Below are 72,089 nucleotides of genomic sequence, written 5' to 3' on the forward strand. Positions count from 1 at the left end.
GGAAGAAGGCTAAGGGATTGGGGTTTCTGAGCAGGTAACACACAGGTAAAAGGAATGGAGTCTCAATTAGGGGGCCCTCTGGTTTAAAACGGCTTCTCATTTCCCCACAATATGCATGTATGACTCCTCACGGGCCTTTTTTATAAGCTTTATGAACTCCAATGTTCCTTTTACCCCAGGCTCAGGTAGACCTGTCCCATCAGTCATCTAAATTTGATTGATGAAAGAGATCTTAGCAAGAACTTTTCCAATCCCCTCTGCCCTGCCTTTCTCTTTACGACCCTTTATTACTGACTCTACTGCCTCAGTTTCAAGCTCTATTGCAGTAAAAAGTCCCACTTCACTTCAGCCTTCATGCCTTTTCATCTTCACTCAATTCCCGGCTTTGCAGAGCCCACTGGCTTTTTGATTGCCGGTGCTCCTACAACACTTTGGGCAAATCACTCAGCACCTCCCACCCACAGCCAGCTCCTCGCAAACAATAGGAGCGCATGAAATTCAATTCACAGCACTGCCTGCTTACACATTCCAAAGGCACTGAAGAGATAAGCCCTCCAATTAATGATCCCCCTGTGTAATTGCTTTCCCTCGCTCACCCAGTTTGCTTTTGATCATGCTCTGTCACAAATTCCCTCACCTGCTTACAGGTTCAGTTCCTTTCAAAGGAAACCCGTGGGGGCTGAAGGGACTGGGCTGGGTGGTTGGACACACAGTGAGATGGTTTGAAGTGGATTTTAGACCTGTCTTTTTTCCGCTATAGCCCCCTTAAGTGTTGGATCAGGACTACCTGAGGTCTTTTTCCTCCCACTTCTCACTGGGTTATGAATACAAGTTGTTTTCCTCCATTCCTTTTACTCTCCCTTTCAGAAACTGTCTATTTTGAAACGGATTGAATCACTACTCTCAATTTGAATGCCTCCTGCATGTCCAGAGCCAAAGGTAAGACTAATCAGTCTGATGGCTGATTTCCCCAGTGACAACGAAAGCTAGGATGTCAACTATTATAACTCATTCATCTGTCACTGCATCTTGGGGCTCTGCGTGTGGCACATAGTAGGAATTCAGTAAATATTTATAACATAGCTACATGGATGAATATTTAATAATGGCATTAAACTTAGTTTAAGGATTATTTTTTAAGAGAAGGTGAACAAGATGAAGATGTGGATAACAAAGACATATATACAGAAAGCAAATGGGTTAGAGAAAGCATCAGAAGCCAGAGGTTCTGATTTAATAAGGCTGGGTGGGCACCTGATTCTACAGTTTGTAAGTGCCCTGGTGACCTGTATGTGGATAGTAGCAGATGGCTCTTTAAATTCTTTGAAAACAGTTGTATAAATGAAAAAGGCTGGTCCTAAAAAGAAAATTATGGGACTTAAGTTCAGCTTCCCATTTTGTACTTGAGAATGTACTTTCCTGAGGTTCCCACTTCCATAGACCCTGCTTATGCCAAAGGAGAATGAAAGAGTATCTACCTCCAAGGCTAAACAAAGGAGAGACAAATGAGTACAGGCATAAGAAAACAGTTTAAAAACTGCAAAAGTGCTACACTTATCCAGCAAAATACAATGGATTAGAGTTCATTTAAGACGCAATGGATTTAAACGACAGATTCAGATGATAAGGAATGAGAGCAAGAGTTGATGATTGCTTTTCTATTATTTTTATTTTATTTTGGATGTTTAGAGAAAATCACTTTAGATGGTCTTAATGGGCTCTGGAAGATATTAACATTGGAAAATAAATGGCATGTCATAGTATAATTGAGATAATATTTATGAGAGCTCAACCGCTAGCATCTGAGCTGTATTATGCACCTAGTGTGTACAGGTTGATCCATTCTACTAATGATTATATGAGGCCTTTACAGAATGAAGCATGTGGGTAAGAACATGCCTTTGGAGTCCTAGTCGCACTAATTTCAAAGACTTGGGTTTTTCTTTGAATGAGAGTGTGATTATCCCTGAGCAACAACTCTCTCCTAAACAGCGAACTAAGGAAATGGAAGTAGATAAGGAAAAGGTGTCTTTATTTCCTCTTTGTTAAACTGGCTGCTGGACAGTCACAAGGGGGAGCTGATACCTTATATAAATGAACTGAATTCTCTACAAAAATACATTCAACAATGGCTTGAAGTCACATGGCAGCCACACAGGATAATTCAATCCAATCAATTCATTTCTCTTTAGCCAAGGCCTTATTGGATGCTTTCAATTATCCAGGCACTTAGAGGAAGTTGGGGAGGAGTGTGAGAGGAATGCAAAACTGGGTAAATGGGATCTTTGTCCTGCAGGGAAGTGCATCCCCAAATATGACCAACAAACAGAGTGGGAGACTTAAGATACAGCAGCTCCCCCTCCACATAACTGTGGAGCTATGTTCTAAGACCCCCAGTGGATGCCTGAAACCAAACTCTACATATACTATTTTGTCCTATACATACACACCTGTGATAAAGTTCAACTTGTAAATTAAGCACAGAAGGAGATTAACAACAATACCTGATAATAAAAATAGAATAATTATAACAATCTACTGTAACAATCTACTATAATAAAAGTTATATAAATGTGGTCTCTCTCCCCATCTCTCAAAATATCTTATTACTAGAGGCCCAATGCATGAAATTCATGCAAAAGTAGGCCTTCCTTCCCCCAGCTGCCAGCACTAGCTTCCCTTCGGCCTCTGGCAGGCACCTGGGACCAGGGCTTCCCTCTGGCTGCCAGCAGGCACCCGGGACCGGACTTCCCTCACAACCCAGGCTCCATCCGGAAGGGTGTCCAGAAGGATGTCCGAAAGGAGGACTAATTAGCATATTACACTTTTATTATTATAGATAGTGTAGGCACAGCATGCATACCCTGGGCAAAAGGACGAGTCAAGTCCAGGCAGGACAGAACAGATGGTGCATGATTTCATCATGCTACTCAGAACAGCCAACAATTTTTAACTTATAAATTTATTTTTAGAATTTTTCATTTTATATTTTTGGACCACAGTTGATCACATGCAAATAAAGGGGGGAATGCTGTACACTGTTTCCTGACCCAAGACAAATCATTCCTTGGCTTTCTTAACATTAAAGAGACAGGCTGAATTTTAGAAAAGTTCAAAAAAGAGATCACCTCAGAGAGTATCTGAGGCATATAATTTATCTGATGTTCCACGCATTTCTAAACTTCTCACACTGAAGAAATTCTATCACTCTCTATTACATCACCTATATATGGATCAGAGAAATCTACACACAGACCTCAACATTCAAGATCAGTCACCTGGATTTCCTTTTTCAAGTTACTTAGACAACCATGTATATTTTGTTGTTATTTTTGTTAATCCTCACCCAAGGATACTTTTTCCATTGATTTTTAGAGAAAGTGGAAGGGAGGGGAGAGACAGAGAGAGAGAAACATCGATGCCAGAGAGGCACATCGATCCGTTGCCTACCGCATGTGCCCCAACCAGAGCCAGGGATCCAGGCTGCAACCTAGATACAAGCCCTTGACCAGAATCAAACCTGAATCCCTTCAATCCAAGAGCCAATGCTCTAATCACTGAGAAAAAATAGTCAGGGCTAAACAACCATATTTTTGAAGAAGCTAGTTCCTCTATATCTTGATGCCCCCAAACTAACTACCTTTCAGCACCCTATCCCATCCATCTATATTCATCATATTCTCTCCCCCACCCCCACCCCCACATCCAGTGTCACCACCATAGAGTAAGAGAAGACACAGAAGGTGGGGGAGGCTGCAGAAAGAGTAAGGTGTACTTACTAGTAAAAGGAACATTTGTGAATTTCTCTGCTCTTGAGGCTGACCTAGGAAATGCTTTCCTTAGGCCTCTACTGGGAGGAATTTCTCCTGCCCTTCTAGCAATCAAAAGGCACTGTATTTGTTTTTCTCTCTTAAGGCCATTGTGCTCAATTGTACCTTGTATTACAGTGATTTGTCTATCTGTTGTCTTTCCTTGAGAAGATCTTAAACTCACTAAAGCCTGGAACACATTCAGGTTCATCTCAGTCCTCTTCACATCGCCAAGCACTATGTGTTATGCAGGGCAGCAGCTGCATACATATCTGTGCACAAAGTGAGAGAAGCGGGTGGATGATAGTGCAAGAGCCTGAGAAAGCTTCACCCCTGTTCATAGCTAAGAAAGGCCCATGCACCAAAGCATCTCTGAAGACTTCTGTGAGCTTGAGATCCACATAGCAACACTTCTGCCTCCTCGTGTCCACTGTCATAACAGTGCTGCCATCGCCTTTGACAATGAAATGTCTCATCATGTGACCTCTGGAACTAATTTGGCCAAGTTTGCAATTCTACATAACAGTTCACTAAAGCTTCATTACTATGCCGGTAACCTAATAAAGAAAGAAAAAAAATTGAGATTGACTGCAGCAGAACCTGAAGCTGTCTGTCACTTTAGATGAGTGATACCATCATTAACCTTTAAGGTTACATTAGCTATTATTGAAGTGTCACATATCACTGTGTCCAGATTAAATTAGACAAACTATTACTTCATTATTATGCTAACAAATTTCAAGCTTATCTGAATTAATGTAGCACAGACTGGAGACTTCCTTAGCCAGTTTACTAATAGTGCACAGACTGAGACTACTTAGATGTAATGTATGGCATCAATTTCCTAGCTGGGGGAAAAAAAATATCAGCCAAAGCTCCTTTCGGTTATGGTAAAGTTGTGAAGAGTTCTGGGATGAAATGACCAGTTGGCATTTAATTTTAAGCATTGTGTTGAAGGAAAGTTGACATCTATTGATTTTATTCTGAAATCTGTTTACTTTAATGTCAGAATTTTTCAGGTATAATAAAATAAGTTTATACTTTACCTAAAGAGAATATATGACTTTTAAAGCGTCAAAGTAAAAATAACTTGTGGCATAAAAGAAGCAGTTCACTGGATGTCTTAGTTTGAAAAGGCTGTCATCCAATAGATACACTAAAATATGGTATACAGGAGTCACAGAGAGCTGGAGGTGTGGGTTAATTCCAGGCTTACTCAATGGCTGGGGGCAGGCCAGGACTGGATCTTGCCTCAATCCAGGAAATATTAAGTCTTATAACAATGTCTCTGGAAGGGACTTCAGAGATCAGCTAGTCAAACCCTTTACATTTCATGAATGAGGGAACAGGTTCCAAAGGTTTAAGAATTAGCTCAGAGTTACAGAGCTTCAAGCACTATCAGCGAGCAGGACCGGTATTGGGCCCGGAATGCCAGAAACAGAAATTGCACAGGATGCCTTCTCACTCTGCTCTCTCTAAAATGTGTGAAAAAAGTAGAATTTGTTGCCCAGTCGGCATTACTCAGTGGTTGAATATCGAACTCTGAACCAGTAATTCACAGTTCGATTCCCAGTTGGGGCACATGGCCTGGGTTGCAGGTGTGGGGTGTGCAGGAGGCGGCCGATCAATGATTCTCTCTCATCATTGATGCTTCTGTCTCTCTCTTTCTCTCTCCCATCCTCTTTGAAATCAATACAAATATTTTTTTTTTAAATAGAACTTGTTCAATCAAGTAATACATATGCTATGGAGTGAGGGATAAGGAAAAGTTTTGTGTTCCTAATTAAATATCTTTAATAATACAATTTCATTCTACTAGTTCGTTCATTTTCACGAACTTATATGAAAGGCTTATCTTCAATGAACACCCAGCCAATCCAGAACAATGAGAGCTGTGCCTTTGATGTTTCTACAAAATACTTATAACTGCATTTCATTTTAGCACAATTGAAATCCTTTGTTTTTCTCCCAATTATTTTTATAAAATAATAAAGCAAAATATAATAAAATTTAGTATTAAGGCTACATAATTAAATATATCTCTTGTGAAATTGCCAAAGTGGAACTATGAGTGACAGCTAATGCCATCATTAAATATTTTGAAATTTTCACTGGTTATTGGTGTTAGCAAGATGGGAATTCAATATAGAAAGTCCAATTAGAGGTGTCAATCTCTAATGTACAAAAGGAATAATTATTCAAGAGTTGAAGGTATTGAAGTTGAGGAAAACCTATACTATGGTAGAGCAGTAATAAACTAAGCAAAATATTATGGAAATTGAGGACACACTTATCAAAGCGCTCTAAGACCTTTGTCAGAGCCAGAAGGTAAAACGGATAGAAGGGGGAACAGACAGGATTTTTACCTCCCTCCTCCTCTGAACAGTGTCCCAACCTACACTGAAGAGATGCAACTCACAATGCGAGATTGAAAATCTAACATTTTAGATGCATAGACGGATATAAAATACAAGGTGATGATAATGTTTTAAAAGCAGAGTTGAGGCCACACACTGTCAAAAGTACAGATGAAAATGAACAATTCCAGGGGGCAAAATGGATGCTTCCAAATGTCTAGATCAGTGATGGCGAACCTTTTGAGCTCGGCCTGTCAGCATTTTGAAAAACCCTAACTTAACTTTGGTGCCGTGTCACATATAGAAATTTTTTGATATTTGCAACCATAGTAAAACAAAGACTTATAGTTTTGATATTTATTTTATATATTTAAATGCCATTTAACAAAGAAAAATCAACCAAAAAAAAATGAGTTCGCGCGTCACCTCTGACACGCGTGTCATAGGTTCGCCATCACTGGTCTAGATGTTGATGGATGTGGAGCCTTAGGCGGCTGCACAGTAGCCCCCTGGGCCATCAGGATAGACAAGGTGAGATAGCAATAGGCCGAGTTCCTGCTTTCCCATTTGCTCACCAAGCAGAGCAGTTTTGCTTTTAGTTTTACATATTACATTTCCAGGTAAAATTCTAGTTGAAGACAATTATTCGAATAACCTAGACAAAATGAATTTTCCATGTGGATGCTGGTAATCATGGGGACAACCATATTGGCTAATAAGATCAGGTTTATCCTGGGCATCTCAGAGGGTTTTTTAACAGTGTGTTTTGTAGTAAGTTAAGATATACTACAAACTCATAGGATAATAACTCTGAGGATAATAACTTTCTCACGTAAAGTGGGGTGAAGAATAGGAACTGAGAAGTATTTGCTTTCATGCTCCAAAGTTATTCACTTCCTGAATCAAACCACCAGCTGCTTATATAGATAAGTTTATAATTTTATTTCCTCAGGGTAACTATGGAAGAAAAATTGTATTTGCAACATAAAAAATCAGGTGCGAGGTGGAAGGGGTCAACAGGGGGGAAAGGAGACCTCTGTAATACTTCCCACAATAAAGATAATTTTTTAAAAAGTCATTGATGAGCTGAGCCTTATGATGCCATATCCCATCATGCTCTCATGCCCCACATTTAGCTTTTTGACCTACTATGCCCCCCTCCTTCACCCATCATGCCGGTCCATCCACCAATCACCAATTTTTGCTTGATTTATTCTTCTACACTGAGGTTCTTAACATTTTTACATATGTCATAAACTCACTTGGAAGTGTATTGACGCTTATTTACCCCATCTCAGGACAATATTTTCTAAAACCATAATATGTATATATGTGTACTGTATATAAATGAAAACAAAGGAAGCCAGTTTTTAAATTTTACAAAAATAGCAAATTTCATATTTTTTAAAAAATATATGTCCTTATATGAACACATTAAATAGCAAGACCCTGCAGGAAACCTAATTACTACTATAATTTTCAATTAGTGATGAGTTAATGATATTTTGATATATGATAACTAAAATGAGATTTTAAAAAATCATGGCTTTTATTGGTCACAAAGTCACAGGCCTGTCAACACCAGTGAGGTATGATGCTCTCATTCATAGTTGATGGAAATGCTAAATTTCTGTTAGATGCTAGCAAAATCAAGAATGTACATTTTTTCCCAACAGACTCCTGAATTTAATACCCAGGTTAAATTGTTGATTTTATTCACAATTTACCTTCTCAGAAGCTTTTAGGAACCATTATCTACATCAATAACCACCCTTTCTCAGTTCTCTGAAGGCAAAATATATTTGCCTGAGCACTTGGCTCAGCGTGTTGCCATTTTTTCATTAACTTAGTTTCATAAAGTATTCATTTCACATACACAAGCAAAACGCAAATGTATTCTCATTGTCAAAATTCAAACAACATGGATAAAGGCAAAAACCCTGTTGACAAACTGGCCCCCAGCCACTCACTGTAAATTGCCCATCCTAAATCCCATTCTCTTTTCTAAATTAACAACTATTAAACTTTTATTCATTTCCTTTCCAATCTAAGTTTTAGGCACTTACACACACACACACACACACACACACACACACTTACATATACATAAACATACTAGTATATATGTACAAAGTATTGTTTGTGCATTTTAGAAGCTTTTAAAGTGAACAAGAATAAGATAACAAATACCCATATCCCAATCACCCAGAATTAATAGCTATTAATATAATATTTGTTCAAAATTTTTCAGGGAATGATGTATTACAAATAAAGGGAAAGCCTCCTGAGCTCTGAGATGCCTCACATTTCATTACCCTATATAGTAGCTTTACCTTCAAGAAGAAAAAACACATAATGAGTTTAGTGTATTTGCATATAATAAATATATAGATCTATTTATATCTCTACTATATACTTACTATACATCCATTTTATAAATGTAAATACAGATGTACATAAAATATATAGTTATGTACATAAAATATATTTTTGATGTTTGTTTAATTTTCATGAATTACATAATACTCTATCATGTTCCTTTTTTTCACTCAGTTATGATGTACATCAATCCATATTTCTATGTAGGATTTAGTTTATTTGTATAATAGCATTGTATAATGTCCTATATAACTTAACTGTACCACATTTTATTCAATCATCCACACACTGATAAATATTTTCCTAGTTTTATGAATGATGCTGTGTACAACTCATCCTAGATATTTCTGTGCAAAAACAGGAAAGTTTCCTTGTACAGACCTGGAATATATGAGTTTGGAAATGCTTATTTCCAATTTTGTCAGGATATGTCAGGTTAGTTTTAAAGAGTGCCTACTTAAATTCTCAGCAGCTGAGGATGATACCCTATTTCCCCAAATGTTTGTTACTGTCAGATTTTTAAAAACTTGATGACATTATTGAGATATCTTTGAAGTAAATAACTTATATTTGAATAATATCATTTGAATGGTGTTGACACTTGTATATACATGTGAAATCAACCACAGAATCAAAATAACAAACACTTCTATCATAACCAAAAGTTCCCTTATTCCCATATGCAATGCATTCTCCATTCCACCTGTCTCCAGGAAGAAAAAAATTGATCTGCTTTCTGAAAATATAAATTATTATTTTTAATTAAAAATTTTAAAATATTGACATCATTTCAGGTGTCCACCTTTTCCCCAACCTTTGCCCACCTCCACCCACCCCCTCCCTGAGCCTTCACCAAACTATTGTCCATGTCCTTGGAATTTGCATATATGTTCTTTTGCTAATCCCTTCACTTTCTTTTTTTAAATATTTTTTATTGATTTTTTACAGAGAGGAAGGGAGAGGGATAGAGAGTTAGAAACATCGATGAGAGAGAAACATCGATAAGCTGCCTCCTGCACACCTCCTACTGGGGATGTGCTATCAACCAAGGTACATGCCCTTGACCAGAATCGAATCTGGGGCCCTTCAGTCCACAGGCCGATGCTCTATCCACTGAGCCAAACCGGTTAGGGCTCCCTTCACTTTCTTTTTTTTTTTAAATATATATTTTACTGATTTTTTACAGAGAGGAAGGGAGAGAGATAGAGAGTTAGAAACATCGATGAGAGAGAAACATCGATTAGCTGCCTCCTGCACATCTCCTACTGGGGATGTGCCCACAACCCAGGTACATGCCCTTGACCGGAATCGAACCTGGGACCTTTCAGTCCGCAGGCTGACGCTCTATCCACTGAGCCAAACCGGTTTCGGCTCCCTTCACTTTCTTTATCCAGTCATTCCAACCCCTCTCTCTTACAAATAAATCTGCAAGGAACATTCATATACAAGTCATTATTCATATATATGTTTTTGTTTTTCTTTCTAATGATAAAGAATGACAAAGAGAATGGCTGATTCACAACCTAGGTGTACACTTAATATTTTAAGAAACAGTCTAACTATTTGGAAAGTAGTAGTACCATTTTATATTCCCACCAGCAGTATATGAAAGTTCCAGTCATTCCAAATCCTCATCAATACTCAGCATGCTCGTTCTTTTTTATTTTAGTAAAACTAAAATGAAATGAATGTGTAGTGATGTCTAATTATAATTTAATTTGCATTTCCCTGATAATTAATGATATTGAGTATCTTTTTATATGATTATTTGACATTTCAATCCCTTTTTTTTATAAAATGCTCAAATATTTTGCCCAACTGACATTGGATGGTTTATCTTATTGTCAAGTTGTAAGTATCCTATATAATAAAAGCCTAATATGCTAAGTGTCCGGCCATCCAGTTGGCCATTCAACTAGTCAAAGCATAATATACTAATGATATGTTAAGGCCGCTCAACCGCTCGCTATGACATGCACTGACCACCAGGGGGCAGATGCTCTGACAGGTAGGTTAGCTTCCTACTGGGATCTGGCCTATTGGGACTGGGCAAGATGGGCTGGACACACCCTGGAGCCCTCCAGCTGTCGCCCCCATCGGCCCCCATTGGGACTGAGCAAGATGGCCCCAATCAGCCCTGATTGCTGGCCCGGCTGAGGGACCCCACCCGTGCATGGGTTTTGGTGTCACTGTAAAAGTAATTTTTAAAATTTGAATTTCTAATTCTTTGCTTCTAGTATATACAATACAGTTTATATTTTATATTAACCTTATATCTGAAACCTTGCTAAATTTAATTTGTTTGTCTTAGCAGTTATTTGTGAGCTCCCTGGTGTTCTCTGAAAGTCCTTGCAAATAAGGTTTATTGTCTTCCTTTTCAAACTTAGTATTTTCTATTTCTTTTTCTTGCCTTATTGCTATGCTTAGTACCTCCAGTACAATGTTGACTAGTCATGGCAATAGTGGGCATCCTTGTCTTGTTTCTTATCTCAAGGGAAAGAAATTGGGTTTTTCATTAGCAAGTATAATATAGGCTGTGAAATTTCATAGATGATCTTTACCACTGAGAAAGTTTCACAGTATTTTTAATTTGTTGATAATTTTTATTTTGCCAAATGGTTTTTATTCAACAACTAGAGGCCTGATGTACAAAATTAGTGCACGCGGGCAGGGGGTTGCTCAGCCCAGCTTGCACCCTCTCCCAATCCGGGACCCCTTGGGGGATGTCCAGCAGTTGGACATCTCTTTTGCAATCTGGGACTGCTGGCTCCTAACCACTCACATGTCTGCCAGCTTGATTGCCCCTAACCACTCTGCCTGCCTGCCTCAGCACCCCTAACCTCTCGCCTGCCTGCCTCACTGCCCCTAATCACTCGCATGCCTGCCTGATCAACTCAAACCATTCTGACTGCCAGCCTGATCGCCCCTAACCACCTCTGCCTCGGCCCCCGCCACCGCATCCGGAATGACATCTGGGAAGGTCGTTTGGCTGTCTGATCTAAGTAGCATATTACGCTTTTATTATTATAGATTGAAATAATAATATTTTATTTTCAAAATTCAATTATATATTTTTTGTTAATCCTTACTAGAGGACATTTTTCCTTTGATTTTTGTAGAGGGTGGAAGAAGGGGGAGAAACAGAGAGAGAAACATCAATATGAGAGAGACACATCAATTGGTTTCCTTCTGCACACCCCAACCATGCTTGGGGATCAAGCATGCAATCAAGGTACATGATCTTGACTGGAATTGAACCCAGGACCCTTCAGTCCATGGGCCCATGCTCTAACCACTGAGAAAACTGGCTAAGAGCAATTATATATTTTTTTAATGCTCATCCTTCTTTTGCTAATATGGTTAATTAGACTTATTGATTTGCAAAGAATAAATCAATTTCACATATCTTGGATAAATCTTACTTGTCCATGATGTTCTATCTTTCCTATACTCACAATTGATTTTCTAATATGTTTCTAAGAAATTATTGTCTATGTTCATGAGGAATCTTTGTCTTTCTTTGTGTAAATTGTATTTGTTTGTTTGTTTTTAGGTATTGGGCTTACATTGACCACATAAAATGACCTCTGCTTTACAGTCTGAAAATATATGTGTAAAATTTATGTTATTTTTTCATTATATGTTTGATATATTTCAACAGTGAAGTATCTGGGCCTGGAGACTTACTTTTGATAATTTTTTTAAAATTACACAACTGAGTTATTTAATAGTTATAGAGATATGAAATTTTTTAAATCTATTTTGATATGTTAATTATTCAATAGCATTTTATGAATCATCCAAGTTGTCAAATTTGTTCACATAAATTTGTTCATAGTATTCTCTTATTATTTTCTTTATGACTAAGATCTGATATAAAAACTTCTTTTTCATTCCTGATATTTATGATGTGTTTCTCTATCCCATCTCTACACCTACCAACTTTCTCTCTTTTAATCAGTATTATCAAAAGTTAATTAAATTTTTGATATCTATAATAAAAAAAGCATAATATGCAAATTGACCAAATGACTGAACAGTAGAAGGACCATCCGGATGACCTTCCAGACGACCATGCTATGACACGCACTGGCACCAGGCCAGCCAAGGCGGGTGTGATGTGATTGGTCAGGGACCCGGCCATCACCCCATGATTTCTCAGAAGAGGAAGACCCAGGCCACCAGCCAGTGGGGCAATCGATCAATCGCGGGGCTCCATGATCGCCCCAAAGTGTGAGGCCCAGGCCACTGACCTGCGGGCTGCAGCGGGTGGGCAGGGACTCCCTCTGGGGGACGATCCATCATGAAGCCCTGCACTGGTGGGCAGGGCCTACCTCTTTGGGGAGATCAATCACGGGGCTCCTGCAGGGCACAGGCTGGGCTGAGCATACCCCCCAGTACCCAACTTTCATGCACTGGGCCTCTAGTTTTAAAATAATGATGTATTGGCTTTGCAAATTTTCTCCATTGTTTTTCTGTTTTTTGTTCCTTTGATTGCTGCTCTTTATATTTGTTTTTCTTCTACTTTATTTAGATACATTTTTTTCTAAGTTTTTCAGGTAAAATTTATGTCTTTAATTTTATATCTTTCTCTTTTTCTAATATAAGTACTTAAAAATGCAGATTTCCCCCTAAGCACTGCTTTACCTTCAATCTACAAATCTTGTCACATTGTCATTTTATTGCCATTGATTTTAAAGTGTTCAAATGCTATGTTATCTGTTTTCTGCCAATCACTCTGATTTTATCTGTACCTTTCAGTTTCTTTTTCATTCATCTCTGATGATATTGGCCCATTTTCTGTTGTTGGGATGTGTCTTAAGAACACCAATCCCTGCTGAAACCGGTCTGGCTCAGTGGATAGAGTGCTGGCCTGTGGACTGAAAGGTCCCAGGTTAGATTCTGGTCAGGGGCATGTACCTTGGTTGCGGGCACATCCCCAGTAGGGGGCGTGCAAGAGGCAGCTGATTGATGTTTTCTCTCATCGATGTTTCTGACTATCTCTCTCCCTTCCTCTCTGTAAAAAAAATCAATAAAATATATTTTTAAAAAAACAAAACACCAATCCCATTTTAATATTTTTGCAATAATTGCTCCCTTCTCCGAAATCCTCTGTCCCAGATCCCTACATAGCTTGGTTTCTATTTTCACCTTCCTGCAAAGATCTTGCCTCTCCTGACAATCTAATGACAAAATATCATGTCATTCACTTTCATTTTTGTGGCATTTATTACTTAATATACTCTTGCTTATTTAATGACATGTTGATTTTTTAATATCTGTTTTCCCAGCTAGAATGTTTAGTCTGTTAAAGAATTAACCTTACATATTTTGCTCATTTGCATATCTACACAATGCTGGATAATAGGGGATCCGTAAATATTTTTAAAGATGAGCAATATGGTATTTGTAGTTAGAGTAGCCTTAATAAAAAGCACAGTCAAGATTTGAATGCATGTCTGTCTAGCTCCAGAGACTGAATTCTTACCTAGGGGGCCTAAGGCAATTTCTAGATATCTCGCCTAGACTCCTTAATAGTTGCCAAGAATAACTAGACAGGGTGCTGCTTGATGGGAGAGAAATATATAAGATTAAGATTAATATGTTTCACCTCAGATGTTTGTGGAATATGCCATTGCATGGTAGGTGTGGAGTTGGATGTCAACACACATAAAATGCCCTCGTTTGCAACTCTCATGGAATAACATGTGAGCATGAGTGAGAAAGTTCCTACACTGGCATAGTAAACAGATGTCAGCACATTACAAAACAGCTTATTCTTAACATTGGAATAACTGAGCTCCAGTAGTTACAAATCAAAGCAAACTTATTTCTAAGTGGTTTATTATGAGCAAAGTGCAGACGAATGCCTCTCTTTGTGTATTTTTTTCATTAGAAGCTAGAGCGTGTATAAGGAACACATCCGGGATTCGGCAGAGCAAATTCTCCCATCTCAGCCTCCATGGTGAAAAACAGAGCCACCTCTTCCTTTTAAAGTTACATTTCCACTTAGTGTTTTGATAAAAGCTACTTTCTTACTTTTTTATTTCCTTGAGTAAGCCACACTTTAGGGGAAAATAAACGCTGACCCTGAAAATAAGTTATTTAATTACCCTGTATTTGCCTTTGAGGTTTAGTTTCCCAAACTTTCCCAGTTCCCTAATGCAAATTGTGTTGCATAAGGAGAGGCTTTTGCAATTTCATATCCTATTGCTTTGAGGCTGAGGGAAGTTAAAAAAAAAAAAAAGGCCTGTCATTTACTGGAGGTGAGTTTTGGTTACAGTGAAAACGTTTGACCGTTTCACTACTAAGTACAAAAAAAAATTGCAAGGCAGATAACAGTTATTCCAAACCAGAAGTAAAACTGGAATTAAATTATGGCTGGAGGCACAGGCTGAGGCAGCGGCTGCAGCAGGCAGAACCAGGTCCATGTGAAAGGATGCAGGAGGTCTGATTCCAGCTCAGCCACTGTCGGGGTGGGGGGGCGGGGGGTGGCCTTGGGCAAGACAATTCTCCCTGACTTCAACTCCCTCATCATAAGGTATCACTCCCCATAAGGTATCACTAGATGCTCTCTGGGAAGTAAAAATAACAGGAATCAAAGTGAATGTTTCTCTGGTTAGAAACAATGACAGACATAGGTACATTTTAATGCATGTTCACCCATAATGATACAGATGCCACAATGACAGTGATGGAAGGCTTGTATTGGAAGATTTGTACCATGGACCAAGGTCTGATTGGTCCATGCAACAGAGCATTTGCCAACTTACCCTCAAATAAGGCCCAAGATTTTAATGACACTCTTGTATATCCAATGCGCCCCCTCTTTCCCCGTGTTGTTCTTATCTGATAAAACTCCAGCTCTCGAGGTACGTGGCACCTGAACTTATGTAACTAAATTTGATTCAAGAAAGCCATGCCTAGCAGACTCACTTTAAATGCCTGAACTCTAACTTCACGCAGGCCAATTATGGAGGCCCAAGCAACTCTAGTACAAATGTATTATCTTTACTGTTCTCCCAAATAACTATTTTATAATTTCTCTCTCCTCAGACTTCCAACCATCCCCAGTCCCAGCTTATGGCATAGGATTCTTTCCACTGACAAAACAGAAACAATCAGGAGATAAATCATCCGTGTGCTCTGACCAAACTTCCAGCGTTAAAATAAATATGCTGTGGCAATCTATTGCACAGCATAGTAATTAGAGATAATAAAACTGTATTATGTACTTGAAAGTTGCTAAGAGAGTAGACCTTAAATGTTCCTATTACAAAAAAGAAAAAGAAACGGTAATTATGTGAGCAAATTCAGATTAACACTATGGTGGTAATCATTTTGCAGTATATAAGTGAATCAAATCAACACATTATATACCAAAACTCATACTGTTATATGTCAAAGAACATATGGATTGTTTCCAGTATTGGGAGATGAAAAATCAAGCTACTATGAACATGTGTGTATAGGTTGTTGGGTAATCTTGATTCCTTTTGTTTAGGGTAAATAGTGTGTGCTGAGCCATAGGTGTATGTTTGTAAGCAATTTCCAAATCATTTTACAGAGTGCCTAAGAATTTGAGTTGTTCCACAACATAGCTGGCAATTGGTATTGTTCATTCTATTTATTTTCTCTTGTAGCCGTTCTAGTATTTGTGCCAGGATACTTTAATGTTTTAATTTGCATTTTAATTTGATGCTATCTTTCCATATGCTTATTTGCCTTCAATACATCATCTTTTGTGATGACTCAGTTCAAATATTTCCCCTAAATTTATTGGATCATTAGTTGACTTATTGCTGAAATTTGAGAATTCTTTATATATTCTGGTTACAAGTCTTGCTGGATATTTACAAATACCTTCTCCTAGTTTGTAGCTTGTCTTTTCATTTTCTTAATGAAATATGTTATACACCAAAAGTTCTGAATTTTTACCAAGTGCAAATAATCAATATTCTTGATAAATTATACATTGGTGTAATATCTAAGAACTCTACCTATCCCGAGGTCAAAAAGATTTCCTCTTATGTTTTATTTGAAAATTCTAATACTTTTACATTTAGATCCATGATCCATCTTGAGTTTATAGCTATAAAAAGAACTATAGGTTGAGTTTCATTGTTTTTCCTCTTTTTTGCAAATAAATGACCAACTGTTTTTACTCTAATTTTTGAAAAGGTTATTCTTTCTCTTTTCAATAGTTTTTACACACCTATGTAAAAAATCAATTGGCCATTTATGTAGAACTTCTTTGGTATTCCTATTCTGTTCCATTTCCTAATTGTCAGTTCATTCATTTTTATCAATGTTATCTTTAGTACTTAAAGTACAACTAGGAGCGCATTTCATTAGCTAACAGAAATGTTTTTCTTATAATAGCAGACGTCTTTGGCATTTAAATGCCTCCTTAATGTTCTTTTAATTTGGTTACATAGCATAAATCCTCAAAGACGTAAACAGTCTCTTTAATCTCTATAAATGTTGTTGTATACAAATATAGCTTTCATCAAAGATAAATATTAATATTAAAATTGATGAAATAAGTGCCTGATATCTTATTCCAAATACAGTGCTTAAGTATTTGAAGAGTTCTGGATAATGAATCAAGCAGGGTGAAAACAAATGAAGTATTTTGAGCCAACTAGACCATATTTTCTTGAGTCATTAATTAAAACAGAAGATTTTTCTCATTTAATCTTTTCTTGGCTAAGCCAATTTAACTCCCTCTGAAATTATCTTAAATTTTATGGGATAGTTAAATTTTTAGGGTATTGATTATCTGGCTTATGATTTATTTTGTAGGGAGGCTCCATAAACTCTCATTGGACAATCAGGAATAGTTGCCCCTGAGCTATAGAAAGAGGAAATGTGCAGACTTTGTTTTCATCTGCAAATATTAACTCCCAGTTTATAGTTTAGAACATCCTTGCTAGGTTGAGACATAGGCAACCTCAGATGTCAGAGACAGGACAAGAAATGGAAATGAAAGTAACAAAGCAACTAATTATTTAAAATAGTTTGAAATAGCCCCAGTCCATGTCTGCCATCTGCCTCCTGCCCAAGTTTATGGTTTCATACTTCTCACTGTGATGCCTGGCACTGTTGTAAGACATTAACATATACATGCTCATTTAATCATTACAAAATCCATAGGAGGTAGGCCTGGCATACTATAGTAGTGCCTTTTTATGAGCCAAATGAAACAGGGAAAGGTTAAGTAACTTAAATAGAGTAGTAGAAATACAATCCAAACTCAAGTAATCTGTTTCCAGAGTCTGTTCTTAACCTGATCTTTCAGCTGCTAGACAAGGGTAAGAAGAAAATATAATCATGAAACAATCAGTGATACTGTCATTCAGAACTCCTTATGGTAAACTATGTGTCTGATATAATTATATGACCTACGTATTTCAACTTTTAATTGCTTTATCACAGACAATAATAGAAGGTAAAATGAAATAAATAGGATATTTACATTATGTATGAAATACTATATATACCAAAACCCACACCTAATTTAAAACTGTTTTATGCTCAGTGAATATCAATTCCTTCCTCCCTGCTGTCTGGACCCTAATCATCTTTCAAAATCTCCCTTTCTCTTAGAATTTGAAACCTAATTGCTCTTCTCATATCCTAAAAAGGAAATTTTAGCATAGAATAATTAAAGTATAACATGAAGGCCAAATACAGAATAGCTATGGAATGAGAGTTGAGAGATAAATTTGTGTAGTTAAAAGGAGAAGATAGAAATAATGTCTTCCTTGAATCATGTTTAACTCTGGTGGACAAGATGATTAGAAAATTATAGTTAGGTAACCAGGGCATGGTGTCCAAATAACCTCATATCAGCAAATCAAGAATCTGTTGTGTGTGTATGTTTTTATTGAATTTATTAGGGTGACATTGGTTAATAAAATTATATAGGTTTCATGGAGGGCAATCTGTTAGATAAGTTATCATCCAGGAGAATTGTTTCTGGTATTGGGGAGCCCTAGACATTTGACCAGACTTCTAAGACAAAACTTGGCTTCCTGGAAAGGAAGAACAGAAAGCGAGAAAAGAAGGGTAGTACAAAGTAATATATTCTCTATTTCTTTGAAAGAGGCATAAAAAGAGAGAAGAATTTGAGGTTTAAATCTATCTAACAAAATAATTGAACATTTTGCTTATAGGTTTGTTTGTTTTTCACTGATTATCCTTGCTCAAGGGAAAGAAATAGAAATGTGATCAGGACAAAACTCACCCATTCCATAAACACATTTTTTCACTCTCAGTAAGGAATGAGATTCACATAATGGGCTATTTATGGAAGCTGAAGTTCATACATTTAGAAACATATATTCTACCAGTGTGGAAATCATTCTGAAATAAATTAAACAGTGTCGATAAAATTACAATAAAATTGAAGCCTAGAGCCAGATAGAAAAATCTGAAAACCATAAAGAATCCAGTGAGGCAGTAAAAACACAGGCTGATGCAAATCAAGAGATGAAGGGAATTAGCTGCAACCTTGGTTGTAAATATTAAGTAATGGTGATAAATGAAAGACATCTAGAAGGGATATATAATGCATTAGATTGCAAAATTAATTCTAGCCAGAAGCCTTAGGAATGGAGTGGCCCATTTACAAAGCAGCCAGAACTCAATTATAAGAACAAGCTAAATATATTCAACTATGGCTCAAGTAGACTCAACTAGATATATGTAGCTGCTTGAATTCCATGATACAATTTTCTAATATATTTAGACCATAGCAAAGAGCATCAGCATGCAATAATACAAATCTCCTATGAACCTTTTATTAAAAGACAAAGAGACCAACAGATAGAATGCGCAAAAGGCATAAACAAAAGTTTAGATTTATAAATTTAAAATATGTATAATTTTATGTATATAATATATAAAATTAAAACAAAATATATTTGCTTGCAATAGTAACAATTCTAAGATTTACTATCCATGTGATGCCTTTTATAATGTTATTATTAGTATGTATGTTGAGGGAATGTTATTTATATTATTTTTGTACCGTCTATTTTTCCTAGTATTTCCTGTAGTTTATTTTTATGTGCGTCATCGCCGTGTTATTGGATGCGTGCATATTAGCCACTCTTACATCTTTATTATTAAATATGGCTTTATTATTTAAAGTGTTCTTGTTGGTCTTGTTTTGTTTCTTGGCCTCAATTCATCTTTGTCCAAAATCATGACTCCTGTTTTTTCTTTTTAATTTGGAATTGCCTAGCATATCTGTGCCCACTATTTTATTGTTTTAGGTTGCATTTCCTGTATACAGAATACTGTGTGACATTCTTTGCTAACTGTGATGGATTACATGTTGTCAAGTCAGCATCAATCTTGGCTAAGTTCTCAGCAAAGCATTTCCATATCTCCCTCTTTATGGTGATGGATAAAAGTTTGCCAATAAGGGGAATTTGCATTAATTTAAAGGATCAAAATGAAAGAGAAGATATTATTCACTTGAGATTGTTCCAGCCAGACATAGTGGCTCTGAAGAAATTCCTTTCAACTTCTAAGAATTACCAGTTTCTCCACTACAGATTGAGATATTTGGAGGGAAATTCTCAGATTCCCAAGAATTGCAGCAGCTCTCAGTTTTTAAAATTACCCACTTTGGTACTCTGCATTGAGACTTCAGTGTTAAGTTCCAGTTTTCAGGAGATTCTCTCTCTTTCTGTAGTAGCTTCTCTGATCTCTGTCCCTCCAGCTTTTCAAATAGATATTTAAACTCCTTATAAAACAACTAGTGGCCCGGTGCACAGCTTCGTGCACGTTGAAAGGAAATTAATTAGAAGGTGGCCAGTGGGACTGGGTGAGAACGGCCAGACATGCCTGCAGCCAGCCTCCCATGGTTCCTCCCCAGCAGCTCGAAGGGCACCTGCAGAGTGAGCGGGGTTCCTCTAGCAGGTGGGGTCCCTCAGCCTGGCCTGCAGGGATCCGGCTAAACCAGCTTTCCAACATCCCCTTGAGGGCTCCTGGAGTGCAAGAGGGCACTCTGCAAAGTTGCTGTCGTACAGGGTGTGGAACACAAAAGCAAGTGTGCAGTAAAACAGATCCCAGGCCGACAGTGCCCCAGCAACAACATAACCCAAAGCTGAAGGTGGATTCGCGGGACCCCGCAAGGAATCGAGCTCCCTCCTCCCTGGTTCTATGGTGTGTCAACTGAGAACCACCACTACCAAGTTACCACAGCTCTGTAGCTCCTGTGTTGAGCGCCTGCCCCCTGGTGATCAGTGTGCATCATACCTACTGGCCGGTTGGAAGGTCACTTAGCCTTTTATATATATACTAGAGGCCCGGTGCACAAAAATGTGTGCACTCAGGGTGGGGGGAGGTCCCTCAGCCCGGCCTGTGCCCTCTCACAGTCTGGGACCCCTCGGGGGATGACCATCTGCTGGCTGAGGCCTGCTCCCCAGGGTATTGAGCATAAACTGGCAATCAGACATCCCTCTGGCAGACCGGCAGCCCTAGGGGGATGTCCACTTGCCATTGGGGAGCAGACCTAAGCTGCAGTTAGATATCCTTAGCGCTGCTGAGGAGGCAGGAAAGGCTCCCACCACCACCGCTGTACTGGCAGCCATCAGCCTGGCTTGTAGCTGAGTAGAGCTCCTCCATGTGGGAGCTCACAGACCACCAGAGGGCAGCTCCTGCATTGAGCGTCTGCTCCCTTGTGGTCAGTGTGTGTCATAGTGGCCAATCATTCCCAGTCTTTCTGCTGTTAGGGTCAGTTTGGATATTACCCTTTTACTATATAGGATAGAGGCCTGGTGCACGGGTGGGGGCCGGCTGGTTTGCCCTGAATGGTGTCCCAGATCAGGGTGGGGGTCCCGCTTGGGTGCCTGGCCAGCCTGGCTGAGAGGCTGATGGCTGTTTTCAGGCTTCCTGCACCCCATTTAGGGTGGGGGTCCCTACTGGAGTGCCTGGCCAGCATGGATGAGGGGATGATGGCTGTTTTCAGGCTGCCTGCTCCCTCTTTAGGGTGGGGGTCCCCACTGGGGTGCCTGGCCAGCCTGGATGAAGGGCTGATGGCTGTTTTTAGGCTGCCCACACCCCCTTTAGGGTGGGCGTCCTCACTGGGGTGCCTGGCCAGTCTGGATGAGGGGCTGAGGGCTGTTTTCAGGTGGGACAAGCCTGCAACCGAAGCTACCAGTCTCTCCTTTTTTTCTTTTTTTTTTTATTCTGGGATTTATTTACCTTTTATAATTAAAACTTTGTTGTGGCTCCAGCTCTGAGGCCGGCTGGCTGAAAGCAGGTATCTGGGTTTGTTTAGCTTCTATAATTGCAACATTGTCGCACAGAGTGCAGCTCAGAGCTGGGCCACGGCAGGTGGGGAACCTTGGCTTCCTCCATCACTGGAACAAGCAAGCCTCATGTTCGCTTCAGCTGCGTGGCTGCCGGCTGTCACCTTGGTTGGCAGTTAATTTGCATATCACCCTGATTAGCCAATGGGAAGCGTAGCAGAGGTATGGTTAATTACCATGTTTGTATATTATTAGATTATATATATATATATATATATATATATATATATATATATATATATTATACCTGAATATATAATATATAGTAGCTTCTGTCTCCCTGACTATACAATTTGGCCTCTTAAATTCTGCAAAATTTTCCATCTTATATTTACCCTTGAATATCACTTTGCTGTAGTGTCTATTTCTTTCTCTCTTTCTGTCTCTCTCTCTCCCCTCTTTCATCCTTGCCCTCACTCTTGTTCCACCTGCATATTTTTAGTATTTATACAAGTCCATATTTTTGTAATAGTTTACACTTATATTAATTTCTTTGCATAATACTATTAATTTAATCTTTTTTTATCTTTTTTGGTAGTTAGTGCTTGTTTTCTACTGTAAACTGGTTTATTAGGTAGAAGCTCTTCTTTTTCTTCCTGTCTTGCTGCTTGGACTTAATTTGAGGTAATATACTTCAGCCCCCAGTTTATATTCATAAGGCATTCAGTAACCTCTTTCTTCTTTCCTTTTTCTTTCCACATTTCCCTAAACTTATATTTACTTCTGTTGATAAAATGACATTCCGTAATTACTTTAAATATATATGACTGTGTCTTTAGGTGTTTTCTCTTTCTTAAGGTTCTTCTTTAGTATATCTCATATGAATGACTCATAAAAACATTAACTGACATAATGCCTATTAATAATACTGTGTCCATATTATGTAAAAATGTCTTTACATTTAAACATCAATTTGGCAAGATATTTAATTGTTGGCTTACATTTTCTTTCTTACATTGCCTTCTGGCATCAAATGTTAATTTATTAAATTCTGATAACAACCTCATATTCTTTTTTAATAAATGACTCTATCTTTTGGGGATGATGCCTAAGGAATTTTTGTTTCTCTAAATATTTTAATTGTGCAAGAAATTAATCTTGATGGGTCAATTTCCACAGTATTGTAGTATTACTTTAATATGCAGTTTTAAGTCTTTTTTGTTTAAAGAAAATTTGCTTGATTTTATTTACTAGTATTTGATCCACTCTATTGTCTTGCTATTATTCTTCTGCAGTACCATTATGCATATATTGCATCATCATTACCTACTTTTATATCATTCTTGAAAAGTCCTTTTTTCTCTTTCCTCTTTCTTTCTTTCTTTCTTTCTTTCTTTCTTTCTTTCTTTCTTTCTTTCTTTCTTTTTTGTCTTTCTATTACCTGTGTCCCTTATGACATTATCTGTGGCCTCAATTCTTGTTTAAACTTTAGTTCTGAAATTATATTTCTTTCTTTCATTTTTAATTATTTTATGATTTATGTTACTTCTTTATTCATATTCTTATATGTTGCATCAACTGTCAATAGTTTCTAATTTCTATTGATTTTTTAATTCCTTTTGGCTGCTTTGAAATAATAGCTATAGGCATCTCTTTTTGTGCATACTTTTCTGGAATGATCTAAATGTCTACAAGTATGTTACTTTATTCATTTTATTCTTTCCTTAAATAAATTTAATACAAGATTCTATTGCAATATGTTTCAATTATTGATTTCTAAGAGAAAAAAAATTCTTGGACTCTTAGATGGATAGGAAGTCTAAAATATTGTTTAAGTACTTGACTCTATAGCAATATTCTCTATTGTTTCCATATAAGATTCGAACATATGGCCTTGAATTTTCTGAGATGTATTGACTACATTTTCTTTGCAGACTTTTATATGAACTATATCCATTTGTTGTAACTTCAGTCTCTTTTTCTGTTCAGTGTAGATACTGTTCACAGCAATTTTACCTACATCTGGAGCTTTATTCCAAAGTGAGTTCCATTTCATTTATTGCAAGGATTTTTTTAGTTATTAGACCACCTCAACATTGTCTGAAAGTGCTGCTAATGGTCACTATTAATTTCCTTACAAAGTTAAGCCTCTGTAGACACTCTCTTATTTGGGCTATTCAAGATCTGTCCATCACATTTCCAAGACAATTGGGGTAATTTCTGGGTCCTCCAGCTCTCGTGGGTCATGTGAAGATTATTTATTCCTTGTTTCTTCCTTCTCTTGCAGAGTTGTTGAAACCATAGAGTTCTTATGGCTGTTTTTTATTAGACTCCACATATGTGGGAATAGCTATTCATATAATTTTGTGGATGTTGCTTGTGATACTTCTGACATGTTATCTTAGTGGTTATATCTATTTTTTGGGAGGGTTTTCTGTGCTATCTAAATATTACACATGAACTTCTATGTAAACCGGATATTTATTTTTGTCACTACTATAACACATAAAATTTAATTAAAAGCGAAATGAAATATGCCCATTAGAAAAATACTTTCCGAGTGCCATTTATCTTGAAGATATATTTAGAGCAATGAATCCAAATTATACTATATTTGTTCACCTTTTAGTAGTACATACAATTGTGATCAAGATAAGTTTAGTTTTGCTAGGCTGTTTTTCAAAAATACATGGTAACTTGAAGACTAGGTAAATTAAGCTCAAAAATTGTATATATTCATTGTCCAAGAAGTAATTCAAGGTTCTGGGGCTTATTTTGATGTTTATCTAACACAAGGCTGAATAGTCTATTAGCTCCTTTCTCTTTTGGATTTCCTAGATTTCATTAAAATAGATTCCTTGGTGCACCAAAGAAGATGCAAACACATTTAATTTGAGTTACAGACCACAAACTAGACACATTCCTCTCTCCAAGAGACCAGTTTGAATGTTATATAAAGTTTTCAAACTTAATAGAATAATGAGTGATAAAAATATTTACATTTCAATTCATCTATAATACTAATAATGTGGATTCTAACATAGACTACAATATTTCGTTGTATTACTGAAAAAAAGAAACAAGAAAAAAAAACCCTAAGACTGCCCTGATGTGGGTTAGTTGGTTGGGCACCATATTGTGTACCAAAAAGTCCCTATTTGATTCCCAGGGAGTGCACATGCCAGGGTTGCAGGCTCAATCCTCAAAGAGAGCAGCCATGTGGGGGCAGCCATGGATGTTTCTCTCTCTCCTCCTCCCTTCCACTCACTCTAAAATCAATTAAAACATGTTTAAAAAATAAAATAAAACAAGATTAGTAACTCAAAGAACAAATCCTTAAATTAGTTTAATGTGTGCTACTCTGTATAAGCCAATAAGCATTATGTTGAAAGCATTTTGTCCAAAACCTAAGCTTTAAAATATAACCTGGAACTTGCTCATTTTTAATATTCAATTTGATAAATTGAAAGTCTCACCTCTACTCACAACAGAGTCCTTTATCTATAAGATAACATATGAGATTTAGGTCAGCTGTGATTGTGTACGCTGTGCTGAATTACAGATCCAAGGTTATTTTTTAATCATTTGAAATGATTTCATATTCACAGAATGCAGTTGGAAGCAGGTTATGTTGAATTCTAGGAAATCCTATTTTATTATCTTCCTGGTAGTTAATGAAAAGCAAGGTGAATCAAGTTACAGTTTGAGTACTGTAAAGCAAAATATGAAAACTCATATATCTTGGCTTTCAAAGACCTTTGTTGAAGAATCCTAGTGTTTAAATTTGGGAAGCCTGCTGAGGTTTTCTTATCTGGCATAAGTGATCAATTTTGGCATTTTTCCCAGGGAAATGCTGTACATAGGATTTGATGAAGGGGTTTTATATTGGGTTATTTCCCAAACACTTAGAGAAGTCACATTTCCATTCTAAAACAGAGAGGCAGAGAAAGAACAAGGAAAAAATTAACTGTGTTTTGGACAATCAGGATAAACTCAGGAAATATAAACTGAACAAGATCTCATCAGTCTGAACCACAAAAATTTACTCAGGCCAAAATACCATTTCTCTAACCAGAAACAGGTACATTATCTTTGAAAGATCCCCCAGAATCTCAGAGCACAACTCCCCAACTCAATCATCTTCCTTGACGATATTTTTAAAAATTAACAACAAAATGATTATTATAAATGGGTTGAAAATAAATAATAGAAATGCTTTGTTTTAAACCGAAACATATTAGGCATTGCTGCAAAATATATCATCCATGAGCACAATGATAAAACAGAAAATGAGTGACATTAAGTCAGAGACTTGCAGCTGTGAAAATTCCTGCCTCAGTACATCATTCACCTTCTTCCTAGGGTCATGGAGAATATCAAATATGGAGGGGAGGTAATTAGAGTGCACATTGGTTTGAAACACAGACTGCCACGCAGCATTTACAAACCCACGAAAACAATCTTGATATTACAAACCTAACCATCAATATTCAACTCATTTCAATAAGCAGGCTTGACAAATTCCCCAAATCTCAAGATGTCTTTAACATCATCTTACCCTACATTTGCCCCATTTTATTGATGTGGGAAAGGCATCATTTTGCCAAGCTAACAGAAAGAAGTGCCAGAGCGTGACTGGCATGTTAGCATACCAGTTCCCACCTTGATAATATTCTCTTGAAAACAATAGCACCAGCTGGAGTTTCCACAAATATCTATCTCCAATTCGCTCCTCTGAGGCCTCAGTCTGGTATTTCCAATATCTTCATACATGAACAACATGCTCTCATAGGCAACGTTTTTCAAAATTACACTCATTTTTCTTTTTCCCCAAATAAAACCCTTTCTTCTATATTACCTTTCTAATGAATGACTCCAAAATCACTTCATCTTCCAGGGGAACACCAAAGAGGTTATCCTCGACATTTCTCTTCCTTTGTCTCATTCGATGATTAGTCTTCAGTGCCTGCCCCTCCTGTTTCCCAAGGTTCTCATGGTCTGTTGGCCCTCTCTCCAAAACCAAAGGTGCTCCTGACTTCAAGCCATCATTACTGCTCAACTTCTAATTGAAATAAACCCCTAACTGCATTCGTATATCTATTACCTCTTTGACCCATCATCCACTCCACCATGTAAGTGCTATTTCTAAAACTTAAGTCTTATTGCACCATTCCTGGATCTGGAATTTTCTATGGGGTATCTCCTTACTATTCATCTACCAATTTCTCATTCTTCATTCAATGGTCCTGAGAAAATATTATATTTTATATAAAATGAGCCCATTACATGGTGAGATCATTCTGTTATTTTTCCCCAAACTCTTCTGTAAGATGTATAATTTTTGTTTCAAAAAAAGTAAATTAAAATGTATTAATTAAGCAATGGAAGAGAATAAAAAACAAATTAATTCTCTTTTTGAACTGCTGACTCTCATCTCATTAATATGCTGGTTTCTGTTTATTTGTATTTTTGTATTATGTTATTTATTTTTTAAATAGTTTAATCATATTGAAAATTATCCCCAAACTATACACAAAGTGTTCATATATCTTTCCTTTATTCTGAACTTGATACAATATTATCATTGTAATATAAAATATCATGGTCATAACTCACTTGCCTTCTGTTGTGTTTTTCATATACCCATTCTTCTCAAATTATGCCAAAGTTTATTTTCAGCTTCCCTATTAATTATCTACATAGATTTGCATGTTTACTTAATTTTATTTTATAACCTATCAACTTAAGACATTATTTTTTCTGATTTTTCATGATAAAAAGTTAATATAATGCACTGCCTTCTCCTATATTTTATTCACCATTATTTTTCTCATAAATATTGTTGACATTTATTTCTTTTTATTTCTGTAAACTTAGTTCAGTTAATACATATTTATTGAACACATACTACACAAAGATAACAGCATGCCATCATTTTTCAAATTGCTGCTAAACATCCTGTAATTCACAGAAAGCCTCCTCCATACCAAGAAGTTATCTAACTCAAAATGACAATAGTGCCAAGATTGAAAACACTGCATCAAGGTCATCAAACTTCTGTATCAGTTTAATTGTTACAGTAAATAATTTTTCTTCTTTAATGTCTTTTATCTTAAAGCTTTTGACTTCCTGTTCTACTTCAGTTATTCATTTTCTAAGACAACTGCACAGTTAACAACTGGGTTTTAAAACTTTACTCAAGTTTTACATGATGTTTTTTGAATCTCGTATCTTCCATTTTTTCCTGTATTTTGTCTTAAATTTGCTGGAGGGCATTCTAGAAAATCAGTATAAGAGGTGAGTGGTACAGTTTCTGAATCTATGCATATCTAAATGTGTGTTGATGCTGCTGTTAAATAGAAATATTCGAGGCTGATTTTTTTTTTCTGGAAGGGTATCTTAAGCCAAATGCTAGCCCAGTGGTTCTCAACCTTCCTAATGCCGCGACCCTTTAATACAGTTCCTCATGTTGTGGTGACCCCCAACCATAAAATTATTTTCGTTGCTACTTCATAACTGTAATGTTGCTACTGTTAGGAATCGTCATGTAAATATCTGATATGCAAGATGTATTTTCATTGTTACAAATTGAACATAATTAAACCATAGTGATTAATCACAAAAACAATATGTAATTATATATGTGTTTTCCGAGGGTCTTAGGCCAAAGGGGTCACGACCCACAGGTTGAGAACCGCTGTGCTAGCCAGAAAAGGACCAGATCCTGAGGCTTGCAGCTAAACCACCAGAGGGAGAGCCGGGTGGAGAAGACAAACACGGCTGCCTTCTTGGGACTGAAGGCGCTCTTCTTCACAATGAGTGTGGAGAAGAAAGATGTAAGTTGTTCAGAAAGAATTTCTACTGGCTAAAGGGGACAGGAAAAGATGAAGCAAAGAAAGTTCTCATAGCCCATGAGGAGGAAGTACTGCTTCTTTCCTGTTGGCTATGGGCAACAGCCCAGAAAGTTCATGCGTAAGCAAGATGGCGCGGTATCTGGTGATCAGCTATTCTTTCTAGATAAGAGCTGAAATAGCCACCTAGAAGTTGATTCAAAGTTTCAGCATACATTCAGAAATGTGAGCAGTCTTTTGTTGGTTTCAGCCAGTGGCCTTGTTAACTGATTAATCTCACTTGTCTCTCTCTCCCATTCTCCGTCCAGCTGTTACTTAATTGAGGACATCTCAGAACTTTTCTCTTGTTACTGCACTTGCCCTTGATATTTTGGCATGGAATAGCTTTTTCCTTTGGAACTTAGAATTTCCTCCCCTCTATCCCCCCCCACACACCGCCCCCCACCCCTGTTATTAAGTTTTGCTGACGAGAAGATAGATGCCAATCTGATTCTCATTTCTTTGTAAGTAACTTGCTCATTTTTTGTCTCTGCATATTTTGGAATCTTTTAAAATATCTTTCATGTTCTGAAATTTCCTAAGGGATGTGCCTGAGTGGGCATTTTCCATTCATCCTGCTCAGTCCTTCATGGACTCTTTTTGTGCTGATGATTCATATCACAATTTGTCTCTAGGATTTTGTTTTATTCCTCCAATTTTCCTATATTTTTAAATGTTTTAAGACAATCTAAAAGAAATTAAATATTTAAGCATATGAGCTCTGGAACCCATGTCATGTGCTACCTGGAGTTGAATTTCAATTGTGCCCTTATCTGAATAACACTCTGTTCAGGTTATTTTACCTTCATAAATTACCTTTGTGCCCAGTTGCTCAATCTGTGAAATGGACACCACACTTACAAGGTAAATATAAGGATTACACTGGCAAGCATTAAAGAAGTTAGAAGTTTACCTGGCACATAATACCTTTTGAGTGTTTTCTAACATTATTTCTTTGTTTTCAGTACACTCTACTGTCTCAATAGGTCAGTAAATATATTTCTGGACCAAAATGACATTTACATGACTTTCCTCCCAGATAAGGTCAGATAACATCTAACAAAAATAATATACATGAGATTTACTTATAAGTCTGTGTTTCTGTAAATGTCAGGCTGTCAACATACATCCACTTTCATTGCATCCACAGGTCCATTTTAATTATTTCTTCTTTGCAAAACTATTTCAGGGGCTTGTGAAAAGGAAGCTTTGGAGGATGAATATCTCTATTAACAGATGCAGATGTGCTACCGGTTGTTCATACATGAATGTACGCACAGGCACAAAGAACAAAGACTCATACAATAATTCCACAAACTTCAAAACACCATCCCTTCTACATCTACTCAACCAACAAACATCAAATTAAGCATTCCTTTTCTCCTTTTGATACACTCTTTTTTTCTTCTTTTTTTTTCAGAATTCCCCCCACTTAGGGAAAAAAGCATAGTCTTTGCATCAAAAGACTTAAGCTCCCATGTTATCTCTGTCACATACTACACACGAAATCCTAAGTAACATACCCCCTCAGGGCTTCTCTTGTCCTGTAGTTTATGAAATCAGGTTAACCTAAATGGTGTAAATGATATATATACTATACACATACACAAGACATGCAAGCTTACTCTTTCTTTTCTAAACCATATTTCACATAAATTAAGTTATTAGTGAAAGAATGAGATGACTAGAGTGATCACAGAATATTGTTTAACCTATACATAAACTTATCTAATTTGGTTCTGTCCCAGTAATTCATTAATAAGTATGATATAATCATATAGTTTACATATTTCCCTTTGCATTTCAATTTATCCCCTACTAACAATTTTTTCGTGTTTCATTTTGTTGAATTTTAAATGCTCGTGATAGGCAAGGCATACGAAATGTTTAGGTTCTCATATCTAAATTTCTATCACTTTTTACCTGTCAGGAATATTTATTTTTCCACAAAATCAGAGTATTGAAAACATACATTTCCTCTTAAAAGAACTACTTATTTCTTTTCCTCACTGGGAATTTTTGATATTTTGGCACAAATATATGGAAAAATATATCATATAGTTGGATGAGTCCCAGAAGGAGAAATATTTGACAAGCTTGTTCTGTTAATAGTAATTAACTTAAAGTGCAAATTTTAAGATCAACTTTCTATATAATAAAATCTTCTTGGCTAACCTCTAAGTATTAAATTATTATAATTTTAATGGAAAATTTCTGGCAAAATATTCACCATTGCCTTGTATAATGTCCCAAGGAAGGATTTTTAATACCACCAAAGGGAGAAGGTTAAAGTCCATTGAAAAGTGCCCTTCATTTTCCTGGAATGGCGCCTAGCTTTTGGAAAGCAATTTACAAAAGGCCTTTCTTTCTACTATAATCTTTTTTCCCTTCCTGATGACTCTTTTATTTTAGTGCTTACATGGAGAGCCAGATAGCCACTTAATGCAATGTTCTGGTGTATTAGGCAGTGTTCATGAATGAGTGAAAAGATCTAAAATGTGGAGAATGTGAAGATTGGAAAGGACATGAAAAAATGACCCAGTATCATTGCCAATATTATTTATTAATAGCAGCTGCAACAGTCAGTCACTTTTTCAAAGGGAGGCAGTGATCACCTTGTTTGCTAAGACAATTCCAGTAAGTAGCCACCACATAAGTAGGATGTTCTCACTCCATCCCCGCCACTTTTTCTCTTAACCTATTTCCAAAGAGCAGAGCCATCACAACCATTATAAAGATAAAATTCCTTAGTTGCTACCTCTGAAAAATGCCAAATTCTAGATTTTTCAGTGATTCAACTAATATTTTATTTAAAGTAAGAAGGACAGAAAACATGTATAATTTTAGCTATTCACCTCAGTTAGGGTATTCATTTTCCTACTGCCACAAATGTATTGGCTTAAAACAACTCAAATTTATTCTCATAGTTCTGGAGGTCAGAAGTCTAATATTAGGGTGTTGGCTGCATTCCCTCTGGAGGTTTCAGGAGGAGACTATGTTTCCTTGTTTGTTGTACCTTCTAGAGAATGCCTACATTTCTTGACCCATGGCCACTTTCTCCATCGTACAATGCATTACTACAGCCTCCATTTCCATCATCCTCTTATCTTCTTATGTGGTAAAATCTCCCTCCACCTCTCTCCATTAAGGACATTTGTGATTATATTGGACCCACTGAGATAATCCACGATCATCTTCATATTTTAAAACTCTCAATCACAACTGCAAGGTCTCTTTTGCCATATAAGATAACATAGGGTCAGCGATAAGGACATCCTTGGGGACCACTATTCAGCTTAACACAAATAGAATTCAATATTTAGATTCTATAAGTCATTCATACAAGGTTCAAAGATTATATATTTGACTGATTATCAGAACTATTTATGTTGAAGTATGAAAACTATGACACTACCTACAGGATCTTCCTATAAAGAAAACTGCTAGTCAAAACTACCCTATATAATAAAAGCCTAATATGCTAAGTGTCCAGTCGTCCATTCAACCAATCAAAGTGTAATATGCTAATGATATGCTAAGGCCACTCAACCACTCGCTATGATGTGCGCTGATCACCAGGGGGCAGACAGTCAACTGGTTGACCAGTCGCTATGACGTGCACTGACTGGTAAGTTAGCTTGCTTCTGGGGTCCTGCCAATCGGGACTGAGCAAGATGGGCTGGACATGCCCTGGAGCCCTCTCATAGTCCCTCCCTGGCTGGCCAAAATCCCACGTCCCTCCCCAGCCCCGATTGTGCACTGGTGGGGTCCCTTGGCCTGGTCTGTGCCCTCTCACAATCCAAGACCCCTCAGGGGATGTCAGAGAGCCAGCTTTGGTCCAATTTCACAAGCCAGGCTGAGGGACCCCAACTGTGCGTGAATTTGTGCACTGAGCCTCTAGTTAAGAAGATAAGTACAAAAACATTTAACAATGTAAGAATAGAAATAACTTCAAAATAAAAACAAAACACAAATGCTCACATCTAAAGTCTAAACTTTTCAATATGATTCACATGATTACCACTTCAAAAGTTTCTTTTTATCATTTGTTTTAGAAAGGAGTTTTCACCCAAAGTCTAGGCTATTTAAAATAATTGATAGATCAGTTAGCTATCAAACAAGATATATGGATTTCTTTTAGGAAATTTAGACATTTTATAACTACTTGAGAATGTTAAGGTCCCTTTGGAGGAAATAAAGGCTTAGATGTGTCTGGATCCTACTTACAAATCTTTAGAAGGTCAAATGACTGTTATTCAGAAACACATTTTTTTTTTTAATGTATTAAACTTGCAGCCAAAACTGGATATTGTGAAAACCTCTGATTTCCAGGCAAGTGCTATGGTTAAGTCCATTAAAATGACTTTTCCAGGTGAACTTAAGATGCAAAGGTCAAGGGAAAGAATTCACATTGAATAAGTTACCTAAAGGGTGTTTATCTTTTAGTTTGCACAAACTACTATGCTGAGTAAAGGTTTAAATTAATTTCATCATAAAATGGTAATCATGCTGGTAATATTATCATTAGGTAGCATTTCATCCTACAAAAGCATACACATAGATCCATGGAATTTTTAAATCAACACATACAGTATTGGACTTGGATATGAAAAGAATGCCATAGAGAAATGCAACTAAAAGCTAAGATATATAAAATTAATTGTAAATTCCAGAAGATCAGGGTAACCAGTATTATATTGTCTTTTCCCCTTTCTTAGATATATTTGAAAAATAAAAGTCTTCACAATCTGCTGTGAAATCACCTGGAATTGATACACATCAATATCATGTATTGTGGATCTTAACAATACAGGAGGCTTTAGGAAAAACATCATATTTGTTGAAAGATTTTTAATATCAAAAATATAGATTCAAGTCTAACCTCTGTTCTTATTAGCCGTGAACTCAAAAAAAAAAAATCACACTACTCTTGAGAGTCCAATTCCCCTTCCATATGAATGAGATGATAATATTGGTATCCCTTTGTTTCACTGAATTGATCTGGAAGGAGTCTTTAAGTCTTTTCTGGCTGTAGCATGCTGTACAAATTCAATGATAGAAACTATTTACTGAGCACCGGCACCATGACAAACAGTATTCTCTAACTCACAAAGAACTCAATATGGTAGATATGACATTTCACTTGGAACAAAAAGCTGTGGATCAGGGAAGTAAGTAAGACAGAATAACACAGAAGGAAAGGGAAGAACTTGGATGTTAAACAAAGTCTATGAAGCCTGTTCTATCCGCTGTGCCCAGCTGCCTGTCAATGAAATAAAATACAACTTTAGGATGGAATCCAAGGCTTTCCCCTATATATAAACAAAATGCAAATCCAGAGGAAATATCAATTTGAGTCAGACTGGTTTTTAAAGGCAGAATCTGGTTACAAAATTCAGGTTGAAACATGCACCATTTTCCCCGCTAAATGATGTCCCTACAAACATCCTGTCATGATCAAGATTTTCATGAAAACAGTTAAAAGTTCATTTTTGTAAGATAGCATAGTTATTGTAATTTTTAATTGTATATCATTTTTAAATTTATATATTGTAATTTAAAAAAAATAAGATCGGGGTTCTCAACTTGGACCAAAACTCCACTTAATTACCTCACCTAATCTCAAATCTTTAATTTCTAGAAGAGTTTTATAACTTGACAATGGTCAGAAAAGAGGGACATGCACATTAGTTAGTCCTTATATTCTTATTGCAAAAGGCATACAATCAAAAGTGTAGAGTAACTGGGAGAAATGGGGAACTTTTTTTTACCAGTCTGTGTGCCTCAACTAAGAATGACACTCCACACACCTACAACAGTCGAGTTCATTCGATTCCACCTGGGAGTGAAATCAGATGGTACTTGTCTTTCTCTGACTGCCTCATTTCACTTAGTATAATGCTCTCCAGGTCCATCCGTTCTGTCACAAAGGGTGAGATTTCCTTCTTCTTTTATGGCTGAGTAGTATTACATGGTGTGAATGCACCACACTAAAACCTATATAACTTTATTAACCAATGTCACTCCAATAAATTAAATAAACGTAAAAAATAAAAGGAATTTTAAAGTAAAGAAAAAAGTTGAGTTTATTTTACTATTTCATTTAATAGTCCACAGAGAATCCTCAGCATGAGCTATCCCTTTACTAAGTATAAACCAGGCTTACCAATAAAAGCAAATCCAGCTGATGGTTCCCACAATATGATTAATACATAGAACTGTGCACATTATTTCCCTAAAAGGTTATTATCAGGTGTGTGGCTTCATTATACACAGGCCTTCTACTTTTACAGGTTTTGCTATTCTCAAAGTGGATATCCTGCCCTACCCCATTCATACTCAACCATGCTTGGAGCATTAATACTTTCTATTTCCAGCCTCTACCTACTCTCTCATTGCACTACTCTTTTAAAGAAAGTCAAAAGAAAAAAGGCTCCAATTGAAGATGCAAATATCACCCAAAATCTCTTCTTCAAGTCATAGCATACACTATGCATACAAAGAAAGAATTGCAGACATTTTCTGGATGAGATGAGCCTCTGAGTGATTCGCTCTGCATGGAAATTTATTGTACCCAGTCTGTCAGCAAAAGTGACAAATTAATGCAGCTGGGAAAACATGCTTCCTTATCTACTGACAATGTATTCTAGAGGCCGGACATGTATTCATTCATCTTTATTTCAAAGTTTTAACCATACAACTTTTTATAAGAAACTTCACTACTCTATATGCATATTGGTGTATATGCAAATATATAAACATATATGCAAAATATAGATAGATAATAGATAGATATAAATTTTAATTATATCCAAAGTAATTAAATTTCATGCTAAGGCTATTCTGACAAGGTTTTAATTAGAGAAAGAGAACTACCACAATATTAAAAGACATGCCCTATGTATCACTTCATGGAACTGTTCCTCTGTGTTCTTTATTATGTCTTTTACTAGAGACCCGGTGCACAAAATTCATGCACGGGTAGGCTCCCGAGGTCTGGCTGGCGATCAGGGCCGATCTGGGCCTTCCAGCTGCCAGCGAGGGCCTTCCTCCCCCCAGCTGCCTGCTGCTGGCTGGGGCCTTCCTTCATTCCATGCCGCCCCCTAGTGGTCAGTGCATGTCATAGTGAGCAGTTGAACTCCCAGTCGGTAGAACTTCCAAGGGGACAATGTGCATATTAGCCTTTTATTATATAGGACTAGGGGCCCATTACACAAAATTTGTGCACTTGGGGAGGGAGGAATCCCCCAGCCTGGCCTGTGCCCTGTCACAGTGCAGGAGCCCTGCAATCCATCACCCCAAAGAGGTAGGCCCCGCCCACCCACCAAGACTCCTCAATGAATTGCCCCAAAGAGGTAGGCCGGAGCCAGGGGTCCTGCCTCCACGCCACGTGGAGCCGGGAAGCAGGACCCCCAGAACCCCCAGGGAGGCCTCGCCACGCTAAGTCATTAGGAGGCGGGACCCCCAGGCAGGCCTCACTGTGCAAAGGTGGGACCCCCGGGCAGGCCTCGCCGCACATCGCCGGGAGGATGTGGGAACCCCAAGCAGGCCTTGCCGGACCCTTAGGCAGGCCTCGCCAGGCAGAGCTGGGAGAAGGCGGGATTCCCAGGCAGGCTCCATGCTGCGCATACAACGTCAAGCCCAGCCCCAACCACCTGTGCGCACCTGCTGTGCACGCAGCCATCTTGTGACGGAGTGAGGGCATCACCGCATGACGACCACTTAGGCTTTTAGTCAGGATAGTAAACCAGTAAATGTAAGTAAGTGTCTCCCTGAGTTCTGTGAGCCATTCTGAATCCAAGGATGGGGTCATGGGAACTGTGATGTATAGGCAGTCAATCAGAAGTACAGGTGACAACCTGGGACTTACAACTGCCATTTGAATAGTGGATCTGAGCACTTCACTTTGGGACCTGATGCTAACTTCAGATAGATAGTGTCAGAATTCAATTGAACCTTAGGCCATCCAGTTGGTGTCAGAGGATTAGCTGATGTGTGGAAAACCCACACCTCGATGTCAGTTTTATTGAGTGTTTGAGTAAAGAAGAAATGCAGGATTGTTTTCCAAAACTCTTCTAGGAACTTATAAAATAATTAGAGGCCCATTGCAGGAGAATTCCTGCAAGAATAGGGCTTTGCTTCCAGCTCTGCGGCTCCTACCCCGCCCTTCTCTGCGGCTCCTACCCTGCCCATCTCTGCCACTTCTCTCCCACCTGTCTCCACTACCTTGGCTCTGTTCCTTGGCTTCCTTCTACAGTGTCTTCAGTCTTCACTCCCAGCAGGTATATGCAAATTAGCCGCCATCTTTGTTGGCGGTTAATTTGCATATCATGCTGATTAGCCAATGGGAGGCATAGCGAAGGTATGGTCAATTACCATGTTTGTCTATTATTAGATAGGATAACTTTCATTATAAAACGCTCACATAGTGGTATAAGCAATTTTTGTGAATAGTAAATAAATACATGGCATAATGGTTGCAATGGTGATAACAATGTCTACTTTAATGAAAGAGTGAATGCATAGTATCTTAGTCTACCCATTAGTCCTACCTCCTACTTCCTCTGTCCTCTCATGTGGCACTCCAGGAATTCCAAACTACTCACATCTCCTTGACTGTCCCACTTCACTCTGTCATTGGCTACTACACATCAGAGAATGTGCCTAGAACACTTTTCTGCCCCCAGCCCAAAGCTCCTTATTTTTGCCTAACTTTTCTTTACCGAGTTTAACTTTTCTCAACTCAGTTTAACGGTCACTTCCTTTTAGAAACCTTCCAGACCTTTTAACTTTGGATTAGGAGGTCCTCTGTGGTTCCCCCATGGTAACGCCCAATTATCCCCATCTTGGCATACTCAGTAGGCTATAAGCTTCTTGAAGTCATGGAACTCTGTATCTCCATTATTGAGAACAAAGGCTGGTACATAGAAAGCATTAAAAAATAATGATCCCCTAAAATGATTAAACACAATAAGTAAAATAAAATTATCCAGAAGCAGCAGCATCCTATATCTTTGGGGCACTGGATGTAATCAACATTCTCCCCTCCTATTCCTCAATTTTCCTGTGTTCTTTTTGTTGTTGATGTGGTTCTTCCATTGCATTTCTACTTTTTTCTCACTCTCCTTTCTACCTTCTACTTGAGTTTTTATTGCCATGTGTCTCTTGTCAAACACAGTCCTTGATTAAAGCATCTTGAAAGAACCCCTATAACGTTTAAATGGTCATAAAACCATTTAAGTGATACCTAATACCATATGAAGCTACTCTGCAGAGGCATGAAAATCATGTTCCCAGAATCCACGCCCGGTCCCCACAACAGCAACATACCAATCAGGATTGAGATAACGTCATGTATTTGGAAAAGCATCATTTTTTACATCCTGAATGTAGTAATATTTTGGTGGTTTAAAACTACCTATAAAATAAATGTGTTTTTCTTTAACTAATCTATTATTTTACTCTGTTTTCTTCTCACCAACACACTTTCTGAATTGCATTTTCAACCCAAGGTTTACTAACCATGAAACATTAGGCATGTCATTTTGCTTCTCTGACTTCTAGCAATGACATGCAAACGCTAACACCCATACATCCATTTCTCCCATTACATGGAGGGGATGAAATTTTAAAAGATATGTAAGCTGTCTGTCTCTGTTCCTGGCATATTGAATATATCCAATAAATTAGTTCCATTCTCCATCCTCCCCACTTCCTATGTAGACAGAGCTGTGGTCCCCAGTTAAATGCCTGACTGAGATACAAACCCTATTTTTGTGTAAGCACATGGTTGATGATCACTGAGAACCATTTGTCAATTTAAAAATGAAGCATACTGCAAGGAAAACAAAAATAAATTGACTACTTATGTTTCTTTCCCCCCCCCCTCTCTTTCTATAACGGTTATTTAAATCCAAATGAGGAAATTATGACATTCTCTTGGGATTGCCTCTGGTTATCCCGCAATATATGCACCTCCCGCTAGAATGTCAGTGTTGTGCATTGACGCTGCCATATTTTGCTCAAAGAGTTGAGCATTTTCCAAAACCCTGAAACCCATTTCCCCTATAAATTATTCTTATTAATGTTTCTATACTAAAATGCCTACACGTTGCACTTCTTTAGTGCAGGGGGCAATTTCAATATTTCAAAGACCCCTATAAATCAAGCACAGTGTTATAAAAATGAAGAAATTTGGCTGGAAACGCAAAGACCTGGTTCCTGCCTGACATTTGCATCAGAAAGTCAGCCAAGCTTCTGAGTGCATTAGTCCATGGAAACAAGAGTCCCCTTATGATAAACAAGCGCTCTGGGAGATGGTATTATCACAAAGAGGATTATTTATGCTAGTTCGAGAAACAAGAAAAGGGGGGGAAATGTAATCCCTTTCAGATCTTGAGGCTGCTGATCAAATAAAAATTTCAAAGTAAAATTTCTGAAAATTGGCTCTGAGGGTGTTGCTGGTGTTGGTAAAAACAACTACAACAATAACAAAAAAACAAGTGGGCAGAGGGACCTGTAAAATATTGACAAATAGGAGGGTTAATGTTAATTCTCTTGAAACAGGATTTTAGTTTTCTTAAATATTAGACGGTACCCGTACTGCATTTTAGACCTCAAAGGAAATAAGATCATCTCTCTGGAGGAAAAAATAAATAAAACAGACTCACAGATACTCATACAGAAATGCACGTTCATTTGGAAAGACAGATATAAAGTCCATAGACCTAAAAGCTTGTAGGAACACCCAAATATGCTCATTCATTCATGAAATTTGCACACATAATCATTCTGATATCACAGTCAAGCCTGGGGATGAAAACCAGGGTCAAGGGTTTAATCCAAATCCCTAATCTTCAAGAGCATAAAGTGCCTTTAAATTTAAATGATAAAAATTAATATCTTCAGTTTTCCTTTAACATGGCTCAAGAAAATTCTAATCAGAATTTTGTCTGGTGTCCTTTTATACAAGACAAGGTAAACTTCTTATCCATAGAAAGAAGACATGAGTTTTTTTACTTCTATCATAAACATATAAAGCATTTGGACCTGTTATTAGAAAATAGAGGAAACCGTAAAGGGAGCAAATAAACAAACTTTTTATACATCGGAATGGAAATTAAGCATAGTGGCTGAGGTCACCTGTGACCACATTTGTTAACTTGGAAAAGCCTAAATCATTTGAGAAACCATAGAATGTGGTAAAACCCATCAGAACTGTTGTCTGTCAGCCCTGGCTTTAAATCCCAGCACCGACTGCCATTTATAAGCTCCTTCACCCTGGAAAAGACATGGGTATATGCATGCATGTCTCTGCATCTTTAAATGAAGGTAACAAATATTTACCATTCAGATTGCATGACATAGCCCATCACTGTAACATTACATAGTTTATCATCTTAGTGTAATGTCAGACACATATTAGGCACTCATTCAACATACATACTATACATTAATATAATATAATTAATATAATATATAATATAACATAATATAATATAATATAATAGTTGCTGGAAATGACTTGTAGATTACATTTCATTGAACCAAATTCTAAATAATATAATTCAGGTTATATTAAATGAGCAACGAAATATGTTCTGAAGAGATTAAGAATCTGAAGGCAGAATTATATGTCTAAAATACCCTTTCACGCTAAGCAGGTATGTTTGTCAGTAAAATTCCTGAGTACTCAAACAAAAGGGAGCCCTTGATCTGCAGCCACAATAAAACAGATGAGCAGCCTGCACTGTGCAGGTGTGAGGTGCCCTTAGAGGAGCCGGCAGGTCTGCAGAAACACACACATGCATTCCTCCTCACAGCGATAAACAACAGCGACCTAATGTCAAGTGGAAAATCCACCCCTTCAAGCAGTTGTCTTTATTACTTAGCACCAAACAAATGAGTCTGATGGATGTTTTCTGTCGAACTGGCCACCTGCTGTAGTGCCATTGTGTTGTGGGGACTCATATCTGAAGCATTCTTCCATTCTGTGTCTCTGCAATTTTATATCCTAAACTGGAGGCCCAGCACATGAAATCATGCATGCGTAGGATCCCTAGGCCTAGCCTGTGATCAGGGCCATCTTCTGCCCACTCGCCAGTCCCCAGTCCCACCCCGCCACCAACCACCCTGGTTCCCCATTCGCCATTTGGCAATCGTAGCCTGCGGGCTGGGGGGGAGGGGCTGAGAGGTGGTCAGTGCACCTCATAGCGACTGGTCGAACAGTCATTCTGGTTGTTATGCCATTATGGTCGCTGGGCTTTTATTAGATAGGATTCTATCCTAAAGGATAGGTACAACCTGTTTTTCTGAGACAAGAACCTGGCAAAATAACAAGGGATACTGGCTAAATGTAAGCAATCTAGGTTCACTACCAGAAGAGCATGGAGATGATAAAGAATTTAATGTTTAGAATATAATGAAAAGATGAATAGGAAGCACTTAGGGCATTGTAAGTCCTTAGGGAAGGTCAGATAATGTCTTTATAGATGAGTACTTGGAATAATATTATCAACTGTTATATTTAAATGAGCTTATTAAGTTATTTTTTTAATGTTATGTCTAAAAGAGATTTCAGTGAACATGCCCAAGAAATTAGAACAATGCTTATTAGGATCATATGTCAGAGATCAAGAATACTGAGGATTCTGACAATGAGACCCAAGGAGGGGATCAAGAGAATGGCAAGGTTCCTCCTCTCACCTAAATTTTCTTGTAATTTTCCTAGAAAGAAAGCTCCCAAATCATTGTGTAAGCAATCTTTCCAAACACATATTTATTTAGGAACTTACTCTTTTCATGTTAGCCAAGGAGTAAAAAGGCAGATGGGTTATGCCAAAGAAGCAAGAATGGGTAGCCGAAACTGGTTTGGCTCAGTGGATAGAGCATCGGCCTGCGGACTGAAAGGTCCCAGGTTCGATTCCGGTCAAGGGCATGTACCTAGGTTGCGGGCATATCCCCAGTGGGAGATGTGCAGGAGGCGGCTGATCGATGTTTCTCTCCCATCGATGTTTCTAACTCTCTATCTCTCTCCCTTCCTCTCTGTAAAAAGTCAATAAAATATATTTAAAAAAGAAAAAGAAAAAAAAGAATGGGTCAAACACGGTTCCTATAGTTCATTTCTGCATCCTGTTCCTCATATCTATTATATGTGTCCTTATGAGGCTGTCCCTTCCTACAAATGGTGTAATGTACTTTCTGAAGCTATTATACCATCTCCATTAAAAAAAAAACCCTTTGTCATGTGAACCATACTACCGAAATCCTGCTTTGTAATTTTAAAATGACAGCTAATAAATATGATAAAACTGTCCATGTTAAGTAGATATTTTCAAGTCTCTGGCTTCCTTCACTCAGGATATAGATTTGCTTTCTCAGTGTTTTGGGGGAACAGTTTGTTGTGGACTGAATTCTTTTTCCTCAATATTCATATGTTGAAGCTCCTAAACCTCAATGTAATAGGACATTTAACATTTGGTTAAGTTAAAATGAGGCCATAAGGGTAGAGCCCAATTTGATAGGCTAGTACCCTTATAAAGAGACATTCTCTCTCTCTCTCTCTCTCTCTCTCTCTCTCTCTCTCTCTCTCTCTCTCTCTTTCTCCTTCCATGTGCACACAATGGGAAAGGCCATGTGAGGATGCAGTAAGAAGGCAGCTATCTGCAATCCAGAGAGGTTTAACCAGATACCAACCCTGCTGGCACCTTGATATTGGACTTTCAGCCTCCAGTACTGAGGAAAAATCGTATTTCTGTTGTTTAGGCAGGCCAGTCTGTGGTGTTACATTTTATAAATCACTAAAATTAATCTTATAAATCCTAAATTCACTTTCCCATCATCATAGTTAAATGTTTTGCTTAATTCTGCACACTATGCAGACTAGAAAATTAACATATCACATGGCCTGCTGAGTGTTTATTACTCAAATATTGACTGATGACCAAGGAAAGAATTTCCAAAGGCCACTTAGACTAGGATTGTGAATTTATTCATTGGTGGGTGGGGGCATTCACAGGACAAGAATAGAGGTGATGACTGTAACTTGAGATGGTGAGGTCATATCATTATTTTTGTTGTCTCTGCTGTTAATCAATTAATTGCACCAAAGAAATCAAATCAGATTTTCAAGCCATGATGTTTGTAGGAACATCCTCTATTTTCAAATTCTAGGTTCTTTGTGTGGAATACTTGTTGCCTCCAACCATAACCTCCCATCTTCTTTCCAATGTTACATACTGAAGACTATGGCAAACTTTCTTTAGGGGGGTATAGGAGGTATTAGGTAAAATAAGAGTGTTAACCTCAGTGGAATCTAATTGAGTCTTGCTAATATAGTAAAAACACAAAAGCAAAAATAAAATGTAAAAAGCAAGAACTCTAAAATAAGGTTAGCCGAAACCGGTTTGGCTCAGTGGATAGAGCGTCGGCCTGCGGACTGAGGGGTCCCAGGTTCGATTCCTGTCAGGGGCATGTACCTGGGTTGCAGGCACATCCCCAGTGGGAGATGTGCAGGAGGCGGCTGATCGATGTTTCTCTCCCATCGATGTTTCTATCTCTCTATCTCTCTCCCTTCCTCTCTGTAAAAAAATCAATAAAATATATTTTAAAAAAAATTTAAAATAAGGTTAGATGGCTGATTTAGAAATTTCTATGCCTAAAAGAAGTATTTAAGATTATTTTTAAGTATTTGGGGCTGCTTAGAAGCATCTTCCCGTGAATGGGTAGAGTAAGGGCTGTGATCATGTACTGCTGAATAAGTCATCTTCATGTATGGATATATGCCCTAGTATTCTAGTTATAACTGGCCCTAAAGAATTTTTCCTCTCACCTAAATTTTCTTGTCATTTTCATAGAAAGAAAGCTCCCAAATCATTGTGTAAGCAGTCCTTCCAAACATATATTTATTTATCCAGAACAATTATTAAACAATTTCATGGTGTGTGGACATCTGACTACAACATTTTGGCAAACTGATAGGCTTTGTCCAATCTTTTTGCTACTACATTTTTTATTATCTTGTCATCCTCACATATCCAGGGTAGAATTTGTCTTGCATGTAATTTTATATTACTTGTGTTTCCAGGATTGTTCTCTCAAACTAAAAATACAACTAAAAGTGTTTTAAAAGAATGGAGATTTCAACTATTCAGGGTATATAGGAGAAACGTTAAAACCTGTGTAATCAAGTAATTGAAAAAATAATCATGCTTTTGGATTCCCTCCTCCCCTCCTAAGTGCTTAACTCTAGCTACTACTTTCAATGATTTAATTTTCTTTCTGTTATGTCATCTCACACAAGATTGCCTCTAAAACATAAGCTTGCCAATAGCTCGTGCATACGGTAGCTGCCTATTTTATGATGGGTTGCAAAACAACACTGAGTAGCAATATTTTCCCTTCTGTTTAGAACTGAAAGCCTGGTGCAGAGCTGACTTGATTGTAATCATCCTTCCTCCTCAATCTACACATTTAGGTGACTTTTGACAAGTAATTTTCTCTCTTGAAATTTCAACTGTTTTACGCATTGAAGATAGACACTAAGGTCACCCATAGGGAATTACTGAATGGCATGCATATGATACAGATTGCTAATTACTCCCTAATATCCATTCTTCATCTCTTCCTTTAAATAATTGAGCCTCTGATGAACAAAATAAACTGAAGAACAAAATAGAACCAGGGGCATAGATACATGGAAAAGACTAACAAAGGTCAGAGGAGAGGTGGTTGGGATTGATGAGATGAAAGAAGGTAAAGAGAATAGCCAAAGAATGTATATGCATAGCCCATGGACACAGACAACAGTGCCTGTGTGCCAAAGGGAGAGGAGGGTGGGGTCTGGGTAGAAGTGGGCAAAGGGGGTAAGGGGGGACATCTGTAATAAGGTCAACAATAAAAATAAAATATATAAAAATAAATAAATAAATAAGCTGAGTACATAGCCTTCTAGTTAAAGAATATATATCCCAGACCCCCTACCAACTAGTTAAGACCTCTTGACTAAGTTCTGGCTAGTGAATTGTGATGGAAATGATATGTTAAACACCTGGGTGATGTCCTCACAAGGAAGTTTCTTGTTCTCTCTGTCCTCTTCCCTCTTTCTCAAGGATTGGGGTGTGGCCATTGGGAAAGCAGACAACGAAACACCCCAGGGAATGATAGAGAAACAAGAGGAAAGGAATGTGGGTACCTAAGAAATGTCATGGAATTGAGACTGTGACCTACTTATTTTAGTGAAATTTTACTTTAAGAAGAAAAGACCCTTTTATCTTATTGAAACAGTTAAGCCAAATCCTAAGTCATCCAATATATAAAGTATGCAATACAGATACCATAGGCAGCCATGATATTTCCCAAATACAGAAATTACTTGCATATTAGAGTCACCATAATTCAGTGCAAGGATCTAAACTAAAAGTAACCAGTGTTCAACCTTTTTATTGTTGGTGAGTCAGGAATAACTGTCCTATTTTATAGATGAAGACCCTAAAACTCAATAGATGTTAAGTAACTTTTCCACTAACACTGTGAAAAAAGTTGCCAAATTAAATAGAGAGAGAGAGAGAGAGAGAGAGAGAGAGAGAGAGAGAGAGAGACATACTCCTCCAACAGAAAATGTTTTAAGTGTACGTTATTGGGATACAGAGAGGCATATTAGGTAGTTCATGTAGAAAAGAAGGGCTTTTCGGTTGGTTCACTTGACTGAGAACATGAACCAACTAAAATTGCTGAGCACCTACTCTGTGCTTCTTATAGTACACAGAGTAAAAATATTGTAAAAATATTGTAATATTTTTATATTATAATAGTTATAAAAATCATTACCTCTAGCCCTCCAAACAGATATTCTATGTAAAGGGAAGCAAAGAATACACACATTAATGCTCAATTGTATGTGTTTGTGAGAGGGACAGAAAATAACTAAAAACCAAATGAAAAAAATATCCTAAATGGTCTCAATACCAATTTTATCTAAATTGAATGAAGGTAAATGATGAAGTTCAATGATCTGCCATAAGATCATACATAAGATGGCGGGAAAACTCTTCTCTACATAAGCATATTTATTTCTAGCTTCACTAGAATGATGAACTACCTATTCATAAAAATGGTCTAGTATAGAAAAAGCAATAGACGGTGAGCTGGAATTAGCATAGATTTCCAAAGAAACAAATCATACCAGAAAACATGACTCTTTTTGTAGTACCATTTGAAGATAACTCGATTAAGGAAGCATTGCAGAAGTATTGGATTATATTTGATTTATTCAGGCCCAACTTAGTGTCTCAGGAAAACTTGCTTTCGTATTGGGCAAAATTGCTATAGGTGTTGGATGAGCACTGTCAAGTAGATCGCATACTAACTGAAAGGTCATAAAACAAAGAGTAATCATAAATCGCCTGGCATGTAGATGAAAATGCCCCAACTCCAAGAGCTGATGAAACAGACATAACCCAAAAGTGATGACTGTGCCAGATATTTTTATAAACCTAAAGACAGAAAATCATAACTCTCTTGTAAATGGGAAGGCTGAAATGTCAACTAAAGCAATAGTCTGAGGGGCTATATCCTTCGCCTACCTAGTATTTGGGTTGTTTTTAAATATATCTATAGTTAATGTACATGTAATATCATTTTCATGATTCATTTAACAAAATAGTGTGTTCACTCTATGGTAGGCATCAGAATTATGGAAAGAGAGGATTTTACATTTATTTGGTGCCTAAAATGTGTCATGCTTTGAGCTAGGAGCCATCCATAATGTATCTTATTTTAAGAAAAACTATGTACAGTAGCTCTATGCTTAAGAGCTATGTCTCACAGGTCAGCTGTTAGCCTTTGGCCAAGTCATATAACTTCTCTGCTCCTCAATTTTCTCATAGGGTTGCTGAAAGTATTAAATATGTTAATACATGTAAAGTGTTCAAATTATCATCATCTTAGTCTCCCAACAATTCTACAAGGCAGGTAGCAAAAAGAGCATGTGCCTTAGCATCTGTCAGACCTGAAGTCAAAGCTTCTTACACTAGTTTCTGATCTGTGACCTGCAGCCAGTGTGTTCTACTCTTACCACTTCTGTTTTTTTAATAATTAAATGGAGGACCATACCTATCTTTTAAGATGATTTTAAGGATGAAAGGTAATGAACTCTATCTGCCTGTCATCATACCTGGAGAAATAAAACTTCTCCTCAAATGGACGCTGTTATTGTTATGAAAATTGCCTTGCCCTTGGAGCTCATGGATGCAATTTCTAATTCCAATGGTTGTGCAGAAGCTCTTTATATTTTTAATAAAAAGTTCTGCTTATATGTTCATAATCTTTCATGATTAAAAGCATATACATCTATAATCCCAACAAACGTATATCCCTAAACCCCTGGGCAAGTTTTTCTTCTATATTACCTTTTATACTGCCCTATTTATTGGAGACATACCAGATGTTTGAAGGGTGAGGGTTCAGTTAAACTACTGTTCAATGTCAGACATGGTAAATTACTTACCCTACACAAATATGTTCTTAACATTTAGAAACAGTTTGCATAGCTGTTGCTTGCTTAAAAATAAAAAATATTAGAGATTCTACAGTTTTGATACATGGCTTTTATGAGATCAATTTAGGAATAATTTATATTTTCATATTTTAAAATATTAACTTGTTTTGGTTTGTAATTTATAATTCACTTCAAAGGTTATTTTATTCTAATAAATTCCATGTTTTTAATTTAATTAAAAGCAATTAATACTTATTGAGGAGTTACTGTAACTAGGCTCTCAGAATAAAAATGAAAAAATTGACATACTCCTTGTTCTGTAAGATTTTAAAATGTATCGGCAAATATAGATATACATATTAGAAACTGTAATTATCATCAGAACAGGGTCATTATACCAGTATATTTGGGTCTATCTCTAAAAGTGTTTGTAACTTTCAGTGGTTACTACTACAAAAACAATTGAGTCTATTGATCTTTGACTCAAAGTATAAAATTGTAACATTATATAAAATTTTACATACATTGAGGTCTTTTTATATTAGTTAGAAGTGCTCTGCGGGTTCAAATCTTCTAATCTGGTTATTTTTGCTTTGTTTGTGTGTTCATTCCCTTGCATGCTTTATTTCTATTTTACGTAATCAACCCCACCAGAGTGTTTTGTTCACTCTTAGATTAGGCCAGCAACATTTTCCCTTTACTGTTGTTCTTTATAGTGAGAGAACAGTGAAGAGAGAAAGGGGCAGGAGGAAAAGGTCAAGAAAGGCAGGTAGTTGCCCTAGCTGGTTTGGCTCGGTGTATAGAGCATTGGCCTGTGGACTAAAGGGTCATGGGTTTGATCCTGGTCAAGGGCACATGCCTGGGTTGCGGGCTCCATTCCCAGTAGGGGGTGTGCAGGAGGCAGCCAATCAATGATTCTCATTGTTGATGTTTCTATCTCTGTCTCCTCCCTTCCTCTCTGAAATCAATAAAGATTTATTTTTTAAAAAGGCAGGTAGTAAGTAATTCTACCAGAGCATCCACTAGAGGCATATGGTTATTTGAGAGTTCCTTTGGAGTAAAAGCTCCAAAATAATTAACCTAAATATTAAAAGAGAAAAGTTGTGATTTATTACATGGATACAGAAATTTCTTAGAATCCAAGGATTAAGTAAAGGTATTTACAAACTTAAAGCAAAGAAAAAAATAACACAAAAATTTGGCAACTGAAACCACTATCTTCACCTTTTAGGGGCCACATGGTCTCTTTCATACTAGGTACCCAACTCATTTCTCTTCCAACAGCTGCCTCACTAATTGTATTGCCTCGCTAGAGGCAATACATAATCAACAACGTTAATTCTATTAACTGAACTCTCGGTCTTAGGGCCAGCCGTTTAATTATTATTGCATCAATATCTCTAAGCTAAATTTCTCAAGGGGAAAATTTTCACATCCCTAGTAAAATGTTGGGCATGGTGATAAAATAGCAAAACAAGAGAGGGTCACAAAAATCAATGTTTATTGTAAAAAAGCTGCCCAATAAATTATTTATTCATATTAATTTCTTCTTTCTTTCACTGAGTGTAGTAGAGTATCTACTATTAACCTAGCAGTGTATGAATGCAGAGGATACCATCCTAAACAGAAACATATATTCTCTGTTCTTAGGGAACTACTAGTTTACTGTTTAGAGGTGGGTCAGACTTGAATCAAGTAATCACACTAACATGAATAGATAGATATTAGAACACACTTCAAAGAAGAAGTTCATAGCACTGTAAGAGCATCTGACACACTTGACCTTGTCAAGGAAGTCAGGAAAATATTATTGAACATGGAGCAATTGAGCTATAATATGGATGCATAGAATGAACCCAACAAGGAGAAGAAGATTCCATTTAGAAGGAAAAAATCTGGAAAATTCCTGTAGCAGGTTCAACCAAAGAAATATAAAAAGCCACTGGGACTGGCCACAGAGTGTAAGCATGTGGGAAATAAAGTTATAGCTCAAATAGACAGCCTTGCTGCACTTTGCAGACCAGGAAGAGTACCTTTAACATTTAAAGTTTTTAAGGTGTAAGTTAACATGATACCATCCAATGTATGCTTTGAAAACTTAACTCTGGCTGCAGTACTGAGGAGGAATTAGAAAGCTTAGAGGTGTGATAGTTAAATCTGATGTGTCAACTTGGCTGGGATGTGGTGTCCAGTTAGTGTCCACACCTAAATCATAGTCTAGGTGTTGCTCTGAAGGCATTCTGTAGATGTGATGAGAATCTATAATCTGCTGATTTTAAGTAAAGGAGATTACCCTCCCCTATGTGTATGGGTCTCATCTAATCAGCTGCAGACAGTGAGAGGAAGAACTGAGGTTTCCTAGAGAATAAGGAATTTTGCCTCCAGACTATTACATAGGAATACCGCCCAAGTTTCTACCCTGATGGCTTTGCCCACAGATTTTAGAGGCAAGACTCTAACATCAACACTGCTTGAGTTTCCAGCCTGCCACCTGGCCTTCCCTATGAGTTTCAGACTTGCCAAGCCTCACAATTGTGTAAGCCAATTACTATCTACACTAATAAAAGAGAAAAACCGTAATTGTTGTACGGCGATACCGTTTTCATTGGCTAATCAGGGCTGTATGCAAATTAACTGCCAAGTAAGATTGGCAGTTAACTGCCAACAAGATGGCGGCTAATTTGCATATGTAGGCACAATGCAAGGAGGCGAAAGGGAAAGCAGGAAGAAGCCCCATGCCACTGACAGTGATCAGAAACCCAGGGGGGAGCTAAGAGCTGGGGGCAGGGCAAAGGCGGCCCCGGGGCCGCATTTGCCCTGCCCCCCAGCCATGATCGGAGAATCAGGCACCTTTGCCGCCCTGGCCAGTGATAGCAGGAAGTAGGGGTGGAGCCAGCGATGGGAGCTGGGCACGGTCGAAGCTGGCAGTCCCAGGAGCTAGGGGTCCCTTGCCTGGGCCTAAAGCGAAGCCCACGATCGCGGGGCCACTGCCGCTGCGGGTCCCCGCTGCCCGGGCCGGACGCCTAGGCCAGAGGCGTTAGGCCTGGGCAGGGGCGGAGCCTGCAACCGCGGGGAGCTGGGGGTCCCTGCCCAGGCCTGACACCTCTGCCGGAGGCCTCAGGCCTGGTCAAGGGGCCGATCCGGTGATTGGTGACCGGAGGGTGATGAGGATCAACTCCTCTGGCCTAGGCATCAGGCCTGGTGGGGGGCGGAGCCGGAGATTGGGGGGATATGATGGTCCCCTTGCCTAGGCCTGAAGCCTGGGTCAGAGGCGTCAGGCTTGGGCGGGGGGTGGAGCAAGCGATCAGAGGGAGATGGGGGTCCCCTGCCCAGGCATGATTCCTGGGCCAGAGGCCTCAGGCCTGGGCGGGGGCCAGAGCCAGTGATCGGGGGGAGATGGGGGTCCCCTGTCCAAGCCTGACACCTCTGGCGGAGGTGTCAGGCCTGGGCAAGGGGCCGATCAGGCGATCGGAGGGTGATGGTGGTCTTTGCCTCTGGCCGAGGCATCAGGCCTGGGCAAGGGGCAGAACCAGTGATGGGGTGAAATGAGGGTCCCCTGCCCAGGCCTGACGCCTCTGTCAGAGGCATCAGGCCTGGGCAAGGGGCCGATCCTGCGATTGGAGGTTGATGGGGGTCAACGCCTGAGGGCTCCCAGTATGTGAGAGGGGGCAGGCTGGGCTGAGGGACACTCCCCCCCCCCCCACAAACACACACCCAGTGCACGAATTTCGTGCACCGGGCCCCTAGTGTGTGTATATGTATATATAATTTCTCTGAAGAATCCTGACAATTCTGATACAAGGAACTAAAACATAATTTTATAATCAAACTAGCAAGGGTTTATACTAGTTTGAAGAGTCTTGGTGATAGATATTAAGAAAAATTGCCACCACCAGCTCACTTTTGGCTCCTCATGCCATTAAGCCAATTTGCAATAAAAGGAAAAAAGAAAATCTCATGGCTTAAGCTTTACCAATGAATAATAGGAGACAGGAAGGTGCCAACCAAAACATTATTCTCCCTTCATCTTCTTCCACCCTGATCGACTAATCCGAGGCACAGTGGTTCTGTAAGTCCTGTCCAGAGACGTCTCATGTGACCAAGAAAGCACCTATCTTTTCTTCTCATGCTGTAGCCAGCTTGGTAACACGCCCCCTATTTCCACTTTGCCTCCTCCCCTTCCTTTCTTTCTCTCCCACACTCTCCCTGCCATGGGATTTGGCACTCACTAAAGTATTACCATGCAAGGAAAAAAAGAGTTAGAAAAATTGCCGGATTTCAGTTTACACAGTAAAATCAACACAATTTGATGGTGCATTAGATGTGGAGGGAATTTAGGAATGAGTGGGTTAGGTAAAAAAATGGCATTTCTGGCTAAGCCTAATCGGATTATAGTGGCACTCATCAACATGAGTTCTGTTTGATTTCAAAGATTCCTCCAAGATTTTCTAGAAAAGAAAAGATGTAGACAAGATGTCAGGCTATATCTGTCTGGGATTCAGAGAAAAAGTATGGTCTGGAGATATTTGTGTGCCATCTGGAGACAGCCAATGACAGACAGCATTGGTGAGAAGAGGCAACCTGGGCAGAAAACAGAGAGGGAGAAAGACAGGGGCCGAGGAGCAAGCTGAACAGCTTTTCAACAATGACAGGTCCTGGGTCTTGGGCCATTCCTCCTTCAAAAAGGCCATCACACACGCGCGCGCGCGCTCGTGCACACACACACACACACACACACACACACAGTCATCTTTCCGATCACATGCTAAAGTAAGGAACATTTTAGCTGAAAGGGTAAAAACAGAGCTCGTTAAGCAAAGTTGTTGATACTAACATTATCAAGATTTCAACACAGGGTGGGGCAAAAGTAGGTTTATAGTTGTGAATATGTAAAACACAGAGTTTATTCTTGTATTATTATTTATTAATGATTGTATTGTTTTCCACATGAACAACTGTAAATCTACTTTTGCCTCACACTGCATATTGCTTTCCCCAAATATACTTCAGAGGTAAAAGTAAACTCAACAGTTTCCCCTTCCACGAAGCCCTCCTGATTACCCCTCTCTTGAATGTGCATCCATGTATCTCTACTAGAACAGTTCAGTCCTCTCTGCCTGTCCCAGTAGATTTTTTGCAGCAGGAGGATAGTAATTATTCATGCCAATATTCCCACTATTCATCTGGAATATACTGGATGCTCAAAAACCATTATGATATAAAGAAGCACATGCAATCTCAGAAGTGTGCTATTTATTTTACCACAACTATTATCACCAGTTCCATCAAAGTACAAATATTTTGGCAGCCCTAAAATTCCACTTCCAAGGTGTCCTTCTAAAAGGCATTTCAAAGTATGAAGGGCCATAAAACAACATTCCACCTATGTATTTTTCATCCATAATGTGTTGCCATTAATGAAAACATTTTCATCAGAATTTTATGGATGCTTCCAAAAAAGTCATTTGCTTCTGATTTCAGTGATCCAGCTCTTAAGCAATAGGAGACTTCACATGATTGTGCAGATACACCAGAAAGCCAGAACCCAGGGGTTTTGTCATGATTATAAAAAAGAAGGTGCTGCCCTAGCCAGTTTGGCTCAGTGGATAGAGCATCAGCCTGTGGACCAAAGGGTCCTGGGTTTGATTCCAGTCAAGGTCACCTACTTTGGTTGCAGACTCCTCCCCAGCCCAGGCTCTGGTCAGGGCTTGTGCATGAGGCAACCAATCGATGTATCTTTCTCACATCGGTGCTCCTTTCTCTGTGTCTCTCCCCCTCCCTTCCACTCTCTAAAAATCAATGGAAAAATATCCTCAGATGAAGATTACAAAAAAATGAAGAAGATGCACTCTGAGCACTGCGTCAGCTCCTCACTGGCCAAGAAGAGAAGGCAGTTTGAAGGCTTTCATCCTGAGCATGGCCACCGAGGTCAGCAGTAAATAGTTTATAGAAATGCCCCAAGGGGACCTCCTCTAACAACTTTCCCTAAACCTGTCAGGTCCTGGGGGTTCAAACTAAGAATTGTACGTTCCATATCTCTACTCAAAGTTATTGAAAAATCCTCTTTTGAAAGTGCATCAGTGATTTTAAAAGTACACATGGAGAGGAAAGTGAAAGATGCATTTTCTAAGAAAAAGAAATTAAAGAACTTCTTCCCCTTTTTTGCCGTTGTTGTTTTGTTTTTTGTGTTATTTTTTAAATTTTTTTATATTTTTAAGACAGAACCAGCACTGATGTGATGGGTGCACTGAACATGTCAGGCAGAATGTTATCAAAAGAAGTAGTTTGAAGCCACTCCTGTGGGGGGGATACATACTGTACTTTGATGTCCGACTGTCCTTGCCTTACATGAAAGTATTTTGTTTAGACAAAAATTCTCTTTGACCCAGAAATGACAAACACACACAATTAATGTAAAAACAACAAATATAGACCTTGGACCAGGGGACTTTGAACCCTTTGATTAAGGTCAGTTCAAAGAACCTGACCATATATTGCTTTTTAAAGAAGCCCCAATTTGAAAACTAGGAATAAAATGGTTTCACAAGGTCTTCTGAGAAAATAACAAAACTGGAAGTTGATTCTCAAGTATTCTTTTGGTCCCTGAAACTCCACTAAAATCCATTGCTTCTGCAAAGACAAATGCCCTCATTGCTTGACTAAATTTTTAAGCAATTAACTGAATATCTTGCTTGATTACAAATGTTAAGCAATTAGCTGAATCAATCTCTCTCTCTCTCTCTCTCTCTCTCTCTCTCTCTCTCTCTCTCTTTCTCCCTCAACAAAGCAATTGACAAGAAAATTCGAGCAAAATAATTCCTTTTAGAGACATGAAATAATTGGCTACCCAGGGCTATCTTTTTTTCCCATATTTCTGTTTTGCCTGAAGCTAACTCGAGCTATGAGCAAGGACCCCTATGCATGCTAAAGAAACCCAATCCTTTCTGATTACAATCAAACCAACACAACATTTCATATGTAAGACCTGAGCAACCACTGGGTAACAAATATGCCCTTTCAGTGAATCCCAGACTAGTTTCCTATCTGACTTGATATCAATAGATTCAGGTGATGTGGTACGGTAAACTCAGCCCTGTGGCTCTGCCCAAGGAACTTGGTGGGGGGGGGGGGGGAGTTGGCCTAAAGGAAAATGCTGCAGGAAGAGAACTTTTCTCCCTTTGCCTCCCTTTTCTCTCTTTTCTTCAGAAGCAAATTCCTGTGGGCTCCTGTTCAGCCTAGAGGCATTTGTCTGAAAGGTGGAGGCACATCCTCCAAAGGGAAAGGAGGGAAATAAACCGCCCCCTTCCCCCAGGGTGCAGGGCAGGTTAGGGGTTCTAGGGGGAGATTAGGAACTAAGTGGGGGTGCAGAAAGGGAAGCTCCATTTGTGTGCACAGTAATTTGCTAAATTCCAGAAGGCAGTCCACCAGAGTGCAAACAGAAGCATGGGAGCCAGCAAGGGGACCTGGGGGAAGCAAGAAAGAGGTGGGATGTGGGTAAGGGCTGGGGTTCCCAGGCATTGCATTCCTTGCTAAAGAAAAAGAATGTGCATTTAGGAAAAGGGGGCAATGTACAGCGTGAGGAATCCCACTTAATGTTGGCTCATTCTATGTTTTGGCTTTGAAATTACTCTATGTCTCCACACAAAGGAGAGGGTCAGCCCATCCACAACAGCATAGTTCCCATACCTTTAACTCAGTGTAAACTGTGACAGTTTCCTCCCAGGACACAGAAAGTCCAAGACACTCCTAACTGACAAGGCTCCATATATACTAAAAAATTAAGAAGTAACAAAACAGGATAATGAGAATGAGATTCTAATTTCAATGCTCACTTTCACAAAATAAGAGATAAAATGGGTATCTCTTCCAAAATTGTCTAAGCAAAAACCATTTGGGAGTGCATATGCAATTTCACATGCAAATCATGCCCAAGAAGAGAAAAGGAGACTTGAGCAAATCGGGACACCTCCCTTCACCCCTTATTACCATGCTGGCCCTATCCAGAGCCCTGAATCTGAGTACCGGAAAGTCTCACCATCTGAGTCAAAGAAGGTCCTCTATGGGGATTGGCTGGGTGGGGCTCATGCCAGGTAGCCCAGATGAGGAGGTGATGAGGGATGACCCTCTGATCTTGCTCAATGTCAGGAAGAACCTGCTTCTAGGGGCTACTCATTACCCTCCAACTGAGGAAGTCACTTTCAGTAACCTTGCATCTTATAACGCAGGGCTCCCTACTGGACAGGACTGGTTATACTAGGGAAACTCGGAAACCATCCCCAAAAGTTGCCCTTCAGCCTGAAGAGTTGAATCAATTACAACAAGGCTCGCTCACATATGTAAATGCAGGCTCTCTCGTGTGCCACAAAGGTGCTATGAAAAATGGACATACCTGGCTTTATTGATCTTGTCCCAGGTTCTATGCTGATGTGGAGGCTGCTTGGAGCAGTCGTGAGTTCTGGAGACCAACTGCCTGGGTACCAAATGCCACACCATCACTTACTCTTTATAGTCCACCCTTTGTGTCTCCGTTGTCTCATCTGTAGAAGAGATCAGTACAGTCCTTACTGATTCGGGTTGTCAGGAGAATGAAATGACTTAGTTTCTGTGAAGGTACCTAGGAGAATGCCAGGTACATAATGAGCACTGACTAAGAGTTACCTGTTACTGTGACATATCCACTCCTCTCCATAACTTTAAGCAGTCTCTGTTTTTATTCCATTTTAAGAATTTAACTGGCGCTTGGGGCAGTTCAAGAAGGTGCCTATGTTATATACAAAGGCAGGAGGAGGTTCAAACTCAAGTTTGTCAGATTGGAACATTTACTGCACTGATAATCATTTACTTTCTCACACTATGGGTACCTTCACAGAAGAAGCTGAATGACTGCAAAAACTCATGTAAAGATTTTAAAAACGCAACATATAGCATTTTTCACTTTTTTTATAAGACAAGAATACAGTAAGCTGAACAGTTTATTGTTAATTTTACTTTCTATCCACCTCCTGCCTCTTTATTTTTCTCTCTTCTGCCTATTTCTCTAATGATAAAATGATCTGACAAAACACAAAATTCAAATTATGTACTATTGCCTTAAATTGTTCCAGTTCATTTAACTCACCATGAGCATTCATTACAGCTAATTATTGTAACAGATTTTTTATTATTCATAATTATTTTTTCATGTTGTAATGATCATAAATTTTAAAAATTCTGGTCATCATGAGTCACCACTCAGGCTCATCAGGGATTTTTTTTCTTCCTTTTCCCCTCACAGAACATTTAGATGCTCATTATCATCAATTTATCCATAGGTTGTTACTATTCACATCTCATAAAGCCCTTTTGGGGTATGCACAGTGACTTCAGAAATGCAGCAATTCTCAGGCCTAATGACAAACCGATGCTCTGCCTAATTTTAGAAAATCAAATTAACTACCTCTGATTAAATGTACAGCCAGCTTCACCATGTTAACTGTGTCAGGTTCAGGACTCCAGGCAGTGAGATGCTTCCTTAACTCATCACTATGCAGAAAATGTATTTCTTTAAAAGATCATCCTTCCAAACTGGTGGACTAGGCAAATGTAAGCATTCCCTGGGAACAGGAAAATGATGAGCAAAAAACTCTCCATTAGGCAGAGAAGTGCGTTTACATGATCAGAGATTAGAATCAGAATGTAACTAAGTGCGAATCTCAGGCTGCATGAAGCAAATCTTATTTCATTACTTTCTTTAGATCAGCTTGGTTTTGGTTGTTGAGTGTCTCCTTCCTTGTCTAGCTCATGGGAATTTCAGATGTTCTTCAGAAGTTCTTGGAGAGCTGAGGGTACCTGAAGGGCAAATTCTACCCCTTGAGGCTGTGCCAAAAATGGGGACTTATTCAGTGCTGAACTGTTAGCACCAGTGTGGTTCCTCTGCCATGTCCAGGGCAGAAATCTGTGACTTAGTTGGGAGTCCTGGATGTAAGATCCACCTTGGGCAGGCTCTCTCAGGTGCTGCCACATCCTCAAGCCCCCCAACAGCATCCACTTCTAGGTGCCCTCATGTGCAGTAATTTACTGAGAGGCAATCTCCTCTCCAAACTCTCGTCTTAGGAAATGTCCTCCAGCTGCGTGGCGTTAATCTAAATGTTAATGAATCCTACATATGGAATCATAAGTTCTGAGCTGCTCTCTGAGCTTCAGCCTCTATGTCAGTGGTTCTCAGCCTTGGCTGCACATTACAATCACCTGGGAATCTTTTTAAAATCCTGATTTCTGGGCCTCATCCTCCAGAAATTCTGTTTCTTTGTTATGTGGTGGGGACACAACATTAGTAACAAAGAAACAGAATTTCCGGGGGATGAGGCCCAGAAATCAGGATTTTAAAAAGATTCCCAGGTGATTCTAACGTGCAGCCAAGGTTGAGAACCACTGCTCTATGCTTTCTCAATATCGCTTTGTATGCATCTAATAAACATTCACAACATTGTATGCCTAAACAAAAACACTGATTAGCTTCCCGAAACCTGTTCCTTTAAAGGTTCCACATTTCTGTAAAAGGCACCCCCTACACTCTCACTTATTAAGTTGGGCTCCAGAGTCATCCTTGGTTCCTTTCTTCCTTTCCCGCAGCTCAGCAACCTCTCAGCAAACCCTAGAAATGCTGTCTCCATAATATGGCCTGCATCCGACTACCTGTGTCCATCATCACCATAAAACCCTAGTCTAAGCTCCATCATCTGACACCTGGACATCTAACACGTTGCCTCTCAGCCTTGACCCTTACCTCTCATACTCCATTCTCTCTGCAAGGCAGACTGATCTTTCTAAAGCATAAATCAGACCATGTCATACTTTTGCTTAAAACCTGTCAGTTACTTTTCATTATATTTAAAAGCCAAACAGTCCTGCCTTACAAAACTACAGGATCTGGCTTCTGACTTCCTCATCTACCACTACATCGCTTCCCTCTCTCCCCTTCATCCACAAGGCTCCAGCCATGGTAGCCTTCTTCCTGTCCTTAAATCAAGGTTACCTATTGGGCAGTTGATATTTATTGCTCCAGGTGTTGTCATGGAGCACTCTACAGGTATTATTTCATTTAATCCTCATGACAGCTTTTAAATTAGCTACTATTATTATTGTTATATGACAAATGAAAAAATAAAATAGATTCTTAGAAACATATGACGGGTCAGGGTGAGAGAAATAGGAGAAGGGAAATAATTTGAATGTAGTTTGGTGCGTAAGTGTCCCGACAGGATTGCTTCTTGGCCAGGCACTCTTCGTCAGATGTGTTCACCACACTGCAAAGCTTTCTGTCACACATGGTCAGTCCCCTTGCCCACCCTGGCTTCACAGCAGGTACTCTTCTAAACTCTGGGCATCTTTCACTCAGTCAGTTAGAAATTACTGCCAGTCAAATCAATCAGTAAAATAACTGGCTAAAGTGATGTGTTACGGAATGACTGAGTGTTCAGTAGTATTTTCCTTTTGCTTCTCTGAATTGACAGGTCATATCAGTCAGAAGAAATTGCCAGCCCCAAGTCAACAAAGCATAAATTGTTTCTCTGTGCTCTTTCCAAGAAAACGTTAAAAATCACCCACCACAAAGCTCATTGCCGTATTTGCTGCATTGCTGAAGTCTGATGCAAGACAGGCAGGGAGAAGTCAGTTTTATTTAGTAACTAATTCATTAGAGTTTACCATGCACCAAGCACTTCACTACTACTAAGTAGTTAAGTCCTATTAACAATCCTTGAGGCACGTTATTAACCCCATTTTACAGATGAAACTGATTGGCTTACAGGTTAAGGCACTGAGAGCAAGGCAGACAGCTAGTGGGTGCTGGAGCCAGAATCATTCAACACCACTCAAGCTCTAGGTCACCAGCGCTACACCCTTAAACTCAGACCCACTGCAGTCAGATCACACACCTCAGCTCATGGTGGCCCCTTCAGACATTCCATACGTCTGGAAATACCAACCAGCTGCAAGTCATTCAGTATAGCAGTGGCCAAGACAATGAGATGATTCTGCAGAAGAGATCTGGTGGGATTACAGCTCAATATTTACAGACTCATTCTCTGTTTTTCCAGCAGGCCAGTCTAGCTCAGATGATGCAAAATAATTGTGGTATTTCACTCATTTTTCTGTCTGCTTGTTTTTTCCTTCCTTCATTCCAAATTATTGTGAGAATGACATAGTAGTTAAGAGCACAGTCATTGGAATGGAGCAGATTTAGGAGCAGGTGGTCCATGCTGAAGTTGAAGCTGAAGTTGCCACACTCTCTTTCCCCATCCATCCATCAAAGGACATTTAGGTTCTTTTGTTACCTTGAGTACTGTGCATAATGAATAGGGTGTGCAGATATCCCCTCCGGGTACCACTTTCATTTCTTTTGGATGGATACCCAGAAGTGGGATTGCTGCATCATGTGGTAGTTATAGTTTTAAATTTTTCTAGGAACCTCCATACTGTTTTCCATAATGGCTGTACCAATTTACATTCCCATCAATAGTGTACAAGGATCCCTTTTTCCACATTCTTACCAATATTTGTTATTTCTTGTCTTTTTTATAACAGCCATACTAACAGGTGTGAGGTGCCATCTCACGGTGGTTTTGATTTGCTTTTTCCTAATGACTAGTGATGTTTTCCTTTTTTAAACTGATAAGAACAGATACTACACTTGATCTTAGCCAAAAGGCTGAGAAGCGATTATTTTCCTTTTTTAAAAGATGGCATCTATTATAGCGTATTTATATGCTGATATAAACAATCCAGCAAAGAGGAAAAGATTAATAGTACAGGAAAATGAGGACAGATTTGTTGGAACTTTCCCTAAAGTAGAGGAGATGGGATGGGATCCAGTGCACAAGGGTGGGGTTGGCCTCAAAGAGAAATATGGATGTTCCATCCACAGTGGTGGGAGGGAATGCAGAGTAAAATGGGCTCGCATCCAGAGGAAACAGAAGGGCTGATTCGTTCTTTCTGATTCCTTTTGATGTTTTCATAAAACAAAGAGCACATTTAATAACAAAGACATGGAGTGAGGAGTGAGCTTAGAAGGCTTAGGAAAGCGAGAAGATATAAAATAGCCATCTTGGATAGAAGATAAATGGTCTAGAGCTGGTTGGTCGAACTACCCCTGGTAGGTCTAATTCCACCCGACTGCTTGTTTTCGTAAACACTCTGGTTGGAGGACAGCCACATCCATTCATATGTGCACTATCTATGGCTGCTCTCCTGCTAGATGACTGAATGGTGACAAAGACCGTATGGCCCCCAAAGCTTAAAATACTTTCTATCCGCCAACCCCTGGTCTAGAGAGTTGAGTTGGATTTTGAAAGAGTGTTAAGGGTCACAAGGTCTTGGTCATATATTTAGAGATTAATAAATATAAATGTGATTGTGTGTGGAGGTGGAGGGGTGGGGAAATTGTCTCCAGATATCTTTAACTGTTCAGGTACAAGAGTAGAAGAGGAAGAGAGTTGCAATTAACCAGGATGGGTGTTCAGCCAGGCCAACACGATAAAGGAAAAGAAATAGAGAGGAGTTGAGGGGCGATAAAGGGCTGAATGATGGATTTTGGAATCAGTGCTAATTAAAAGGAAGAGAAACAGTAAGATGAAGTATCAGTGAACCTTAAGTCTTAGTGGGCTTCTGGAAATATTAAATCGAGGTATTAATGGGAATGAGCACTAAAAGCAGCAGAAGAAAGACAATTCTTGAAATGAAAATTATGGACCAGTTGCCATTTAGGTAATGAAAAAGAAAGTGAATCATTAAAGTGAGATACGTATAAAATAACACAAATGTAATATTTGCTCTTCAGAAATAATGCCCCATACAAATATAAGAGATTATTTCCAATCTTCTAGACCTGAATTTTGCACATAGTATAGCATTTCAATTTTGGGAGCACATTTGGAAAGCGTGAGCAGTGAAGAACTTCCCTTGTTTGTCTAGTTTCCAAGAGATTGGTGAAATTGCATTAGGAAGAGGAAAAATGAAAAACAGGTAGGAGAAAGTATATGAGCTTTCAATGTATGTCTTATTAATAATTCCATCTCTCCAGGGAAATGGCTGCAACTGAAAGACACTAGCCAGGATTACTGTCCCTGGGATGGCTTAGATGACAGATAGAAAGCAGAAACTGCAGATTTCACTATTTCCCCACACTGTTGATGAAATAAGGCACAGGCTGAGTTATGTGAGGTTTTTCAGGTCTTTCCAAACTAAACATAGTTTGTCAGTTTTCAAAATCATAAAGAATGAACCATCTTCCTACCCTCACCCCTGACCCCACTCACATAGCTTTTTCTTTTTTAATCACTGTGTCTCTTACATCAAACACTTGAAATGGGGAGATTGCTCATCTTAGCTGACTTAGTCCATGCTTGCCATCCTTCCTGATCCACCTTCAAAGTTATGAACGCATTCCAAACTGATTAAATGGGTCACAGCCTCTTGGAGAGGCCAAAGCCAGCTGGTTCTAGTCAATTGTATTCCTTCCAATTGGCAAACGATAAATGGGGTGTGTTTTCTTTTTCTCAGGAGGTTGACTCTGCAGTTGGTGATTGATGACTTGATATTATGCTTTTCAGGCTGGGGTAACATCTCACCCCGACCAGGATCCATGAATCTATCTAGATCTTGGGTTAGCCCGCCTGCCTACCACAAAACATTGCATATGAGTGTATTGTAAATTCAGTTATAAGTTCAAAGAGACATTAACCAATTTACACATACATACACACACTCACACACATACATACACACGCACACACACACACACCAATATACTAGTTATGAAGAAAAAGAGAAGAAAGGAAGATAGTTGTCCACAGATATAACAGTCTACTGGGGTGATAGAAAAATCCTATATAATAAAGAGTTAATATGCAAATTAGACCAGACAGAAGAACAACCTTCTGGAATGACCGGAGGCGGGGCCACGGAGTGTGAGGCAGCTGGGGCTGCAAGGGCCTACCCTTGCATGAATTTTGTGCATTGTGCCTCTTGTAGATAATAAGAAGTTAAGTTTGATAACTAACAGATTGAATCATTCAAAAGGAAAATAAAAGAGGAACATCTAACTCAGCTCAGAACAGGGTTTCATAATCTCAGCTATTGACATTTTGAGCTAGATGATTCCTTGTGGTAAGGGCTGTTGTATGTATTGTAGAATGTTTATCATCATCACTGACCTCTACCCAGTAGATGCCAACAGCTCCCCCCACAATTATGACAACCAAAAATATCTTCTGACATTATCAATTATCTTTAAAGGAGCAGAAAGACAAAATCACCCTCATCTCAGGACCACTAGACTAGAACATCAGAGAAGGTTACAAAGATAAGGTCACATCAGAACTGGATCTCTAAGTATAAGTATTCCTTTCCTCAATAAATAGAATAAAATTTTTTCTAAAGAAAAGGAAACAGCATATGAAGGGATGGCATACCCAGAGAACTATAAGTACCCACCGTATAGACAAAGAACAGAGCATATAAGGGTAGACTACAAAGATAGACTTGACCCATATTGATCAAAACATTCACAATAAGAATATATTTTGGTAGTTCCAAACAAGGCATATTAACAAAATTATCTATGCAGATATTAAAAATATAGACATCTAATCTCAATCTTACTAAATAAGAATCTCTAAGAGTAGGGCCCAGGAATGCATATATTTTAAGAGCTCTTTATTTAAGGTATTATAAGTCTTGTTACTCAATATTTGGGTACCTGTTAGAAATGCAGAATTTTAGGCAAAACTACAAAATCAGAATCTGCAATATCACAAGACCCCAAGTGATTCTTATACATGCTCTAGTCTAGAGGAAGTCTTTCAGAAACACAGAAGTAAGTTCCATTAATGACCACCAGAATACTTGTATACAGTAGGCATTTTAAGCACTGTTAAGATATACTAGTAAAGGGAACTTACATAAAAATAGGTACCATTGAATTACTCTTTTCAAGTTTGTCCCACATGGTGAATCAAAGATTTATTGTTACTAATATTAAATATGACCAGCTTTTAATAAAATCATATGGTAAAGCAAGGGTGGGGGTGAATGTCACCATTGATCATAAAATAACCTCTTATGACCCCAAATTCAATCCTGATGAAAACTGCATCTCTTAGAATAAAAAACAAGAATTCAATATTTTAGAGCCAATGAAAGGCCAAGGGGAATTTACTCAATGCTGAAATAATGAAAAGTAATTGATATTATTTTAAAGAGTATTTCACGTTTGTCATTTTAGATTAATATACTTTAATTCCAAGCTGAATTGGAAATTTAACTTATTTATAGACAATGGAGAGATAGCTGACCATATAAACTAGTATACAAATGGAGAACATTTGCAAATTGCCCAATACTGTACTAACGTTTCACGTGAGTAATGATTTGTCACAGGAATTACTACTCCATTTCACAGATGAAATGCTGAACAGGAATGTTGATAGCCTCAGAGCTAATAAGCATGAGAGTCTGAGTGTAATCCCCCATCATCTGAATTCCTGCCCCATGCTCCTGGCCACTGTAATTTCAACTTAATTGTAAGAAGACACATATCTACGTCACAACCATACCACTCTGAAGGCTTAATCATAAAAGGTCTGAGTCGGTTTCTTCAACTTTAAGACAGAATCAGTATTATCTATGGAAGCAACTTAAGTGCCCATTAGTAGATAGCTGGATAAAGAAGATGTACATATATATAATAGAAAATTGCTCTATCATAAAAGGAACATGTAGCTATTTGTGACAACATGGGTGGACCTTCACATGCTTAGGAAGTCTGGCCTCTCTGTTGTTAGATGTCCATTAAATGGCTCTGGGTAGGGCTGTGGGGGCAGGAAAGAGAAAGTCTCCTGAGAACACAAGATGTGAACACCTAATTAAAGATGCCTTAAAAAAGACTAACTTTTTTCCAGACGTCTGGCCTGCCTCTTTAAATGCAACGTCAGAGATGTGAGATAAAATGTTACTTTAAGGATCTCCTCTGCAAAGTGGAAACTGACATTTTCCTCCATTTTAATTGGTTACTCCCTCTGACAGCTATCAGAAGTATTATTCAGTGTTGCTACACTGCATATAGGGAGGTGAGGAAAAGCAAAATCTACACAGGTCTTTCCTGCCAGCAGTAAAGGAGATCGAGTTAAGATACACATGAAAGAGAGTATAGGATAGTGATTAAGAGAACAGACTGAGGTATGATTCAGTGGGTGTGAATCCTGACACCGCTACTTACTATGACCTTGTATGAGTTATTCTGTGTCTCATTTATAAAATGTGGATAATTAGACATAACTCAAGACTAAAGAATTCATGTAAAGTGCTTTGAACCCAAAGGGCAAACAGGGCACATAGGTCATAGCATGTGGTCTATCTGCTTGTAGAGTGATTTATAAGCCTGTCTCTGTACTAGACTCTGAACATTTGAGGGGATTAAAGATGTCTTAATTGTATCTGAGGCCTTAACTTATCACTGATGCTCAGTAAATGTTCGAACAAACATGTACATGTCAATACATTTACTCCTGAAGCTAAGCAAAGTCACAATAGATGGATTCACCTGGAATTATTCTCCCAGAGAAGTTTCTGGATCAGGACTGTATCAGCTTGTGAACTATACACCCCCCCCCATGATATATTCACACGTGATGTCAACTAATATCAGGATCAGAATAAACTGACTTGACCAACAGTAGTCGAAACGACTGATGTCACTGTTTCAGGATGCTGTCAGCTGGATGAGCCCTGCCTCCTGTCTTTCTCACACACTCAGGCAAACTCGTGAAGGCATGGATTTCACTGGAAAGTCAGGTCCATAAAAATGTGAAGCAGGACAAAAGGCAGCTGAGAATTAGCTGGAGGGAAATTACTCTTCCATGTTTTCCCTAATTCAGCATTTCATAATACCGAGTCTCTACTTGACTGTTAGCTGTGCAGATGCTGCCTTTACTAAGGGTGCAGCTGAGAAGTTGTGAGCCAATGCAAGCAAAATACAGACACCTGTGTTGAAGTGCAAACAATCATGAGAGTGAGCTGCTCACCCTAGTCATTACAATAGGAAATTGGATTATTCTAAGCTTCTTCCTTTTACCCTACTGTGTTTAAACATACATCTCAGGAAGTAGGGGTGTGTGTGTGTGTGTGTGTGTGTTGAAAGCACTTACCATGAGATCTATCCTCTTAACCAATGTTGAAGTGCACATAACTGCACTATGAACCATGGTCATTATGTTGAACACATCTCTAGACTTTATTCATCTGCCATAAATGTAACTTCATATCCATTGAATAGCAAGTCCCCATGAAAAAAGGCAAGAACCAAGGGACACGTGGAAACTCTGCACTTGTTAACTGTCTCCCACCTTGATAGTGGTCAGGCTCCTACAGGTGTTTTCAGATGTCCAGCTCATCAAGTTGTGTACATTAAATAGGTGTAGTCCTTTGTATGTCTATTATACCTCAGCAAAACTCTTTAAAATTAAATCAGTTAAAATTATTTTTACTGTTTTTTTTTTATAAAGACTAAGAAGGGCCTGCCCGATGTGGCTAGTGGTTGAACATCAACCTATGAACCAGGGGGTCATGGTTTGATTCCCATCAAGGCATATGCCTGGGTTGCAGGCTCAATCCCCAGTGTGGGCCATGCAAAAGGCAGCCAATCAATAATTCTCTCTCATCATTGATATTTCTATCTCTTTCCCTCTCCCTTCCTCTCTGAAATTATATATATATATATATATATATATATATATATATATATATATATATATATATATAGAGAGAGAGAGAGAGAGAGAGAGAGAGAGAGAGACTAAGAAGGTAAGAAGGGGCATACTAAGTAGTAACCAAGGAGATCAATAAAAAGAAAAGAAAAAAACAGAAGATGATTGAAAGCTGAAATCAGCGAAAAGGACAAATTCTTAGAAAGAAGCAAAGCAACAGAAAGCTTTCTTTGGGATATAGCAATGGGTTGAAGATCCCATAGCTCCGTGAAAAATCATTGCTACAGGGTTTGTTTTTTTTTGGAAATTATGTTTGACCCACCCTGCTGTTCAGCTCAGTGTTAACCTTCAGGCACAGCTCAGCAGGACATTAGATATAACAAGATAAGGAGAGGAATCCCCAGAACTGCTTAGCGCGGACAAGTGAGACCACAATTAATAAGAAGCTGGAAGTGTATGATAGAGAACAAATGTGCTTAATGAGGCTATTTGATAATTACCAAGATGTTGTAGGCACAAAGCAGGACATAGTGCAACCTATTTAGATGTTCGTTAATTTGGCCCAAGTGGGAAACAGGAGACTGTGTTCCTAGAGCTGCTGACGCTGAAACAACTTTATTGATGTCACTTCTCAGACAGAAACTCCAGCACTTTCCTTCAAAGCCTCTCCCTGGACACTAGAAATGAGTCACAGGTGTCCAAAGTCTGTGAAAAGTCTAAGGCATAGTTTGAATCGTGAAAAAGAGTGTGGCTATGGCCCAGGAGACACCAAACACCAGGGCCAGACTCTGAGTGTGTTAGCCTTATAGACCACACCGTCTCTGTCACGACTACCTAACTGCCTTGCGGCACAAAAGCAGCCCAAACAAACATGTAAACAAGTTGGTGTGGCTGTGCCGCCAAAAAGTCCGTGTGTAATCATGGAGATTTGAATTTCATTTAATTTTCACATGCCACAAATATCATTTTTCTTTGAATTTTATCAGCAATTTAAAGATGTGAAAATATTCTTATCTTACAAGCCATACACAAACAGGTGGCAGGTTGGATTTGGAAAAGGTCTGCAGTCAGCTGACTCCTAATGCACTCTAACTCCAGTTAGTGACAGAATTATAGGATCAATTTGTGTGTGTGTGTGTGTGTGTGTGTGTGTGTGTGTATCCTTAAGTGTCAGCTAGAGTTATTGTATTTTGCTTTTAGACCTAATTGTCTTGGACTACTTTTCCAAGAGGAAGAAAGCCAAAGGTCATACATAATCATCTCTCTCCCTCTCTCTCCCCTTTTCTTTCTTTCTTTCTCTCTGTCTCTCACACCTATCACTATCTCTCTCTGTCCCTCTCCTTCCCTCAGCCAGCATTTATCATCTCATTTACACCCATTCATCCCTCAGCTCCACTCCAATTATAATGCAGTACAATTTACCAATATCATTTGCTGACCTGTATTTGCTAATGTTTTATATCGTGGGGAAAATTTAAAAAATATATCTTGCATCATGTGGAAATTATGTTACATTCAAATTTCTATGACAATAAATAACATTTTTGGAATGCAATCAGAAATTACATTATAATAAATAAGCTTTTATATCTAGTGGCGGGGGGGAGTTCTTAGAATCAGACAGTCCTGCGTTTAACCCACTAAATAAGTAGTATATATAAATCATTTTAAGCAATGCAACTAAATTTCAAGGTAAGTTAAAAACATTTTTAAGAAGAAGAAATTGAGTCTTGTTTTAATTAAATCACTTGCCCAACATTTAAACCTGGCAAATGACACAGTAGAGGACAGCTACGGGTTTAGATGAAAATATGAGTAAAAATATGATAGAAGCACTTAGGACAGTAGTATCTCCCAAAATACATTTTAGAGTTTGAAAAAAAATCATGATTTTCCCATTAAACTATTTAGTTGACGATTTGCTTATTCTGTGTAGACCACAATAAATTATATTTGAGAGACTATTCTTTCTATACACACTGGCATAACTGGTAAACTCAGCAAATTCTGCTAAATAAAAATTTTTTGAAGTTTATTTTTCTAGATTATGTTGTATAAATTTAAACTCAAATATTCTCAGAGGTTCTTTATTTCTCCATTCAGAGTATATTTTCTTCAACAAATATTTTGATGCATTCAGACTCATCAAGTAATTTCTCTATCCACATTTTAATGTTTTGAAATTAGATGCTGCAAAATTATGCCTCATCAATTTAATTTCATTCTGTTATTAAATATCAGTGTAAGTAAGGAACAATGACAACTTTATTGCATAGTCTTTCACCAACTTAAGGTGTTCCAAAGCACAAATAGGGAATATAAAATTACACCCTACGCATTATTTGGGCACATATTATTTAATTTGCTAAATTCCTATTTTGATTTTTGTTTCAATTAATGTCAATGACTTCTCATTTGCATTGTTGTTTTCAATAATGATAATTCAATAAAACTGTCAAGCTGAAGCTTTGTGGATTCCATTTACTTGATTACAGTATTCCAACAGATTTTTATTTTACAAAAGCATCCAGAATTTATAACATTCAATTAAAGTAAATACATTTCAGAAATAATGAATTTTAATGTTGATCACATTGATGACTTTCACAGGAGCTGTTTTAAGGCTCAAACTTTTCTGAAATTTCATTGGTGATGGATAGCAATGAGCAGTATGTACACTGCTGATAAAACTTTTAAATGTATTTGAAGTTAGGATAAAATAAATATAACACAATTTACCATCTTAACCATTTTAAATATACAATTCAATAGTGATTAGTACATTCACACTGTTGTGCATGTGTCAATCTGTAGAATTCTTTCCTTTTGCAAAAATGAAAATTTATGCCTATTAAATAACAACTCCTTGTTTCCTCCTACCCATGCCTGAGAACCAGCATTCTACCTCTGTCTTCATGAATTTGACTACTCTGTTTCATGTAAGTGGAATCATACAGTATTTTTCTTTTTAAAAAAAGAATGGCTTTTTTTCACTGAGCATAATGACTTCAAGGTTCATCTATGTTTAAGTATGTATGAGAATTTCCTTTCTTTGTAAGACTGACTAACATAATATGTTTATATACCACTGACAAAGATTATTTCCTTGACCAAACTTTAGTCAGGCTCCTCTGAGCCCTCTTGTCAACTTGGCCTTCACCTTGACCCCTGTCCTTGCTGGGCCTGCATAGCCCACTCTTGGCAAGAATCGCATAAATGATCCATGGCCATTGGAGCCACAGGTAAAAACACAAATGGAAATCTTCAAATGTGATTTAATCTCTGTTCACATCAATTTAATTGAGCAACATCATTGACTCTAGATACTATACACATTGCATTTTGAACCCTGCTTCGCCATCTGGATGTTATAGTTCCTGAAATAGACAACAAAATTGAACTGGGTGTGCTCTGTTCTCTTGATTTCCCTAGCAACCATGAGCTCAGTACACTTTCAAAGGTTACGACTGTTGGTGTATTCACCAATGAGAATGACCTAGCTACCGTAAGGAACCTTTGGAGGTGTGAATTTGTTCCTGAGGCATATATGAAAGTAAGGATCAGGAGAAGGAGGCTTAGAAAGAGGATTCGGGTAAAATCAACCAGAGGAAATGGGATACCTCCCAATTACATTGAGCAGTGTTGGTGTGGCTAGCCCAGCTGTGGGCAAACTACAGCCCGCGGGATCCGGCCCGTTTGAAATGAATAAAACTAAAAAAAAAAAAAAAAAAAAAAAGACCGTACCCTTTTATGTAATGATGTTTACTTTGAATTTATATTAGTTCACACAAACACTCCATCCATGCTTTTGTTCCGGCCCTCCGGTCCAGTTTAAGAACCCATTGTGGCCCTCGAGTCAAAAAGTTTGCCCACCCCTGGGCTAGCCCATACCTGACTGAGCTTTGTAGGAAATTAGAGCCCAGAATCAGCTCAAAAACTCCCTCTTCCTTTCTGGCCCTCTCAGACCTGAGCCCATGAAGCAAACAAAGTACTTTAATATATTGAAGCCAGAGAGAGAGATTAAGTGAGTCATTCTTTTATAACAATTTCAGTTATAATCCTATCTAATAAAGAGGCAGTTGCAAAGATGGTGGCGCCCACAGCCAATAAGGAGGGAATATGCTAATTGACTGCCATGCCCTCAAAGATGGCAGTGTCCACAGACACAAGATGGTGGTTCCCAGTCCCCCAACCACCCTGGGCTGGCCCGAGGCACAGGCAAGCCTCAGCTCAGCTGTTGGCTACCCAGCCACCCAGGGCCACCCGAGGCTCAGGTAACCAGGGCCAGCCAAGGCTTGCACTGCTGGCAGTGGCAGCAGCGGAGGTGAGATGGGGGCATCACCTTCCCCTGATTGCTGGGTCGCCTCCCACCCCTGAGGGCTCCCAGAATGTGAGAGGGGGCAGGCCAGGCTGAGGGTCACCCCCCCCCCCCCCCCCAGTGCATGAATTTTCATGCACCAGGCCACTAGTAAAATATAAAAATAAATGGCATGCTTGCTGAGAGACCCCCATAGATTGCCTTGGAGCCATACAAAGAACCAAAATTTCTGCTCACACATTTCTGAAAGTAGCATTTATCAAAGCACCACCTTACTACCTGTCTTGGGGCTCTCTCAGGGTCTAGTGCTTTCCTACTCTTGTCATTTTAAATCCATGTTACAAACCCCAATGGATTTTCCTTGGCTCATTCATGTAGTGTGTGGAGCCAGCACTGTTTAGCTTTAACCCTTATTCCCCCCTTAGAGCTGAAATCTTTAAGAGGTGCCCGTGGCCTTCGAGATGGGAAAGAATATACTGGAGCTTTATGGTCACCTAGGTTTCCATGGCTCTGGTTGATGTGTACATATGGAAAATGGGAAAAGAGGAAATGTCTGTCATGTTGTACTTCACAGTTTCCCTTTTCTTCCTGGCAAATAGGAACAGAGATACTTTATAAATCTTCAGACTTGCTGCAGGCTTCATGTTTAATGAGGTAAAGGATATTCAGTCATTTTTTAAAGCATTGCACAGCTGGAATAAAATAAGCCATGTATTAGCAATTTGCATGCTCTATATGCAAGTGGTGATATTTGTACTGAGTGTTTAAACAAATTTAGGCATAAGGCTTGAAACACAGATAGACAGACACACTCATTGGTTTGAAAATGTCCTTGGTTTTTACAGTGAGTGGCATAAGCCTCTGAACAAGCCTGAAATCCCATTTGACTGAATTCTCTCATTTTAGCAAGGCATCATCACATCACTCAGTAGCCCTATTTTAGAGGCTTTGACACAATTTATCTTTCCTCTCTTCCCTGCATATGTGAAAAATAGAAATCATCAAATGTCATTTAATCTCTCTTAAAATAAATTTGAGCAAACATCATTGTGCTGGATGCTGTAGCATTCTGAACCCTGCTTTCAACGAAATCACAGTATTTTAGAGAAGAAAATAAACAAATCATTATTACAAGTTGACAAGTGGCCCTAGAATGGGCATGTTTCATGCAGTTGGCTGTCTGCAGAGCCTTGGAAAATTTCACAGAGGAGTTATGCCTGAGTTGGATTTTGAAGGATGAATGGAAATTCCAACCCATCAGAAATCCATGAGTAGCTCAACATGGCTGTCAGATAACAAACATTATTTCGAGAGGATGGGATGGGGATTTGTTGGAGAGAAAACTGGACAGATGGATGAGGGAGACATCAGGAAGGCCTAATATGTGATGCTAAGCAGCTTGGACTTCATTCTGAAGAGAATTTAAGGCCTTTGTTCCATTTTAACCCCTAGAGTGCCAGGGAGCGTGATCGCACTCCTCCTGTCTTTCTCCTAAAGTGCCTGGAGTGCTATCGCGCTCCTCCTGCAGTGTCCAGTTCCAAGTCTGCTTTTATTAGTGATGATGATATTGCTAAATATGTCAATTCTTGCTGTGAAGATGACGATTTTGTGGAAGATATTGAATATGTAACTTCATTTACTTGCGATTCATAATTTTTTTCCTAAACTGCTGTAAAATCAGCAAAAATGCCTTGGCAATTTTAGCATAGTTCCTAGGATATTGGTTGGCACTGAAAGGGTTAATCAGAAGAAAAATTCAATCAGATTTTATTTTAAAAATAAAGTTATATGATGCTAAATTAAACTGAGATAAGACTGGAGTCTGGTGGAAT

The sequence above is a fragment of the Myotis nattereri genome (genome assembly GCF_964212035.1).
Source record: "Myotis nattereri genome assembly, chromosome: 1".
Lineage (NCBI taxonomy): Eukaryota > Metazoa > Chordata > Mammalia > Chiroptera > Vespertilionidae > Myotis > Myotis nattereri.